At 33.8% G+C, this 72,089-nt stretch overlaps 2 protein-coding genes and 1 pseudogene across 2 annotated transcripts; 1 reads left to right on the top strand and 2 right to left on the bottom strand.

Annotated features, from left to right (window-relative positions):
- Window positions 1-3,577: 3,577 nt before the first annotated feature.
- Window positions 3,578-5,945, bottom strand: LOC120170664 (chitinase-like protein 1). Its single transcript, XM_039178582.1, has 5 exons — window positions 5,878-5,945; window positions 5,403-5,833; window positions 4,597-4,756; window positions 3,854-4,274; window positions 3,578-3,809 (listed from the first exon to the last, which is right to left on the bottom strand). Exons 1-4 carry the CDS (start codon window positions 5,928-5,930, stop codon window positions 3,854-3,856), a joined length of 1,065 nt encoding a protein of 354 aa, XP_039034513.1. The 5' UTR covers window positions 5,931-5,945; the 3' UTR covers window positions 3,578-3,809.
- A 16,127-nt stretch (window positions 5,946-22,072) lies between these two features.
- LOC120170684 (lysine-specific demethylase JMJ18-like) lies at window positions 22,073-53,901 on the top strand. The gene is made up of 11 exons (XM_039178593.1): window positions 22,073-22,147; window positions 48,272-48,400; window positions 48,822-48,899; window positions 48,989-49,495; window positions 49,593-49,817; window positions 50,312-50,473; window positions 50,592-50,960; window positions 51,079-52,156; window positions 52,265-52,368; window positions 52,500-52,697; window positions 53,268-53,901. The coding sequence occupies exons 1-11, from the start codon at window positions 22,073-22,075 to the stop codon at window positions 53,610-53,612; spliced, it is 3,270 nt and encodes a 1,089-aa protein (XP_039034524.1). The 3' UTR covers window positions 53,613-53,901.
- A 1,595-nt stretch (window positions 53,902-55,496) lies between these two features.
- Window positions 55,497-58,334, bottom strand: LOC120170685 (annotated as a pseudogene).
- Window positions 58,335-72,089: the final 13,755 nt, after the last annotated feature.

A 72,089-nucleotide genomic window follows, 5' to 3' on the forward strand; every position in this document is an offset into this window, starting at 1 on the left:
AGATATCTTGAGTTATTAGGAGTATGTATTGGGCTAAAAATAATAAAATGATAAAAGTTGAATTATGAGTAACATTATATGTTAATTTCATGAATTGTATATTGATTTCAGTATGAAACATTTTATATGGATTGAATAAGCAAATGTTTTTAAATGCTTTGTTAAACTCATTATTGCCTCACTAAGTCATCGACTTAGCGTGTGATTGTTTCACACGTAGGTTCAAAGAGATCGGAGGAATAAATCTAGGAAAGGACAACATACGCCTGGAAGATCATATCATAACCATTTGAATCGTAGGTTTCTTATCATTTTGTAAATTTGTTGGCATGTATCACAAAGTTTAAATGGAAATGCTCTAATCAGTTTTGTAACTATACTATTTTAAGTTTATGAAATTATCTTAGTACTTATTTTCTGTGGAAATTATGAAATTTATATATTAACTGTTGTATGAGGGTTTCACCACAAAATATAAAGAAAAAGTTTTAAATTTTCAAACAGTTTTACAAGAATCAAGTTTTAAAAAAGTCAATGTGACAACTCGGATTCATATCCAGGTTGGGTATGGATTGGGGTGTTATAAGTTAGCAGCTCCTTAACCGATTCATACCAGTTATGCCTATCCAAAGCAGGTGGTCCTCTGTTGCCAAGGACATGCCCTCACCTCCAACTGCCTCGCACGAGAAAATGACAAAGCCAATCATTATGATCACATGCAAACAAAAAATCATGAAGAAATTGTAACTTTGATTTTGAGATTTTTATGTGTGTTTAATTCGAGTATATATAATCACAAACAAACAATGTAAAAGGGACAAGACAAACCCCCTCCCTTTGATTTTTAGAGAGAGCCAACAATGTAAACATTCTCCCCATTTTTTTTAGCAATAACAGAGAATAAAGCATCCCAGTTTTTTTCGAGCAATACAACACCACTTTTTCATCAAGAAATTTTAGTTTTTTATCTAGTTTTATTCAAAACTAACAAAAAATATGTAGAGAATGATGATGAGGGGTTTTACCTCTCGGCTAAAATGACAACCGGCATTGGGGACCTTCACCTCTCAATTCAAACGGTAGGAAGGTTTAAAGCACCACCGGGAACGTCCACCTCTCAATTCAAACGGTAGGAAGGTTTAAAGCACCACCGGGAACGTCATACCTCAGAGTTGAGGTTATCTAACAGCGAACACGAAGTTTGAAGCGTTGGAAGCTGAGACGTTCTCGACCATTTTCACAGCATTGAATGTCAAATCGGAAGAAACCATGCCCAAATTGTAACCACCATGTCGAGACGAAGACACCCATGTAATTTTGGGTCCGATTGACCATCAGTGACAATGGCAGTACGACAGCCGACGGTGATTGATGCGACGACTGATGCTAGAGCCTCTCATCGGACTCTAGAAGTCCTAGAGAGAATGGAGAGAACTTTTGTGAATAGAGAGAATGGAAATGAATAAATGAGGAAAAAGAAAGGAAAAATGGGATCTATAACCATACCAAAACGACAGCGTTTTGGCACCCCAACGTGTGTTTTGGTCCCGGTGGTCTAATCACGCTCGTAGCCATCACTGTTTTCTCTCGTGTTCATTTTGGTCACTTGTTTCCTGTTAATTACTTAATTAATATTAATTTTTGTCCTTATTTTACTATTTACCATTTTTATGTTTCAATACTAACATTTAGTTTTATTTTCTTTTAGGTCCTTGCACTTTAGTCGTGGTTTTACATTATGGTCCCTATTTTATTTATTTAATTTCATTCTTGATTTTACAATTGTTTTAATTTAGTCACCAATTTTAATTCACGTAATTATTTAATATTTAACCCTTAAACATTCTGTAAATTTTTAATTTAGTCTCGGATTTTGATTATTTACTTAATTGCAATTTAGTCCATGATTTCTTTATTTTAATTTAATTTAGTCTTTATTTTTAATTATTTCACTAACTTTAATTTTCATTTCAGGTTATTCGAATCAGATTTCCAACATTCCATTTATTTATTTTAAATCATTCTTCTTATTTAATTTACTAACTTTGTTTATTTTATTTTCCTAATTTATTTATTTTCCCTTTAAATTATTTTCTTTAATTAGAACATTTAATTAACATTCTAATTTTATTTTTATTTCTTTTCAGGGGCATGCATTAAGGTAATTTCTTATGTTATTGAAAACTCATTTTAATTTTTTTAATCTTAGCATGTTTTATTTCATTTTTTCCTTTAAACATAGTTTCTTTACACATTAATCCTTAGATTTTAAAATAGGGGAATTGACAATCGGGTCCTTGCTTTCATGCCCAAGGATTAAAATTGACTTTCTGATTAAAATAATTAATCAAGTTAATAGCTAGAGCCTTAATTTAGATATAGTCCCTAAGCTTTAGATCTTTTCACAATTTACTCCTTTGACTTTAATTATATTTTCCTTTAACATAATTAATTAGGTCTTTAATTAGAGCCTTCACTTTAGGTTAGATTTCACTTTAGTCCTCTAATTTAGGGAGTAATCTGAGTTGGCCCTCGCCTTCATGCTCAAGGGACCATCTCGATTACTCAATCCAATAATTGGTTAAAATCGAATAAGATTAATTTTAGAGCCTCCATTTCTAGGTTTAGTCCCTTAGGTTCTTTAAATTACATAAATTGGCACTTTAGGTTAAGAGATCCCTTAATTTACTCATCTAGTAAAATTAGGTTATAATCAACTGATTGATTGCACAAGTTTTTAAAACCTAAGGCATGTTCACTTATTAAGGAGTCAATAGTATATCTCCTGCAAGTATGCTCAGAGCGTGACTACGGGTGATTCTCGAAATAGGTCGACATCCTTTTTAAGCCTGCGTCATGATTTTCTAAAATCTTGAGGCAATGTCCAGGTATTGGGCATAATAATTGATCTCCCAAAATCATGCTAGGGGTGAATATTATTGGCTTTAATAAACGAACATCCTTTTCAAACTTTGCATCCATAATGATTTCTAAATTAAATAATATTTCTAAATTAAATAATATTTCGAAATTAAATAATATTTCAAACTCCAAATTTCCAAATTTTAAAGTAGGGTAATCAACTAAGTATCAATTTCTGGGCGTTGTGGGATGTTAACCCTTCCCCACGCATAACCGACTTCCGAACCTATTTTCTGGTTTGCGCAGACCCCGAAACTTGGTGTTTTAATAAAAATAAAATATTTTATTAAAATTACCCGATTTTATGGTGTTCCAATCACACCTTAAAATGGTTAGAGTCGACTCCCAACATTTTATAAAATCATTTCAAAAACACTTCAAAACCCCAATCGTTGCAACTCGTTGGTCTTTCCCCTCGAGAGGCCGGTTGCGACAATAGTATAAAAAAGAATAAAGAAAAATAATAACCAACGGTCAACAATTAATATTAAAATTGATGTCGCTAGCTAAACAAAATTTAAATAGAAGAAGATGATGGAACAAAAATATTGAGAGAAAGTTTAGGTGAAAGTAAAAGAGAGAAATATGAGTCTTATTTTGAAAGTAAAAGAGAGAAATCATGAAGCACAAACTACATAGGAAATTGAACACAAAATGGAGGTTCACTGCATATATATTTTTTTTATACCGATGTCGTGGACAGCACAACAAGCATAAAATAATATCAAAATACACACACAGAAAGCAAATTACAAAGACCACCTAACAGCAGCAACACATCAACGTATAACTATATATAATCATCAAGTGGACGGGCCATTTCTCACACCGACATACACGACAATTTTACAACCACCTAATTGCCCCTCTCTTATTAATAACCCTTCCTTGACAAGTACAGTTTAACAATAAAATTGGCTGAACCCAAAGCTTAAGAAGAAGTTGCAGTCTTTGGAGATGAGGCTGGGTTGAATGCTTCTTGCTCGGCACAAGTTAGGTCCTCGTTCGGCCCTGCCTGCTCTCTCCCGATGCCCAACAGGTCAAGGTAATAGAGGTAATGGGAGATGATGGTGTTCATTGGATTGATATCGCCTTGCCCACAAGTGTATTCTCCGTAAAGAACGTTCATAGTGGTGCCAAAAGTAGGACCCCGCTTGGCCAATGTGTCGTTCTTGGTTGGTTTCCAGTCGCCGACAAAAATCTCGTGAGCTGAAGGCTGGTCTTTCTTGATTCGGGTCATCCATCTCCAAATGGCGGCCTGGAAGGCAATAGTTGCATTCTGCTCGAGATACTCGGGATGGTGCAACAAGTCGACTTTTATACCTTCCCCGGCAGCTCCGTAGTTGTAGTTCCTACAATCGAAGAACCACCGGAAACACTCAGTGGTCAGATTAGTAATAGAACTATAAATCATCTCCACGACCTAGGGCAAACATCATATTTGACCCACGCACATATATAGGTCATTGGAGGATCATATCTCCAAACCCATGTCCAGATATAGGTCAGATACTGTTATTTAAAGAAAGACGGGGAATCAGAGTTGCATAGGGTTCCTATGAAACATGTAAACAGAATAGCAAACTTAACTTAATCTGCAACAATGATAAAGTGCAGATCGGAAAAAAACTGATTATATGTTTCAATCATGACAGGAAAAAGAATTATACGAACCAGTAAATTGGCAAAGCACCACGGCCATAGTATGAAGCGCCAGGGGCACATGGATACAAATATTTGTAGAAATCATCACAGTAATCCTGCATAGGGCTCATTTCTCTGTTGAAGCAAAGGCCCCAAGCCAGCGGTCCTCCTGTTATGACTCCATCTCCACCTGAAAATCCTTTACCATCATTAAAAACTCTGCACAATAGCTCCGCTACCAATAAATAATTATCCATTAACATTGAAAATCAAAGTTTTCACGGAGTATTAAACCAATACGTTTCTTGCATTTTTATCCCAAACCTTACCATTAAAAATCCTATAACCGATCAGGAGGTCAGATCAACATTAAAAACTCAGCACAAATGCTCAACCAACAATAAAATCCATAAACATCAAAAATCGAAATGTAATCTAATTTGAGTTGACCCAGAATGTAGAGCTTACAATTATGAACAAAACCGAAATCGTTTACCATCATTAAAAATTTTCCACAATTGCTCCACTAACAATAAATAATTATCCATAATCGGGGTTTAACAGATTTCGCATAGATAACTCAATAAGCAAACAGAAAATCTAATAATAGCATGTCCCAAGATCTTAATTCACTACCATTTCAGTAATGTATTCAAATCTATAGCTCCATTTGAGCAATTTATCAAACACCGAAAGGGATTGCGATCTGAACTTAGCTGACCTGACCAGAGTGCAGAGCTTAAAATACAATTGCGGATCTGGTTAAATATGTAGTCAATTTCGAAATAAATCAGGATCGGTACTAATAGAAAAAAAAAACCGAGTAATGAACTCACAAGATGTTTTGGCGCCGACATGGGAAAGGAAAGCAGCGACTTCCTTCATTTGCAGAAGCTTACCACCTGTTGTCCCGAAACCCAGAGGCTCAAACATGGCGGCAGCCAAAATGAAAGATCGGTAATCCCAAAATCCAACGGCATGAGCGATCGGAGAATTCCTCTTAGAGAAAAGGTTCTCGAATTGATAAACAGCGAAGACATCCGAAATCGTTTGGTTACAACAATAACGTGACCACCAGCTACATTCCCATCCTTGTATACACTCCTTCTTACCCTTGTGCTTCCTAACACGAATCTCCTTATCATCATCAGCGCCGGCCATCAAAGCAAGGTTTGCAAGCAAAGCCGCCATGAGAATCAAAGCAGTGGCTTTGCTGAAGTCAGCCATTGTTGGGTTCCTTTGTGTCGGTTTCTCTCGCAGATTTTCGTTTAGGATTTGAAAGCAGAAATGAAGTATCGGGTTTGTTTTTAAGAGGTGGGAGAAATGAAAGGGAAAGGTGTAGTTAGATCGAAGGTCTCTTTCATGGCGTCTAAGCCATTGGTGTGTTATGAGAAAATGTGGGTTATACGTCGAGCATGTTTGGCATGATCCAACGGTGGATAACGGATTAGAAGTTCGGGATTTAGGTAATACCAGGCTGGATTTTGGAGCGAGGATGCTAATTTAGAGTGGCATGGGGGTAGGGATGATTAACGAGTTGAGCGGTTCGAATTTGACTCGATTAAAATTTAGTAAACGTTTAACTCAAGTTAGTTTGATTGGAACTTGAATTCGACTCGAGACCTTAACGAGTTGAGTTGAGAAAAATTTAACTCGATTCGATAAATTCACGAGTAGTTCGTTAATTTTTTAAAATATATTTTTAATAATTACTTCAAAATTATTTCATTCAAAAAATAAATTTAAATAATAATTATTAATTTATTAATAAATGATAAAAAATAATAATTTAATTAATATATTATTCTTTTAATAAATAATAAAATATTATTAATTAATAATATTATTTTAATACAAAAAAAACAAATTCAACTCTAATATCCTCCTATAGTATTAGTAAATTTTATTTTTAGTTAAAAAATAAGATAATTTTTTTAATGAGTTTAACGAGCAACGAATCTAATTGAATAGTAAATTTTTTTAATGAGCACAGGTCGAACACAATTTTAACAAGCTTAACGAGCAAAGAATCGAGTCAAACAATAAAAAATTTTAACGAGCAAGAGTCGAGCACTGTCTAACTCACCACCAACTCGCTAGATAAGCACCTCTAGAATGACCCCACCAGATGCTCCACCGACAGCTCTAGGAAATAAAAAAAATTTATCCAATTTTCACTGTTTTGACTTGCCTTTGGTCGTCCGCCTCTTCTACTGTTAACGGTTTGGCGTTCACTGTGTAGGGATAAGATGAATTAAGGTTAAATATCATGAGTGAAAAATTGCTCAATTTTAAAATGTTAGGCATTCATTAAGCATTTAACCTAAGAAAATGAAGGGGTAAAATACATGATTTTTTATTAATTTAGGATAATTATAACGGTAATATTCATTTTAAAGATTATTAATCATTTGATAATATAACAATTAATAACGGTATGATAAAAAATATAATTAATTAAATGAAGACCTTGGAAATAATATAGGTATTCAAAGACAAATAAAAGAAGAAAATTTATTAGAAGAAAAACTTCTAATAATAAAAATAAAAAAATTAATTGTAAATGTTTTATCTGAGATAAAAAAATGTCATATAGCAACAAATTGTCCTAACAAAAGCAAAAATGATAAAAACATTTGCAGAACAAGAATTAGAAATTTGTTCAAAACAAGAAATAAATTCTGATGAAATATTATACAAATTAATATCATAAACATAATCTGATAGTGATGAAGGTGAGTTTATATTTATGTTAGGTAGTAATTCTAATAATCAATTAGAAGAAATGCCTAATAATGAACAAGAAGCAATAAAATTAGGTAGTATTATTGGAGTGTAAAAATATCTCTTTGATGAAATGATAGAAAAAATAAATAAAAATAATATTTCTAAAGAATAAATATATAATATATCTAAATTTAAAATTTGGAGCCAAAGACACATTGAAAAAAATCAATGGAAATACAGTAGCCAAAGACACAAAAGAAGATTAACTGAAATCTCACTATTTACTAAAGACAAAATTAAAAGAATTAGGCATAAATATCCACAAGTTAAGTATATAAATTTAGGTCATAATGATACAATAAGAGCACTATTTAGGAGGGGTTATGATGTACCAATTTTAGCGGGGCTACTAGACAAAAGATTTGAAAATCCCATAAAAGCTCTTATAGGTGGAATTCAACCTAACTTAAGTTATTAGATTTAAAATTAAACCAAACTATTTTATTTCCACAATTGATTCATTAAGTGAAGAATGTTTATGTTTAAGAATCCAAACCAAGAATTTTGATATTAAAGATTTAGCAAAAGATCTAGCAATCAGTTGGACTTCTATAAATGAATATACTAATACAACTAAAGTAGAAATAAAAGAGGTTAATAATAAAATTATTGAACTCTTTGAACCAAATAAATTTACTTCTGAAATCCAGCCAAAATTACTACACTTAAAAGATTTATCTTTACCAAGAGACTAGATATTAGAAAATTCTAATAATCCTAAACCTCTAAACACAATAGAGTATGTTGCTTCAGGAGATAAATTATAATTTAAAAATACAACCGTAGAAAATAATCGAAACATGGTTTTACCATCTTCTAGTCAAATAAATGATGAAGAAGAAAATAATAATAATAATACACCGATAGGAATGAAAACAGTTCATATTCCTATTTTTCCAACCGAACCAAGTAGAAGTTCTAGAAACACTAGAATGGAATAAATAAATACATCAACTATAATACAACAAATGCATCTTGGAAAGAAATAATTACTTTTTCAAGATTTCAATCTAAAAAATATCATACATATATAGAAATAATATTTCAATTTAGAGAATATAACACATATTCTTTACACGTCTTATTAGTCACAGAAGCTACAACCAAGTTCCGAAAAAATGCAATTCCTATAGAAAAATGGGAACCAATGAAAAACCCAATTAAAGCTATAGGAATAGATGGTAATGAAACCATTATTCAATATAAAACTAGAAATATATCAATCTACATAAATAATGTAAGATTTGTAATTTCTAAAATATTATGCTTTCCAGAAATGCATGGAGACATATTATCAGGAAATAATTTTATATATCAACACTTACCATTTTCTATAGATAAAAATACGATAATTTTATATGCATAAAAAACTTCTATAGAAACACCATTAATAGAAAATCATAAATTTATATGTGAGAAAAATCTTAATCCACCAAGAAAAGAAAATATTAAGCATCTATAAATAAATCATTGGATGTTTAAAATATTAGAAAATAATTTTATTGAAGAACCACTAAAATTATGGGAAAACGGTCCTAGATATTATAGTATAAAATTGGAAAACCCCAATAAAATTATACGAGTAAAACCAATGATCTATATTAAACAAGATATAGATGAATTTGATATTCAAATAAAAGAATTATTAGAAAAAAGATTAATAGAACCAACTAATAGTCTAACATTTATGGTAAGAAACCGTGCTGAGATTAAAAAAGGAAAAAAAATGATCATTAATTATAAAAGATTAAATCAAAATATTATAGTTGATGACTATTTTATTCCAAGAAAGGACGTATTAATTCATCAAGCTAAACAAGTTAGATATTTTAGTAAATTTGATTGTAAGTCAGGATTTTGGCGAATAATGCTAACTGACGACTCAAAACCGTCGACAACTTTTAGTGCACCCAATGGACATTATCAATGGAAGGTAATGTCTTTTGGATTATGTAATGCATCACAAGTATTCCAAAGTTGGATGGATTCAATTTTTAATAAGTATAAAAAAATTTGTGTAGTCTATATAGATGATATTCTAGTAATTTTAGCAACATTGGAATTACATAGAAAATATTTAAATATTATTTCACAAGAATTCATAAAACATGGAATCATACTTAGTATTAAGAAAATAGAATTAGAAAAAAAACAGAAATAGAATTTTTAGGATTAAAATTATCTTCTGATGGTTTTGAACTACAACATCATATTATAATTAAAATAAAAGAATTTCCTGAGAATATTGAAGATAAAAAAAACAACTTTAACAATTTTTAGGAATAATTAATTATGGAAGAAATTTCTTTCCAAAATTATCAGAAAAATAAGTATGTTATATGATAAATTAAAAAAAAATGATGTACCATTTTCCTGGACTAAACAAGACTTGGAAATATTTAGAAAATAAAAATCTGAAATAATAGATGTTCCAAAAGTTTATCTACCCAAACAAGGTGATAAATTAATATTAGAAACAGATGCCTCAGAAAAACATCGGGTTGTGTTTTAAAAGCCAAAACAATAGATGATCAAGAATTAATATGTGGATATGGATCGGATAAATTTAAACCGAATGAAATTAATTATGTTGTTTTTGAAAAAGAATTGTTAGCCATAAAAAATGGTATACAAAAATTTCTTATTTATTTAGGACCAAAGAAATTTATAATAAAAACTGATAACCAAACAGTTAAATAATACCTCACCAATAAAAAAATTGGAGACATTACCTAGAAGAATTAAATGATATAATGAATTATGTACATTTAATTTTGAAGTTTTATATATTAAAGGCACTAACAATGTTATTGTTGATTTTCTTAACAGGCCTAATGGATAGAGGTAAAAAGTCTCTAGAAACAGTAGGAGAATGGACAACTGTTCGGAAAAAACCCAACAAAGGGATTCTGAGACAACAAATTCTAACCAAGGATCTGTGTTAGTACAACCTCCGATAATGTATTATCCTAACCAAAGATATTATGTTTCCTATCCAGAAGAAGATGTATCACAATTCTCGATGACACATTCAGTAAACCAACTTAGTAGTCACAAAATCCAAATTCGACATATCAAGAAAGCTATGCTAAAATTATAAAAAAAAAACTGAAGCACTGTTGAAACCACAACAGTCAGAAACCAAAAAAGATGAAATAAAAGATTTATATAACCCCGATTTAGAAACAAAAATATATAATTTGATTAATGTGGTATGAAAAAACCATATCACTAATCAAAGAGAAAATTTTGAGAAATCTCTTTCTACTCTTTCAGAAACTTTAGTTGAAAGAACAATTGAAGCTGAAGAATTATTACTAAATTCTCTAATCTATAGAAGATGAACACTCTTTGGAATGAGATTTTTAACAAAGGAGGAGATAAACAATCTTTTTAAAATATGTCCAATTTTTCTGATAAAGGGAAAACAATTCTATTTTAGTAAAAATATATCGATTAAGTTTACATAGTAAAGCCTACTTTATTTTACCTATTGATGTATTTTCAAAATTTTATGAAGCAATTTACAATATGCAAAATAAAATTAAAAATATTTTTTCAAATATTATCATCAAGCCTATTTAACTATGAATATTTCACAAGAAACATATCCTGTTATAAAATTCAGGCTTGATTATGAACCATTTGATATAAGCAGTATTAAATGGGGATTTGTTAGAAAACTAGTATTACACAAATCTTCTTTACATTTAATAAAAGATTTTCCAGCTTTTATTAAATCTCAACTAAGAGATTTAGCAAGAAAAAATCAAAAAGAATAATATTTTCATATTACAATAAATAGTATTATTGATATCTTTGACAGAGAAAAATTATATCAACCATGTCAAATTTGACATGTAAATATGGTATCAAATCATTGTTGTCTTCTTGATGCAATAATAGAAGAGCCACAAGGATTGAAACAATCAATTGACCAATGCATCAACGACCCTGCCTATTATCATATATATAAGCAGGTGTTGATTTAAAAGTCACGGTTGAATTTATTTTTATAGAAAGTGGACATAAACTCCGAACTGATGGGAAAAGAATAATGGTTGAAGATTTTCTTTTAGAAGAAACTATATCTGATGAAGAGTCTATACCGTTGTTAAAAATAGCAAATATGGAGATTGAAGATTATCCCTATTCCATAGTTGAAGAAACTAGATGGACACTAACATGAAACAGAAGAATATTAACATCTCCTTTAGCATCTTTAGACGAATATGAGATTATGAATATAGAGAACATGCAAGAAGGGTGAATATGAAAAAAAATTGGGAAAGCTGTCAGAGCCTTAAACAAAAGGAAGACTGTAACAATGAATAAAAATACAAGACGTGGAAGCTACCACGTGATGAAAAGTACAAGACATGGAAGCCATCACAAGACGACAAAAAATAAAAGAACCCACACGTGGAAGACTACTATGGTAGTCTTCAAAATAAATTTAAAGCAACTATGACATGGAGTCTATAAAAGGGGAAGCTTGCAAACAAGCTAGGCATCACCTTTGACACCACTACTCTCATCTCCAGCTTAGTTTTCTTAAGTTTTCTCTTGTAATCTCTTGTAACCTATATATTTTAATAAGATGTATAATAAAGTTAGTAAAATAGAACAACAAATTAGTAATCTAGGAGAGGTAACTGAAATAGATCAAGTAGTAATATCTTAAAACAAGAAGATAATATAGACTTAGGACCTTTATATTATGGAAATGGAAACGCCATATTAGTTTTATCAAATGAAGAAGAAACTTTATCTGAAAAGGATGAACGTAAGAAAAAACAAAAAAGGTTTACACCTCAACAAAAATATGATTTTCAATCTTATAAAGAATCAATGGAACATTGGAAATTAAAATTTTCCACTATTACGGATAAAAATGAAAAAGTAAAATATTTAAAATTGATGAAAAAACTTTATGAAGAACATAAAGAATTATTTGCTTTATTTATCTTTTGTAAAGTACCAGATGACAAAAATAAATATACCCACACGTGGAAGAATACTATGGAGGATTTTAAAATAAATTGAAAGCAGCTATAAAATGGAGTCTATAAGAGGGGAAGCTTGCAAACAAGCAAGGCATCACCTTTGACATCACTACTCTCCTCTCCAGTTTAGTTTTCTTAAATTTTTTCTTGTAATCTTTCGTTCTTTTGTATCACCATCCTCTACCTTTGTAAAATACTTTGTACAATAATATCTTTCGCTCCCATATCCACCATGTACCTGGTATCATGTCCCTTGTAACTGGTATCAGCCCCCAGAGTTTTCGATCTTTGGAGTAATAATATACAAGTATTATTGTAAGTTCTATCTTTATCTTGCACTCTGTTCGTTTCAATATTTTATCTTAAAATCCATATATCTGTTATTCTGTTTTACTTTTACCTTAGTCCGGTGAAGTGACTTTTAGGCCTTGTTGTTGTAAAGCTAGTGATTTTCACAGATAACAGAAGGTTTTAGGTACCAAAGATAAAGTCATGAAATAAACAGATTGTTTGTTTAAAGATAAAAATTGCAATCATACTATGCATATAAACTCCAAAAACAAAAATAATACTACATATACTAGTAAAGGTTTTAACAGTTTAGTAGATGTGACATCTATATATTTTAATAAGATGTATAATAAAGTTAGTGAAATATAACAACAAATTAGTACTCTAGGATAGGTAACTGAAATAGATTTAAATGGTGAATTTTAAAAATTATTATTTGATATTAATAATAAAATAAATCAAGTAGTAATATATTCTAAACAAGAAGATAATATAGATTTAGGTCCTTTATATTATGGAAATGGAAACACCATATTAGTTTTGAAGAAGAAACTTTATGTAAAAGTTCATCTAAAAAGGATGAAATTAAGAAGGAAAAAAAATAACGGTAATATTCATTTTAAGAAAATGAATGGATAAAAATATATGATTTTTTATTAATTTAGTATAATTATAACGGTAATATTCATTTTAAATATGGTTAATCATTTGATAATATAAAAGTAATATTCATTTTAAATATTATGTAATCACTTATTTTTTAATTCATAATCTTTGAAATATAACAATTATCCATTTACTCATCTAAGTAGCTTGATTTACGAAGAAGCATATGAAGATTTACATCTTATAGAATCTCTCATAATCCATTATAAAGCGGTCAACAGGCAACCTTTCAAAATCAGAGATCTAATACTGATATAACTTTTGCTTTTCTAGTGTTGTAAATTGAGTTATTAGTGGCTTCTATTAGTCAGTTGGGCTGATGGATTTTGTAATTCTAAATCTATACAAATGGGTCATTGTAATGGGTTAGTACCCAAGTTTCCAATTTTTTAATTCCATTTTGTGCTTCTGTTTGGCTCAACCAAACACCAATCTGCGGATAATTGAAGAGGCAGGCGGTTTCAAGCACCCGTTTCTTTGTTGAAAATTCTTCATTTGTTTCTTTAGAAAATAAAAGAAGAATTTGATTTATAACTTTTATTTGGGCAGTTGTAATGTGTTTTCGAGAGAAGTGCGTAAAATTTTATAAATGTTCATATTCGAAAGTAATATGGAGTACTAATTTTTTAGCAGCAAAATAGGAGACAGAACGACAAGCAACAAAACTGTGGTTGTGCTCCCTGCTTCCTTTCAATCTCTTTGATATTGCACTCCAAACCATATATGTATATGATCCTTCCTCATGCTGTATCTCTGCAAAACACTAGGGTTTGGTTTTAACAGAGTTGTCAAGAGCATAAGGCACACTTCAATGCAAAAAAGCACTCGCCTATGCAGTTAAGTTGTTATAGCCATGTCTCCTACAGCACAATGCCTAGACAACACCATATAACATTGTCCATGCATAAATTGTATGTATAAAATATACAAGAAAGTTAAGGAGAAACTAACCTTCGTTTACAGCAACATGAACTCAGAATTGGAGCTTTCAAACGGAACACAGATGATATATTCAGTCTCTGAAGTTGCATAAATCTCCCCAGAATCGAAGCGCACACGCAACTTTATGTAGTTAAGTAGGTCAGACAACATAGAGTAACAAGCTACAAACATTAGGCCATTGCCCAATTGAATCAGCTTAGGAAAGGAGGCAACAGGTAAGGGAAAGTTAGATAACCACTGGACGTCCAACCATTTCTTATCCACCAAGTGATACGCCCGGAAATATTTTCTAAAATCACTAAACGAATCCCAATCTGGTGGATCATAGAGACAACAGAGAACCTCACCCATGACTCGGACTTAAGGTTGGAGGCGTGGAGAGAAGAATTGGAACGGAAGTGCACCAGAATTCGAGATCGGAAAGAACCTAAGAGAACAGGGTCAAGTACAGACAGAGGATCCAAATCGGAAGGGGCCGACAATTTATCCCAACGATTTAATTCTACATTGAAAACCTCGGCAAAATGACCTCCACTTCTTCCGATTGACCCGAAGATGTAAATCTTTCGTCGTGTAGCAACAGCCGCAGGTGATTCACGCGGGGCCAACATAGGAGAAGCTTTCTTCCATTCACCATCAAGGCGGGCACAATCAAAGTAGAAAACACAATTATGGTTGTGGCACCGACTATATTTAAATTGTTTATGGGGACAACAGGGATTCCCACGGCACATTCCCCCAAGGACGTAAACACGGATGCCACAAGCAACGGCAGTTCCAAAATTACGAGCCTCGGGTGGCATCCTACTCAGAGTTTCACCGATCTCTAGACTTTGCAGATTCAGAGTGTGCCACTCATCCCTGAAAATCGGTTCCCTATCCCTCGGGCTCGGATTACGTTGAAAATCAATCATCCTTTCATGCCAATCCGGCCGATATATCCAAGCGCGGAAAGGCAAGGCCTCCACCACTCCATCTCTCCCTCAGACGCGAAGGTGATTCCAGGGATTACGGCTCATATTTCACCTTCAAACATCTATTGCTTTTGCTTTATACTTTTATATATATATATATATATATAACGAGATACATTTTGGGTTTGGTCAAGTTTGGATGATGAATGAATTAGGTTAAATATTTTGCTCATTTTTACTACGTCTTTGCTTAATATATAGTGGTCCCACATTTAGATCATAAGTTAACCATATGGTAGGAGAGGTCATGCAACCACAACGAGTCTAAAATAACCAAAACACAAGGATGGATCGACGTTCACATCCCTAAAAATTTAAAATTTAATTGTATTATAAATATTTTCTTTGTATTTTATATGAACTATTTAATTTCACACCCCTACGATTTTATAATCTTGCATCCCTAAAGTTTTAATATAATTATTTTATGTTCTTACCCTGACATAAATCCATGCTTGCGTCCCTGCAAACGCAGTAAACCTCGACCATGCCCAATAAGCAAATATCATGTCAACAAGCAGCAGTTTAACATACAGAATTTGTTAAATATTATCACGTAATTAGCTAAGACAAAAGAACTTCGACACCTCGGAGCGTGCGGCCTTAGTCGCCTTCTTAGTGATTGCGGTTAAGTAAGCGTGAAAATATCCTAAGAAAGGATGCTTAGAACCTCGACGGAAGCTAGACAAGAGAACTAGCACAAAAAGGAAGATAAGAAAGCTTTGAGAGAAGAATGCTCTTATGATTTCTCAAAGTGAAGGAGTGAGTACAAATGAGGAGGGGAGGCCTCTATTTATAGCTAAAGCTCCCCTCAATGAACGGCTAAAATCTAATTACATCGACAGTCTAGATTGATTCCTACCTACAAAAAACAAGTGGGCATTATCTATACAAATTTAAATGCCACTAAAGTCTTTGTGACTTCTAGAAGGTCCAAACCCCCATTTGGGCTGCTCTTCATGGGCTAACCTCGGTTGTGGGCTCTTGGTGTGTGACATTCTCCCCCACTCGTTCCGGTGACGCCCTCGTCACTCGTCTGGCATGGAATTGGTCTATTCGGGTTTTGAATTGCCAAAGTCCCTCGGTATGTTCCCAACTCCCTTCGCACTCGAGTTTCCATAGGACAAAGTACTCATGCCTCGGGCGGTGTCCTGGCCGTCGAATAACTCTCTCCACTTGTATGTCTTGGATCTCCTTGTCATATGAGACAGCTACTCCGACTGGCCCTCGGTGAGACTTGGCTCGATCTGGATCCTCTGTATCTTGATGGTACGACTTGAGTAGGCTAACATGGATAACGGGATAAGCCCGGATGGTTGGAGGCAACTCCAATTTGTAGGCCATGGTGCCTACCCTTTTCACGATTCGGAAAAGACCCTCGTATCTTCACACAAGCGCCTTGTGCAAATCCACATGGCGCAAAACATTGGCCAACTTTGCAAGAACAAGGTCGCCAACTTCAAAGTTCACGTCCCTCCGCTTTCGGTCATCCCACTTCTTGGTCCGCTTTCCCGCCTTGTGCAAACAAGCTCGGGCTAAGTCGTGTTGCTCGTGCCACTCCTTAGAAACATTGTGTGCTGATGGATTGGGCCCTTCATACTTGGAAACAACCGTATTGGGTGTCAACGGTTGTTGTCCAGTCACGATCTCGAACGGACTTTAGTTTGTCGTCTCACTCTATTGCAAGTTGTAGGAAAATTGGGCCACATCTAACAGCTTGGGCCAGTCTCGTTGGTTGGCACTCACGTAGTGCCTCAGATAGATCTCTAATAGAGCATTCACTCGTTCAGTTTTCCCATCGGTTTGTGGATGAACTGTAGTGGAAAAGATCAAGCTTGATCCTATCAGTTTGAACAACTCCGTCCAGAACCTCCCTGTGAACCGCGTGTCCCGGTCACTGATTATGGTTTTCGGCATTCCCCAATACTTCACCACATGCTTGAGGAAAAGTCGAGCCGCCTCCACGGCTGGACAGACTTTAGATGCCGGTATGAACGTCGCATACTTTGAAAACCTATCAACAAAAACCATTATACTTGAAAGTCCATCAGTTTTGGGCAAACCTATGATAAAATCCATGGAAATACTCTCCCACTGGCGCTCAGGAATGGGCAACGGTTGTAGAAGTCCCGCCAGTTTCTTTGCCTCAATTTTGTCTTGCTAGCACACAAGACAAGTCTTCACATAGGCTTGCACATCTTCAGCCATGTGCGGCCAATAGTATTGCTCCGAGAGTAATGCCAAAGTCCGATCAACTCCTGGATGTCCCGCCCACTTGGAATCATGGCATTCCTTCATGAGCTCCTTGCGTAACTCTCTGGTTCGTCCCTCCTTGGCTCCCTCAATAATTCGCTCGGCTGCTGGATCATGGGGCAACCCTTCTTTGATCCTTTCGAGTAGGGTACCTTCCACAGTCTCGATGGCGTACCTTCGGCTTAAACCATCTGCAACATAGTTCACCTTTCTTGGCTTATACTCCATAGAAAAGTCAAACTCGGCAAGAAACTCTTGCCAACGAGCTTGCTTGGGAGAAACCTTCTTCTGGGTGAGAAAATAACTGTTGGCAACATTGTCCGTGAACACCACGAATTTGGACCCAAGCAAGTAGTGTCGCCATGTCCGCAAGCAGTGTACAACTGTTGTCATCTCCTTCTCATGAACTGAGTACCTCCGCTCGGTCTCATTGAGCTTCCAGCTCTCGTATGCAACCGGATGTCCCTCTTGCATGATGACTCCACCAATTGCAACATCGGACGAATCGGTGAAAACTACGAAAGGCTTGGTGTAATCTGGCAACACCAACACAGGCTCATTCACCATGGCCTCCTTGAGCTTTTCAAAAGCATCCTGGCATTTCGTTTTCCATTCCCACACCTTGTACTTTTTGAGTAGCTCGGTCAAAGGTGTGGCAATCTTGGAATAGCCTTTCACAAACCGTCGGTAGTAGTTGGCTAATCCCAAGAATGCTCGCAATTCAGTTACCTTGGTGGGTGGCTTCAACTCATCAATCGGCCGGATCTTGTCTTTGTCCATCTGGAGCTTGCCTCCTCCAATAATATAGCCTAGGAACGACACTTCTTTTTGCACAAACGAGCATTTTTCTTCCTTGACATAAAGCTCGTTCTCTCGTAAGACTTGGAACACCCTTCTTAAGTGTTCAACGTGTTCTTCCAAGGTCTTACTATACACAACGATGTCATCAAGGTAAACTATAACAAAATGATCAAGAAAGGGTTGTAGTACCTTATTCATTAACGTGCAAAAGGTTGCAGGGGCATTGGTGAGGCCAAAGGGTATCACAAGGAACTCATATGAACCGTAGCGTGTCACGCAAGCAGTTTTCGGTTCATCGCCTTCCGCTATCCGAACTTGGTAGTATCCGGACCGTAAATCTAACTTGGTGAACCACCTTACACCACCAAGTTGATCGAACAAGTTGGCAATCAACGGGATCAGGTACTTGTTCTTCACAGTGAGCTTATTCAAAGCTCGATAATTGATACACATTCTGAGGGAGCCGTCATGCTTCTTCTGGAATAACACCGGTGCACCAAAGGGTGCCTTTGACGGTCGGGTGTATCCAACATCTAGGAGCTCTTTCAATTGTCTGCGAAGCTCCTCTAACTCCGGTGGGGCCATTCAGTATGGTGCCTTGGTGGGTGGCTCCGCATTTGGCACAAGCTCTATTTTGTGGTCCACCTCTCTCTTCGGTGGAAAATGCTTTTACAGCTCAGTGGGCATCACATCCCTAAACTCCGCCAATACTTGTCCCACTTCACTTTGGACTTCTTCGGTCATTGTGGGTTTAATTCCCACCAATGAAACCACAAAAGTGGGTTCCTCCTTGCGCACCCCCTTTGAGAATTGAATTGTGAACAACATCTTTGCCTCGATTCTGGGCCCTCGACTCACTGGAACAATGCATTGTTACTTTGGATCCAGGATGCACAAGCAATCGGAAAAAGGCATTGGGAAAGCATTTATTCGGTCCAAGAAACTTAACCCAAGAACAAAGTCGAAGTCATCGAGAGGGATTACCTTGATGGCTTCTTTTCCGGACCAACCTCCAACGGTTTGCTCGATTCCCTTTATGACCCCCGCAATTGGAACTTCTTTGGCATTCACGGTTTTGATGGATCCAGTTGCCTTCTCCACATAAAGGCCAAGTCTCTTGGCAATTTGTTCAGACATGAACAATTCTGAGGCACCAGTGTCCACTAGTGCACTCATCATTTGGCATGCCACGATGATGTCTACGTACATCAATCCCTTCTTCTTCCGACCCTTCTTGACCTCCATGATGCTAAGGATGGAGCCAAGTTTGAGAGTCTCACTCTCCACCCCATCATTCTCCTTGATGGTAGTAACTTTCACAAGTTGAGGACAATATCGTTTCATGTGATTTCCTCCACAAGAAAAGCATGATAATTCCCCCTTCTTCTCCCAAGAATTGAAGAGCTTTTTGGGTCGATCATTTGGCTTCCCATGATTTCCTGTTGGCTTGTGAAAGCTTCCTTTGGCCTTCTCTCCCCCACTATTACCTTTGGGTTTTGGCTTGGATTGGAGAGAGTCGGTCTTCTTTACTTCCAACGGGGCAATGGCCTCGGCTGCATCCAATGCCTTGGAGAGTCGTTCTTTACTCCCCTCCTCTGGATCTCCATGTTGGCCCAACGTTGTTGTCCATCCATGAATGCAAAGTACCCTTCTGACTCGCCTAAGTACGGGATTTGCATCTTGATCTCTGTGAAGTTTTTGACATACTCCAAGATAGAACGATCGTGCCTCAATTGCTTTAGTTTTGCTCGAGCCTCGAGCACAACATTTTTCGGATAGAAATGCTCCTTGATTTCTCCCACGAACTCTTCCCACGTTCCGATTGGATTCGTATTCTCGGAACACCTACGACGCCACCATAACATAGCAACATCGTTAAGATAATTGGAAGCAACATTTACCTTGGTGGTATCATCCCCGATACCCATGCCACGAAAAAATTGCTCCATGCCCCAAATGAAATTCTCCACATCTTGGGCATTTCGACTCCCATTGTACTACTTTGGCTTAGGGATGTCGATCCTGGGTCTTGGTGCTTGCGCCTCCCCAGTCACTTCATTCAACACGGTAAACTTGTAGACAAGTAGCTCGCTCTTGAGCTCCTTTACCTCCTGCATTATTTCGGCCCTCATGGCCAAGTACATGCTCTCGAGGCCTCTGGTACGCTCGTCTACGTTCTCCGTCAACTCGCTGATGAGTGCTTGGGTTTCTTCGCGGAGTACGTCCTCCACGGACTCCACTTTCTCCAAGCGAGATTCAACCGAGTCTTGAGTCTCTTGGACTTCATTATATCGGTCTTCCAACCTGCTGACCCTTTGCTCGAACGAGGCCACCATATCTTTCGAGTTCCCTCGCTTCTTTGGTACGGTAACACGAGTCACTTCGCTTGTCGGGACCTCGTCTTGGTTTTGTTGTGCCATTTCTCATAAAACTAGCTTTGATACCACTTGTCACGCCCTTGAAACTTCGACACCTCAGAGCGTGCGGCCTTAGTCGCCTTCTTAGTGATTGCGGCTAAGTAAGCTTGAAAATATCCCAAGCAATGATGCTTATAACCTCGACGGAAGCTAGACAAGAGAACTAGCACAAAAAGGAAAATAAGAAAGCTTTGAGAGAAGAATGCTCTTATGATTTCTCAAAGTGAAGGAGTGAGTACAAATGAGGAGGGGAGGCCTCTATTTATAGCTAAAGCTCCCCTCAATGAACGACTAAGATCTAATTACATCGACGGTTTAGATTGATTCTTACCTACCAAAAACAAGTGGGCATTATCTATACAAATTTAAATGCCACTAAAGTCTTTGTGGCTTCTAGAAGGTCCAAACCCCCATTTGGGCTGCTCTTCATGGACTAACCTCGGTTGTGGGCTCTTGGTGTGTGACAATAAGTTAACCATATGGTAGGAGAGGTCATGCAACCACAACGAGTCTAAAATGACCAAAACACAAGGATGGATCGAGGGAGTGTTGGGAGTGCGTTCACATCCCCTAAAAATTTAAAATTCAATTGTATTTTAAATATTTTCTTTGTATTTTATATGAACTATTTAATTTCACACCCCTGAGATTTTATAATCTTGCATCCCTAAAGTTTTAATATAATTATTTTATGTTCTTACCCTGACATAAATCCATGCTTGCGTCCCTGCAAACGCATTAAACCTCGACCATGCCCAATAAGCAAATATCATGTCAACAAGCAGCAGTTTAACATACAGAATTTGTTAAATATTATCACGTAATTAGCTAAGACAAAAGACAGATAAGCGGCAGTTTGATAAATAACGTGTTGGAAATTCCAGGCAGAGAACTATATTCTCCATGTGAAGTAGTAATTTTATTGGAGAAAAAGAAAATAAATTAACAACAGCATAACCAATCAATAGAGACATTAATTTTCTTGAATTATGTGACTGTAATTAAAATCGAGTCTGTATGTGTTTTGTGATATGTGTTCGGTTTATCAATCATTGCAGCATGTTATGTTTTGAATCATTAGCAGATTGTGTACTTTATGGAACTGAAGTCCGACATTTATTTGGACTCAAACTCGAGCTATATGCTGTTAGTTTGTGATATGCAATTATATGAAAGCCTACCATGTGTCGGCCACACTTTAAATTGTGCTTGTGAACAACATTAAACTCTTATCATTTAGTTGAGTTACGGATACATTTGACATGTCATAGGATTTATAACCTTTTTTTACGAGTTTTATATTAATTTTGGACATTGTATTTGGACGATGTTGTATTTAAATCTGGGTTTAGAAAGTAGTATTGTTTACATGGATGCTTTCAATGATTGCAGATATGCAGAAGCAGGTGGGTGTAGAAGCATTGTTATGCTCTCAAACTCTCTGGTAATTAATTCTAATAATGCTCTCTGGTTCGAGTTTCGTTACACCTTTTATTTCACCATAGTGCAAACCCACATTTGTTTTCGTTGCCTAGAAATCACTTGTGTATGAATACATGTTGAAAACATGGAAGGGCATTAACATTTTACTTTAGCATACTATTAATATATTAATTTCTTTAATTTAATTTGTTTCATTCGTAATATTATATTTTTATAGGATGATCATTTTAATTCAACTTACTCTATTCATAATCATGAATTAACTTATCTTTATGGTTAAATGAATCGTTGTTGTTTCAAAAGATCATGGGTTTAAGCACCAACGATTGTAGCAGGGTGATATAATGTTTATTGTTAAATGATTGAGAGTATTTAAAACATATACTACTTTGTAACCTTAGCTTAAAAAAACTTACTCTATTCATAAGGTAAAGAATCAAATCTTGAACACTATTTGACTTATTACGTCATCTCAATAAATCATGACTTTTTTATATAATATTTAAATAAAATAATTAAAAATTAATATTTGAGAATAAACACTATATTAATATACATCTTTCATCTCATTTTTTTAATTATTTTCTACTCAATTATTGTTAAAGGTTAATTAAATATCTAGTTAATTTATTTCAAATGATAATTAATATTAAGATAAAATAATTAAACGGTCTCCTCACTATAGTGTATTGTTGAGTCTCTCAACTACTAAAAATTATTAAATTGTTTCTCGATCATAGGGTGTTATTTTGTCGAGTCCCCTGAATATTAAAAGTTATAAAATGACCACATGACTATTTATATGTTCTAAACTTGTGCTTTTTGTTAAAAATTGGCAACCTACTGAGTTTGACATTAACATATTGACTGAGATATGTTAAGATATGATCTCAAAACCATTTGAGTTATAAACACATTATGCCATGTTGTTGATACCTCATGTCATGCTAGTAAATTTTTAACGGAAAATATTGGATTATTTTGGAACATATAAATAGTAAAATGACCACTTTATAACTTTTAAGGTTAACTACATGGATAATCTCTTATGTTTGTATTTTGTCCACTTTTGGTAACTGGTTTAAAAAAAACATAAGATATAGTCACTTTCGTTTTTATTTAATTAAATATGGTTAGTTTCATTTTTATTTAATTAAGATGTGGTCATCACGAGTTAATTGTAGTTAACAATTAATAAAATATGTGACATGATAGTTGGTATAATCACATATTTGGTCCCTTTTATTTACATATTCTCTCAATTTAGTCATATTTTTAAATAAATTGTAACATAAAATATATATTTTTAAATGAAAATAAAAAATAAAATCTTTTAAAAAATTAATTTAATAATAAAGTATTTTTAATAAGTAATATACAAATATATTTTAAATTAATATATATATATATATATAATATTATGAATTTAAGTATTTATACACTAAAATACAAAATATATACACCATGTTGTTTACTTTATACCCAATAATGGTCTTTACTTAATGGTTAGATACATGTTTAGTTTTCTAAGTGACCTAGGTGTGAATCTTTTTTGCCTCAATTTGATTTCCTTTATTTTCTTTCACCCAGAGGGTGACATTGATTGGTAAAAATAAATATATTAAATTAAAATAAAGTTATTCCTCCAACCGAATGGTGACACGTGGCATGACATGTGACATCATTTGATTAGTGGATTAAATTTATTTTAATTTATTAAAAGTATGACTAAATTGAGAGAATATGTAAATATCAGGGAACAAACATGTAATTATATCAAAATATTTAACTGTTGTTAATGACATTTAACTCGTACTAACCAAATCTTAATTAAATAAAAACGAAATTAATCATATCTTATGATTTTGGAAATCAGTGACCAAAAGTAGACAAAAGACATACATAAGTGATCATTCGTATAGTTAACCCTAACTTTTAATAGTAAATAGACTCAACAAAATAATGTTATATAATCGGGAAATCATTTTATAATTTTAAATAGTTAGGAGACTCAATAAAGTAACACCTATAGTCGAGGAACCATTTGTATAATTTACCTTTAATATTATAATAATTTTTTTATAAATTTATATTTTTTAAATAAAAATAATTAAAACCATTAATTGTTATTCAAACATTAAATTAATACATATGTATTTTACAACAAAATCTAGAATATAATAAATAAAAAGTTGTAGAATGAAGAACAAGACACGCAATGAAAGGACAGGTTAGTCGTTTGCGGTTTCCGTTAAAACTACTTGCGTAAGGTTCTCCGCGGTTTCCATAATTTCCTTGGATCCGAAGTTTTTATTAAAAAACACCCTTTAAAATTTATTGGGTATAATATAATTTCTTTTTATTTTGACCACTATTTTTAAATTTTTTATCAATCAAATCACTCGATTATTTAAATACATTCAATCAGGTCACTTGCTATTAACAGTTAACAGAAGTGCTGATATGACAATAAATAAAATTGGTAGAATTACATATTTTATCATCAATATTTATATATTCTATCAATTTGATCATAATTTTAATTCAATTTAATAAATTTAATATTCAATTAGATTATGACATGCGTCACTATGAGATTGAATGATATTTTATTAATTTTAATTATTTAATTTATTTTATTTTACATCCAATCAGGTGGTATTATTTGACAAGCAAAACACTTTTAAATATTACCCACTTCCAAGGAGGATTGAACATGTAACCTAGAGCAAATTAAGACACACCTAAATAACTAGACTAAGCCTCTCAATTGGTTAAATTTTACAACATTTTATATATAATCTATTATAACTAATGGTAGGAAATTTAAGAGAGAATGCAATCACTTTAACCCTTAAACTAAACTCTATATTCAATTAAATTAATGAAATTAAAATTTTAATTTTAAAAACTATAATATATAGATAAATTTTATTATATTAAATCAATCAGTAAAAACAATAAATTTATTAATTTGTCATTAATTATTTTATCTTTTTACTTACTTTATTTATATTTTTAATATTTTTATGAAGTTTACAATTTTATGATAATTAAAATATTTTTATATTTTTATTATTTAAATATTTTATTATTAAATAACATGTTTTTTATTTTTTAGATGAAAAACAAAACCATTAATATCAATTAAAATTTATAATATTATATATATATGTTAATTTTTATATTATTTTAAAATTTATCTATATATTACATTCTTTAAAATTAAATTTTTAATTTCATTAATTTAATTGAATATAAGGTTTGGTTTAAGGGTTAAAGTGCTTGCATTCCCTCTTAAAATCCCTGCCATTAGTTATAACATATTATTTATGAAATGTTGTAAAATATAACCAATTAAGAGGCTTACCATAGTGGTTCAGGTGTGCCTTAAGTTTGCTCCAGGTTACAGGTTAAATCCTCACCACATGATTGGATGCAAAATAAAATAAATTAAAAATTAATAAATGTCATCCAATCTGATAGTGACATGTGTCACCATCTAATTGGACATTAAATTTATTAAATTAAATTAAAATTATGATCAAATTGATAGAATGTATAAACATTGAGGATCAAATGTGTAATTATACCAATTTTATTAACTGCCATGTCAACACTTTCGTTATCTTTTAACGACATGTGGCTTGATTGAATGCATTTAAATAGTTGAGTGACCTGATTGATAAAAAATGAAAAATGCGGTCAAAATGAAAAAGGGATATAGTTAAGTGGTTACTGATATAGTTTTTCCAAATTTATTTCATGCAGGAAATATTTGAAAAAATAACCCACAAACTGTTCACGTATGACTAACTCGATTATGCAAAACGCGTAAAAGGACCTCGCATTGTATAGGGCGCTAAACTCATCCCGCGTGGAAGCACTTTTCAGATAACACAATTTAATATTTGGATAAACGACATTGCGTTATGCAAAACGCGAGGTCCACGAGAAATTGAAACGTTTGAGCATTTTATCACGTTCTTCAAAATGAAATTTAAAAATTCAAATTAAATTCTATAGGACCTCGCCTTGTGCAAGACATGATGTCCCTATGAAAAGTTACAGACGCATTATGCAAAACACGAGGTTCCATTAATCTTGCTTCGTAAGGGATGTAAGGACTCTTATAAATAGGGTCTCTGTTAACCCAACTTCTCACACATTTATCTCTCTCTGTTTTTTTCTTATCTCTTGGGTGTTTTACTTATTACTTTAAAATCCGATTATTCATTATTATGGTGGAATTACTAAGGATTGATGAAAGACATGTGTTCGATTATTGGCGGATAAATTCAGAGGTAATCTTTTTAATTAATTAATTTTTATTTAGTTATTTATTTTAAAAATTTTATTTGAAGGGGTATGAATGTGCGTTGATGTGTTATATTAACCGTTTCACACCACCTCATGATGACATAATTTAAATGTGTCCAAGCGATTCCACCACCACCACTAGACTTAGACGAATTGCATCGCTTAATGTGACAATGAAAGACGGATTTTTATTGGGTGGATCATCATTCGATATGGGTGTTCCAGTGGGTGATGAGATTAGATAGGCGTCCCATTTCTGAATCCATCTTCGACCATAATGTTTCATATGATTGCATGTTGTGTTACGAACAAAATGAGAAGCTACATATACTGGCTAAAAGAGGAGTGAGCACGATAAATATATGTGCCTCTTCGAAACTGCCCGCTGACATAATGTTTGTCGACGCGACTTGGTTGTAGAGGTGGAGGGGAAACAAGCCAGAGAATAAAATGCTTCAGCCTCATCATCAAGAACAACACATGCACCTGCACAATCAGCAGCAAAGCCTCAGAAACCGGTGCCATCATCTTCATTCACCCACTTGACTCATTCACCATTTTACTATATAAGGAGTCAATCATTATTTCAAAAAATAGGGCATCCGATAAAAGGTTTTTTCACCAACGCGTTTCGTCCCTATACGTCGCTTAGCCCTTATTATACTTTTTCTCTACTTGTTCAACCATATTATCCTTAATTTTTGTCTGCATTTTCCACCATCGATATGTTAATTTCCACCATTGGCAACAGACTTCGGATCTGGTATTATTGAGCAGATGTCGCCGCATAGCATATTCTACACCAGTCTCGGTTCTAGTGCCAGTGGTGGTACTCCACATGCATATGTGGTGATGATGATGAAGAGGAAGATATATTGGTTCATAAGAATTCGCGTCGAGCTTATCGTCCACCACCATACGGTACGGGTGGACATAGGCATCATTAATTTTTTAAAGTTGAAATGAAAAATATGTTTTGTTTCATACTTTTTTATGAATGAAAAAAATATGTTGAGTTAATTGAACATGTCAAAAATATGCTTAGCTATTAGAACCAGTAACATACAAAAATTATAGTAATGAGTGAAATTTAGTTATAGTTTCAAAAAATAAAAATTATTATTTATTTATTTCAAATAAAAATTATTATTTATTTATTTATATCGAATGAATGAGTTTAGGAATCTTTGCCATGTCAGTATGGACCTCACGTTTTATAGAAAACGAGGAGTCTGGCACGTCAATACGGATCTTGCGTTGTGTAGAATACGAGGTCTATGTAAAATCTTATACTTTTTTATTTATTAATAGAGTTTTTGACCTTAAAAATATTTTTTATGTTCGAATGATTAAATCAAATATAATGCCAATTTTTTTAAATTATTAATTTATTTTTGATATATTTAATAGTCAAAATATCAATCAAAGTACATTTTAATAATATGATAATTAGTTATTTGGTTTGATGCATAAATACTTTGGTAACATCATTTTTTATGAAATTTTAAATACTAATTTATAAATATAATAAAAAAAGAACTACACAAAGTTACAGTTAGTTGAAATGAATAAAAGAGGAGTTTGTTTTCGTTTCTTCGTAGTCTGTAGAAATGTTTAATGTAAGTTCAGTTCCTCAATTATTTTCTCTTTCTCTCGACATTTATGGGTGTAACATAGCAAAACTACCTCTTCATCCTCTTCTTCTTGTGACAACCGAATTGCTTTTGTGTTGCTTGATGAAGTGATTCTTCCTGAAATGTTATATACAACTCGATGTTCATACCACCAATACTTGTGTAAATACTAAATATCTTCTGAATGTAATTTGTATTTGTTAAGGTCAACATGTAATGTGCTTTAGGGTCGGGCTCATAAATGGTAACTTTCACTTCCAATGAAGACATCTGTTGTATTGTAATTTTTTTAAGCTCTTTTGAAATTAAATTATATAACTCATCTTTCTTGATATTGGTGTTGAAGAAAGTGTAAAAATAAGTTCTAAAATGGAACACAATTGCAGAAACTCTTGTCGTCAAATACTTTTTTTACAAAATTATCCATTCAACATGGTTATCATATCATATTTATAGATAAAATTTAGATAAACCTAATGCCTTATAGAATGCAAGGCCCATTCACATGTCAAATCATATATGTATGTTGGGGGTGCTGCCACATCAGGAAACTTTGGGGCCATGTCAGGAATCTTAATGGAAATTGCGTTTTACAGGACGTAAGGTCATTGCCTATATAAATATCGTCTTCTGGTGACTTGATCCCAAGATTTTTGGAGGTTACAGTTAAACTCCAGTGAAAAAAGGTTTTAAAGCTCAGGTGACAACATCAGGCTTTGGAACCATTTTTAACGTGATTTTTACCCCATTAGAATGTTTCGTATATGTCATTGTCAACTCCAATTTCAAAACCAGTTTAACCTCATTTAGAAAAGGCATCCTCTTCTGGTGGCATCCTAATATTGAACGTGAGGTCTCTGCTTATAAGGGCTCATCTTTTGATGGCATGACTTTGCACAGAACTTAGAGATCTTTACGTCAATGTCAGTGCTAAAAGTTATGCCACAAGAAGGGGATGTCTTTTATAAAGATGAAGCCCTTTTAATTTTTCTTGCGAGGTCATGGTAAATATTACATTCTTTTTCCATCAAACTTGGCCTTCTCAGGAAACTTCTCGTTCAATCGAACCTTACTTTTCGAAAAACTTCTTGTTTTGTCAAACTTGGCCTTCTTAGGAACATTTTTCTTCTATCAAACATGGCCTTCTTGAGAAACTTGTAATTTATAAAAAACACTCTCTTCTTTTGACTCGTGACATTGATTTGGTAAATGACACACCTTCATTCATCTTTGGTATCTTTTTTTCTTTCATTTTGAATGAAGGGCTTCTTAGAAAACTTTTCATTCCATCAGAACATGACCTTCTCGGGATCTTTATTTTTCCTCCTTCAAACCTAGAAGGCTTCAAGGATTTATTTGGAATTTCTTGGTGTAGGATTTAATAGCAAAGTTTGGAAGTTGAAAGGTCGTAATGGTCATTTGATAAGGAAATGAATTTAAAATTCATAGTGGGGTATTATTTATACACGTGGGAAAAGAAAAAAGAGTTAAATGTCCAGAAAATTCTTCATCTTTATTCCTCCTCTCCACCTTGACTCCATAGCTAAGGTAAGGGATCTTTAAGTTTATTATTTCTTGTAGATTTTGAGTTTTTTTAATGGTTGGAGTGTTAGGAAAACTTAAGGAAAGCTTAAAGAGAAGTAGAAATTAAAAAATTAAAAGTTATGGGTGATTGAATAAAAAGAGTTTTTAAGTGGATTGGTGAGAAAAGGTTAATAAATGAATTTTGAAGTCATATTTGACTTTTCATAAGCTGAAATAAGAAATCTAAAGTGTTAGAAAGGATTAAGAACATTCTTGAAAATATGGTGTGATTTTTAGATTCAAGTATTTAAGTGGGATTTTGGATGTTAAGGAATAATAAAGTGATATAAGTTAGTTTTAATAAGTGTAGTTGAGTTTAAAGGTTTGAAAGAAGTTAAAAGTATGGAGTTTATGTAAGTTTTGTTAAATTTTCAGGATAAAATAAGTAAGTTCTGGGCAAGGGGTATCGGTACTGGATGAACAGTACTGATACTTCAAAACAAAAAAAAGGTGAGATCTGGGTTTGGGTATCGATACTGGAAGAACAGAATCGATACCATAAGGTGAAATTGTACGAATTAGTAGTGTAGTATCGATACCAAAGGAAGTGCATCGATACTAAGGGTATCGATACTAATGTATAAGTATTAGTACCATTTTGAGAGATGAAATTCCAGAATCGAGAATGGTATCGATACTGAAGTATAGTATCGATACCATAATGTTGAAGTATCGGTACTGGACCTTGGGTATCGATATTGTTAAGATTGAAACAGTGAATTTAGTGATTTGTTTAGTTTATGTTATTAGGGATTGATTATAGTGATACGAATTCTGATATTTATACCAATCATATTATTGTGTAGATATCGAACGAAGGCAAGTACAAGATGATTCAATGATATAAGGTCAATCAAGAGTGCTAAGTGTTTTGCTTGACTAAGTGAGGATAAGGTGAGTGCATACTACTATAACATATGGTGATATAGGAAATAAGACTTGCGATGAGTCTATTTCCAATATTTGGATTTCATGATTTATGAATAGTAGTATGTTGTGATATGATTTCTATGTGTACCGAAATATAAGCATATGTCTATGTGTTGTATGTACTGTTCTACTTGGTATGTGTGATTACATGAAAAGGTAAAATAAGCTATGTGACATTTACTTATGTGATACCTGAAAATGTGATATATGTTATGTGACCATAATCTATGTGTTATGTGATCTATATGATTATATGAGAATATGATATAAGCTATGTGTTATTTACCTAAGTGATATATGAACATGTGCTATAAGCTATATGATAAGGATCTATGTCCTTAAATGTCTATATGATATTGAACTACATGATTATATAAATATGTGAAATGTGAAAACGGTATATATGAATACATTCCTATGTGATAAGCTATATGCAATGGTATAAATGTTAAAGTCCATAAGTATGTGATATGAGAGCTAAAGGTATAATTGGTATGCCAAGAGTTGAGGGTTCTATGCGGTCCTTCAAGACAATTCTACGTGGTCCTTCGGGATATTTCTACGCGGTCCTTCAGGACAATATTATGTGGTCTTTTGGGACATTTATACGTTTCACTTCGGTGCAATTTCTACGCGGCACTTTGGTGCAATTTCCATACGGCACTTCGGTGCAATTTATACGAGTTGTGGTGACAATATTTTTGCATAATCTTAAGTTCTCAATGATGTACCATGGACTATTAAAAGAAAAGATATAAATGGTTAGTAAATGATAAAGATAATGATATTAATAATGATAATGAGAATGACGTTACTGATGAGGATGATGATGATGATATGTATATATGTATGCATATATGTTTTTGATATGTGATGTATTATATGGTTTCTTTATATGATTTTATGAAATGCTTAGACTATGCTTAAGTATTTTTAAATGATTGATTTTGTATTTTATATGCCTACTAAGTCAACCACTTATCGTATGAGTGTTTCACGCGTAGCTACGAAGAAGCAGGAAGAGTAAAGCTAAGACCAGTCAGGACAACATAACTCTACCAAAAGATTAGATCAGAAGTAATTTACACATTATTTATTTTGTTGTAATAAATGCGTGGCATGTAAGTAAAGGTGAATTACATATGCTCTAATCAGTTTTGTAAACATACTTTATGGTATTTATGTAAATTGTTAATTTCAATTTTAGTTGAATCTTCTTATTTACTTTGATCGAGGGTTTCACTATTTGTATACAAATAAAATTTTAAATTTTCCACTATCTTTTAAAAGTAAATGATTTGAAAAGTCAATGTGACACCTCAGACTCATATCCAGGTCGGATACGGGTGAGGGTGTTATAGGAAAACATTGTTTTGTTTGTAATTTATGTACCATAATTATGTAATTGTATTTTATGGTATTGAAATTTATGTTATTTTAATTTCTAGTATTATATTTTATGTTATTGTATTTTTGGACCATTTTTATCGTGGTTTTAACTCAGTTTATAATATCAATATTTAAAAATTTAAAATATCAAACCTTATATATTAAGTATCAATATTTAAAATTAACTATCAATCTTATCTTCATTGAAGTTTTTAAAAGTTAAAGTATCGATCATCATAGCATACCAGAAAGTAGAGTTGAGTCCCTGTCAAGTCAATATGAAACTCGCATTCTAAAGAACGTGAGTTACGTACATTGTTCTCGCGTTCTATAGAATGTGAGTTCCCTTAAAACCCTTATATATATTAGAAAAAGTAAAGGCAAACAAACCACACATAAGTGAACACAACAAAACCGATCACATGTAGAAAGGAAGTGAAGATAATCAACTTAATTTGCAAGACGTCACTTTTAGATAAATGTTTTAATTGTAAGTTTATGCAAGAAAGACTTCTTGATTCTTACATAATTTAAAGTCATTATAAATTGTCTAACATTTGCTCTTCTCTCTAGATGATCGTAGATACTAAAAAAAATATGTCGAGAAGATAATCTATTATTACTTTAGTATATTATGATGGACAGATGATCAGTTATACATCTCTCGACATCGTCTTTCAGTCCTCAAACACTGTTATGATAATGATGTCAAGGAAATTAACGTATAAGAAGTTGATAAAGGAAGTGAAAACAATGTTTTAGTGAGAAAACTTGAACCGTTGAAGTATCGAATATCGGCATCATTAGAACCATTAACCTACTTAATATACACCGTAAAAGATAATGATGAGGTGGACATGATGTTGGATTTCCACTAACAATATTCATTATGAGGGCTCCTTTAGCTATATGTAATTTTTTCTGATGATAATGATGATACCAGTGTCCCAAATTGAAGACGTGCAAATTTTGACTTTGATCCTAATGTTCAAAGTTTGAAACCAATTTATGTAATGGTTTCAAATTATTAAGTACACACATTACACTCAATGACATAGGTGCAACATTGTCTTCGATGCCAAGGTATTCTTGCATAGCTAGCTTAACTTTGGCTTGTACCTACCACCAACACAACATTTAACGTACAATCCATAAAATATTGGTATGACAACGTCATCTTCTCAGCACGACATGAGGTCACAAAACTATGAAGTGTTCAACCCATTCAATGATTTCTCATCTGGACGATATTCAATGTATATGCCTAGTGTGAATTACGTGTCAGCATCTATGGGAAGACATTCTTGTACTAGTATTGTCAACTTTGATCTTGGTAATATGGTTTGTGAGCAATATCGTGATCGACACATAATTGCTACATTGTTATCCTTGCATTCGACGAAGTAAAATAATTCTAATTTGAGGGGGGTAATTTTGATGAAGAGTATGTATGGGAGACATACCCTGATGGTGACGAGGTAAACCCTTTTAATGAAGAACCATAAGACCTTGACATGTCGATGAGTGTGAATGCTAATGACATACCACATGCTGTCACTCATATTTCTTATTACCAACCACCATCCCACTTCACAATGGTTGATATGAAAGCTTTCAATGCTATAGAATTTTCGTAATTCCCATAGATTGAGCAATACAACCAACATGGTGATGCTGAGCTTTATATTAGAATAACATTTAAGGCAATTGTGGTTGTCATTAAGAATAATAATATAAGCTAATTAGGTATGTCGGCTATGAAAAAAATAAACACAGACAAGTACATTGATGAATGTGTTCACAAGAACCAGAGATGTAATTAGAGGGTTCATGTATCACACTTGAAGACAATAAACAACCCATGAAAGTTGAAAAAATACATCTAACCTCATACATGCACCATCAACAGCCTCAATCAGGATCATCATAACTTTGATGTACATGTGCTTTCTGATGCCTTCATTCCACTGGTCAAAGCAAATCCACGTATAACAATTGGCACTTGTATTGCTGCAATTACATCTCAATAAGGCTATATAGTTTACTACCATAAAGTATGGTATGCAAGGTCTCTGGCTCAAAAAATTTATATGGCTAATGTGAAGAATCATATAAAGAGTTGTTGTCATGGCAAAAATTGATGTAGAAACACTTACAGGAAATGGTTATAAAACTTAAAACTATATGCGTACAAAAATGATCGTATCGTACAAGGTATGTGCCAATTATACTAGCTATTTTGGATATTTTCGCAATGTGTTAATGCATTATATCACTACAAGCCGATGGTTCATATTGATGACACTTGGTTGTAAGGCAGATACACATAAATAATGTTATTAGTTGTTGCAAAATATGACAATAAAGAAAACTATTCTCGTCGCCTTTCACAATAGTAAAAAATAAATATATAAACTCTTAGGAATTCTTCTTGAAAAACTTACGAAGACATGTTCTATCACATGTTTTGTGTGATAGAGATTATGAGATATATCTTATTTCTGATAGAGGTATAGGGATCAAATACATAATCCAACATATGAGCCAGTCTTGGCAACCTCCCTATATTTATCATCGATACTATTTACGTCATATTACTACGAATTATTTGTAAAAGTTCACGACTGAAGATGAACGCATAATGGTGTTTTGAATGGGCATGTCTTTCACTCCTTTTGGTTTAAAATATATTTTTATTTATTATTTATAATTAATTATTGCATTTTTAATGTATAGGCCACACACATTCCATACATGAGGTTAAGGTGATGCTTCAAGAATTGATAAACATGAATCAACAAGGCTATAACTACCTTGCAAAAACCCCCATAGAGAAATGGCTTCAATGATTTGATGGGGTAGACGATATGGTCACATGACAAAGAAATTTGTTGTGGTGATCAATTCATCACTGAAGGGAGTGCGATATTTGCCTATTAATTCATCTCAAATCGTCATATTATCAATTGGTAACACTTTTTGCAACCTTGGGAAAATAATTAGTTGATTGGATTGTATGTTCAAGAGCGTATTTGAGTCATTTCAGTACTCGAGGTTATTCTTGTCATTTTAGAGTTCATGTTATTTTGGCTATTTTCAGGTTTAAGAGCAATTTGGTCGTTTTAATACTATAAATTAATTTGGTCATTTCGCAGCTCTATAACATTTTGTTCATTTTGTTCGATCCAAACATATGATCTTTTTCTAGTAATATAGTCTTCATATATGTTTTCCAAAAAGTAGTAATTATATGTCTCTTACCATCTCGGAGATTAAAATCAAATATTGAAGTTTTATAAACAATCATACATTTCATAGGTGTATCATTAATTTTATCGGGTCAAAATACATATTCTTAGGGTAATTCCACTATCATGGTCAATACATATCATTCTTTTACACTTTAAAGGTATTTTTGTAATTTCTTATCGATTTTCTAATTCCTTACGCTAGTCATCCGAGTCTTATACATTTTACTATGTTCTTATCGTAATCATAATGGGTTTACCTCAATCAACGATATCTATAAGATCAATCGAACTCATTCATGCATTTACCAACTATCAATGTGTACCATAAAGCATACAAACAGTAGTAGAGTATTACCTCAATTTACAAGCCATATCGATTAACTAGTTAAACACCATTCAATCTCCTTTGAACATGAATTCCACGTCCCATAATATCTCATATACAAGGCAAATCAAATTGCATCAGAAGCGAAACTTAAACATGAAAATTCGTATTGAATTAGGATATAAAATGTCAAAAAATAGCTTACTAGATCCGAATTTGGTGAAACAGACTTCGAATACGAACTCAAAACGTCAAAAAACATAAAATAATCATTTTTAAAAAAAATGACTTTTGGTCAAAGTAAAGTAAAAATCAACGGTTCAGGGGTCAATAATCATTTTTGTTGGTTCAGTCAGACCGACCAGTTTGGTAAGATCCGGTTGAGACCGATTTGGGCAGGTCTAGTTTAACAAAATAGGTTTCTAGAAAAAATCAAGGTTAGAAAATGAATCTCAACCAATTACTCCAAAAGGTTATACACGCTGTAATAAACCCAAATCAACACCAAAATCCATCCAAACATGAAGCAATCAAATATAAAAATAAATTGGAGCTTACCAACACTGACAATGGAGAAAATGACGATAATGGAGCAACCCACCAGTTGGGTTTTGGTCGGAACAACATGGGGATTCCAACGACAGTGGCGGTGCAGCAAACAAACATCAAGATTGACCAAAAATACAAAAATAATGACGGATGCATAGCTTTTTTTGGTGAAGCTTTGAACAACTATCCACGACGGATGACAACGATTCACAACTAGAAGGACTTGGACTTATATCGGATGGGGATGGTGGTGCTCCTAGAATAAGTGGTGACAGTCACCGTTCAATGGTGATAGAGATTGACATTATGTATTTGAATGATTTTTCCAATGATTTAAGGCAAACGGCAAGCAACAACGATGATCCAACAGTTGGAGTTTGCTCGTGATGTGACACTGAAGCTGCTACTAGCGGCGGTGTAGGCCACAGTCGACCGGAGCAACAGTTGAACGAAGAAGAAAATGTGACGGGGAATGCATGAAATATTAGAGATTATCTTTTTTTCCCATTTGAAATGGAGGTGATTTTAATAATTTAAAATCTCATATGAAGCACTAAAAAAAATATTTGGTTTAAAAATAATACCAAACATTGAGCTAGCATGGTTCACCATGTTTCATATATGGATTCAAAACCTAGAAACCACACAATTTGATTTTTATTTTTAACAATCAAGGGAGATGGGTAAAATAATGGTTTAAGTACCTAAACTTCTTATGAAATTGAATATTAACCTATTATTTCAAAAACTCACAATTTAATCCTCAAGTTAACTTACTTTAATCCAATAATTAACCTCAATATTTTTTGGGGTGTGACAAGTCTCCTCCCCTTAAAAGAATTTGGTCCTCGAAATTCACCCAAGTCACAGAAATGCAATAGTGAAGCTTTCATAAATTCTTCAATCCCTTAGGTAGATTTTACATATTATGATTCCTCTATTAAACCTTAACCCGTTTATTATGCATTTCTTGTTGGAGCTCTTCTTTATCATAATTCTAGAATCTGAACAAAATTATCCTTTTAACACCAATCAGACATTAATTACCAATCCTTAATGAGAATAACACTTGCTTACCTTCAGTGCAATATGAAAACATAGTTGGTTCTTTCCAGAAACAAAAACACCCTGGTATTAACACTTTTTCCAAGGACATACATATTTTTCCTTTAATCTCATACTGATCAAACTATTGAGGTATGAGACTTAACTCTTATCGAATTCCAAGCTTATAAAATTGAAAAGAGAATTATTCCAGAAATTTTCCAATTCGGTTCATTAATAGAGAACTTTAAGGGGAATTTGGACCAAATACCTTGCTCTTCAATCCCCTTGGGTAACAGTTCTAAATCTAAAAAATTTCACTTATAAGGTTTGGTTGTAAGATTAACATCACAGAAAGTTTGGGTAACATAATCCAATTTCATACCAGGAGCCAAGTTAGAGTTCTCAAACAAATAACTATCACATTACTCGCAAGGCACATTATGAATCTAGTTGGACATTAATGATATCCTTTTATACACAGGTCGAGCCCTAACGGATAAAATACTTAAGCATACTTATTACAAATAGAGGCTCGACATCAGAGTTCTGACTCAGAAGAATACGATCATAATCTAGGGGCATATACTGACCAAACACCCTATGATAGTCGATCAATCTATCTTTCCTGAAGACTCTACTCTACTCAACCTAATATTTAATACCACTAAATGTAAAAAATCCATAAAAATCCATAATCCATAATATGATAGCCCAATTCAATTTGAGGTGTCATATTAGGGACACAAGAGCGACCCAAAGTAAAAATCCATAAAAAAATAAAAATTTTGTTAAATCATTTCATCTGTAAAAACAATTTATAAAGAAAAACACATATTCAGTGAATTCAAGCGTCAAAATAAAGTACATATCTAATATAAAATCAAATGACCTACATGACCCTTAATTACACCTATACCGTACTCTGCTAGCAATGCCGAAAGAACTCTAAATATTGATGTCGATATTGCTCAAGATCTACTCTTTAACCTGAAATGGTAAGTAATAGAGTGAGATTTGGGAAAGCTCAGTAATACAATACTACCAAAAGATGCTAAAGGCCAAGCAGAAGTTGAAAAACATAAAACTTTCTTATTGATCTAGACTTATGCATGTTCTAGGGTTGGGTTGAGGTTCATTAATTAAATCTACAGGTAACAATCATGGAACCTATAGTTCAGAGGGAGTGTTCAAAGAGACAGAATCAGGAGATTGAAAATGGGTGTCTAGTGTGTTCCCCCAAAACCAAAAAATAATGTAAACATAGTTTAAAAATAATAGTATTTTATTCTAGTAAAATAGATTTTTAAAATCACTTCAATACCCTCCACTCTAACACCGATATGCAATTCCCCATAACTGCATCTATAAGGACTTACCCTAGGCCTATTTGGCGTAGGATCCAACCTAAGGGAGTACCTTATGGCCTTAGAGTCTGCCCAAGGAATACCTTGGGGCCTCAAAGCCTACCCAAGGAAGCATCTTGGGGCCTGAGAGCCTATCCAAAGGAACATCTCGGGTCCTAAGAGCCTACCCAAGGGTTACCCTAGGTTCGTAAGGATTTACCAGCTTGATCAGAGTTGAACCTTGTACTCCAGCCTACCCAGATAGTGTCCAATAAAACAATTCAAGTAGTAACTAGTAGTTCCATAATCCATACAACAATCATATTTTATTTTCCAATAAAACAAGTAACCAGTAAAAACAATCGTAAATCAACCAGATATCAATTTATAATTTATGTACAAATAAAATGATCATATAGAACATAGAGAACACACTAGAAGATTCAATTATTTTTTGGAGGCACTTGATCGTTATCAAGAAGGGAAAACATAAAATTTCTATAGATTGATCGGATTTCATATACAATGTCCCTATAAAAAGGGTTTAATTACTAACGAATCTAATCAAACATTCAAGAATTAATGCTTCAGGACTATTTAGGATTTTAGGTGCATTAGAATGGTATTTAAAAACCTTACATCAGACTCATTTAAGATTCATATATATTTGGAAGTAGTTAGGATTCATATATATATATCAAGAGAGATACCTTTACTCAGTCTGCTAGAGCATTTTGACATTTTGATTTTTGAAAAATTCTTGGTGACTTAATCCAATGGTGGAGAAAAGATGATTTAAGACATCTAAGATTTATATTGAACTATTCGAATTTTGAGTCAAATTAGACTAATTAGATCTTAACAGTGCGATACCTACAAATAATGCAGACAAAGATCTTTCACAAATATTCTCTTCTTAGTACTTACAGTACTAGCTAAAATGATCAACATTAGAATCATCATTGATTAGTTCTCAAGAAGATGAATAGGTATTACGTTGGTATTTATTTTATTTTTGTATTGTAATAATATCCAGAGTGACTGACATTCTTGGGTCGTTTCCATAACCGTTAGGGGTCATTACAATGTTTAATGCTTCACAGATACTTTAAGAACTTATCCATAAACATTTCCTTAATTTAGATAATGAGGGTATTTGAGTCATTTTAGTACTCAGAGTTATTCTGGTCATTTTAGAGTTCATGTTATTTTGGCCATTTTCAGGTTGAAGAGCAACTTGGTCATTTTAATACTAAATTAATTTAGTCATTTCGCAACTCCAAAACATTTTGGTAATTTGTTCGATCCAAACATATGCATTTTTTCTAGTAATATGGTCTTCGAATATGTGTTCAAAAAAAGTAATAATTCTAAGTCTCTTACCATCTCAGAGATTAAAATTAAATATCAAAGTTTTATAAACAATCACACATTTAACATATGTATAATTAATTTTATCGGGTCAAAATACAAATTCTCAAGGTAATTCCATTATCATGGTTAACACATATCATTCTTTTACACCTTAAATGTGTTTTTGTAATTGTTTTTATCAATTTTCTAATTCCTTACACAAGTCATCTGAGTCTTATAAAGTTTACTACCTTCTTATCGTAATCATACTGGTTTTACTTCAATCAACGATATCCATAAGATCAATCAAACTCATTCATGCATTTACTGACTATCAATGTGTATCATAAAGCATACAAAAGGTAGTAGAGTATGACCTCAATTTATGACAGTTAAACTCAATTTGATCTCCCTTGAACTTGAATTTTTTGTTCCATAGTATGTTAGGTACAAGGCAAAATGAATTGCATCAGAAACAAAACTTAAACATGAAATTCGTATTGAATCAGGTGATAAAACGCTGAAAAAAACTTACCGGGTTTGAATTTAGTGAAACGAACTTCAAATTTGGAATTAGGACTTTGAAAAATATAAAATAGTCATTTTCGAAAAATTTAACTTTTTGATCAAAGTCAACGGTTCAGAGGTTAACAACCCCTTCTGTCAGTTCATTCAGACTGAACGATTCGATCAGATTCAGTTCAAATCAATTTAGGCCGATCCGATTTGACAAATAGGTTTCTAGAAAAAATCAAGGTTAGAAAATGAGTCCTAAATACGACAGTGGCGCATGACATCACACATGATACTTGCGAGGGTAGTTCTAGGTGATCGATCACTCTAAAAGCTTCTACATGCTACAATCAACCCAAATCAATACCAAAATCCATCTAATCATGAAGAAATCAAAAGGAAAAACAAATCGAATCTTACCAACATCGACGATAGAGGAAACAATGACAATGGAGCAACCTAGTGGTTGGGTTTTGGTTGGAACAACATGAGGACTCCAACGACGATGGCAGTGAGGTAAGCAAACATCAAAATTGATGGAAAATCACGAAATTGATTACGGGTGCATAGCTTTTCCTGACAAAGCTTCGAAAGACTCTCCATTACAGATAATGATGATTTATGACCAGAAAGACACTAGGCTTAGATCAGACGGAAATAATGGTGCTCTTAGAACCGAAAATGATAGTCATCATCCAACGGTGATGGAGATCGAAATTATGTCTTCGAATAATTTTTCTATGATTTGAGACGAACGACAGGTAACAACGATGATCTGATAGTTGGAGTTTGCTCGTAAGGTGACGCTAAAGCTGTTGCTAGTGGTGTTGTAAGCTAACGTCGACTGGTGCAACAGTTGAACGGAGAGGAAAATGTGACAGGGAAGGCATGAAATATTGAATATTCTATTTTTCCCCATTTGAAATGGAGGTGATTTTAATATTTAAAATCTCATATGAAGCACTAAAATAAATATTTGGTTTTGAAAATACCAAATAGTGAGCTAGCGTATTGGTAGGGGTATGGTTCATCATGTTTCATATATGGGTTCAAAACCTAGTAACCACACATTTTGATTTTTATTTTTAACAACCAAGGGAGATGAGTAAAATAATGGTTTAAGACCCTAAACTTTTTGGGAACTTGAATATTAACCTATTATTTCAAAAACTCACAATTTAAACTCTAAATTTACTTACTTTAATCCAATAATTAACCTTAATATTTTTTAGGTGTGACATAAACTATGGCCTTTAGGATGAATTTTTTAGTGTTTCTTGAGCCTAAAATAACCATTTCTGGGTTCTAGTAATGATATTGGAATGAACAATATCGATACTGGTTAAATTGAGGCAAAAATTAGGGATTTTGAATGGGAGTATCGATACTTCCAAGAGGAGTATCGATACTTCCAAGAGGAGTATCAGTACTTCCCCTGTAGTATCAATACTTTGATACTGATGCCCTATTTTCGTATCAGAATACATTTTTGGCACCTATACTCATAGGGGTATCGATACTTAACCCTATAGTATCGATACTCATATAGAGTATCAATACTATTCACTTGAAATGGTTAGATTTGACCCGTTTACGGCTCGTATGAGCTAAGGATTATCAGTAACAATAAAACTTAGACCATGAGGGTTATAAATGACTAAACACACCTAGAAACACTTGTAAGAGTAGGTTATGACGGATGTAAATACACTTAGCATAATACATCAAAATATCTTCAGTGGAGTACGTATACATATTGTTAAGGACGAGGATCATCGTAGAGGATTTATCGACAAATGGTATAATGAGTAATTCAAATTCGGTAATATCAGAAAGCACGAACTCCAAGAATATCATCAAACCTAGGAGGGGTAAGGTACCACTTCCGATTTATAAGGGATTGAAGGAAAGTACAATAAGAATAACTAAAGTGTCGTTACTCAGAAATGAACCCGAACCAGGTATCGGGCCAGCTAGTTCTTCAGAAAGTTACCAAGCAACTTTAAAATGTTGCTGAACCATGAAACACGTAGAGACTTCTTTTGAGTCAAAGTGACTAAAGCATCCTTAAGTAACGAACGAGATGGTAGCTAGTGAGAGGATAACCTCACTTTAGTGAGTCCAGCTATGCTAGAGCATAACTAGGTTATCTTAATTGCCCTAGTGGGATATTTGTAGTGCGCTAGACACTTCAGGAGCTAACTAGGGTGAGAAGCCCAAACACTCGCAAGGAGTAGGTTAGTGATGTCAATGTTAGGTGTCCTTTGGGCCTTAGATATGCTTGGGTAATAATGAATATGATTTGCCTTAAGGGCATAAGACTCTAAAATAATATATGTGTGATAACTATATAAGCCTTATGAGGTAATATTCCATGAGACTTATGCCTTTGTTGTTGTTCGAGAAACGATAAGGACACCCGAGCTACTTGTATGTACGACGATCATCTAAGATATGTATATGTATCTGCAGAGCTAAGGTACTTTAGTATCACTGCGAATGCACTTTTGTATCCATGCTTATGCACTTTAGTACCAATGCTAAGACACTTCTGTGTATTGATGGCTATGCCAATAAATATATGTATATTTGATGTTTGGTTATGTATCATGCTTATTGCATTCTGTCACTTGGTATTGTGATTAAAGACCCCATACTTGTATACTCATAGTGAATCTCTTAGTAGAAAGCTAAGGGAAACATGAGACTTGAACTATAGAGATATAACTATTGAACCTTAAATAGGTAGTACTTGATTTGGATATTGCATGTACCTACTGCTTAGTGTTCTATCTTAGCATGCTTGTGTTTATATAATCCTTATGCTACTCTACATTAGCGATTATGTTGTTGAGCTTTGTAAGCTCAACCTTCGGATGTTTTCCGTTGGCAGGTCAATAAATTATGCAGTTCATAGAGCACCATCATGGCAGGACTTCTAGAATCCTTTTTAGAGTATTGTATTGTAGTAAGTGGGAAAATGTATTCATAGAATCTTACTTATGTATTCGATTGTTAAACTTTGGGTTTGTATTATTTGATTTTAATTTAGGTATAACAGTGTCTCGGTTTTGTTAAATATTTTTATAACAGTTATTTATGTTTTATTATGATATCATTCAGTATGTTTGAAAAGAAAATGAATAGGTTTTTGAAAATTATGGGTTTGTTTCAGCAGTCCAGTGTGGCCCTTTAGGCCCAAATCGGGTTTAGGGTGTTATAGTAATTAACAAAATATATTCGTTATTTTTCAATTTTTTTTGGTTTGTAACTATTTTTAATGCGATTTTTAGATCACTTACAATATCTCGTATGTGCCGATACTAGCCTCAATTGAAATATAAGTATCAATACTATGCCTCTAATCTTATAAATTACAAAAAATTTCAGATTAGCTACCCGAAAATAGCCCTCGAATAAGCCTATCAAACCATTTTAGCTTCTTCTTCATTCACAAAATCAAGCTTTGGAAGCGTATTTAACGCGATTTTTACCCCATTTACAATGTTTCATATATGTGATATTAGACTCAAGTGAAAGATAAGTCGCAATACTATGCCTCGAATCTTATAAATTACAAAAGTTTTTCAGATTAACTACCAAAAATACCCCTCGAATATGCCTATCAAACTATTTTAGCTTTTTCTTCATGCACAAAACAAGCTTTAGAACCATTTTCCCCACTTAAGATATCTCATATGTGTCGATATTGGCCTCAACTGAAAGATAAATTCTAATATTACGCCTCTAATCTTATAAATTATGAAAATTTTCAGATTAACTACCCAAAAATACCCCTCAAATATACATATCAAACCATTTTAGATTTTCTTCATGCACAAAACAAGCTTTAAAACTAATATCAATGCGATTTTTACCCCATTTACAATATCTCGTATGTGTCGATATTGACCTCAACTGAAAGATAAATTCCAATAATACGCATCTAATCTTATAAATTACGAAATTTTTTAAATTAAGTACCTAAATATACTTCTTGAACATGCCTATAAACACTTGTAATGTGGGCTGAAAATGCACAAACCTCGCGTTCTGTAAAGTGCTTCTAGGTCAGACGGGTCTTGTGCCCTATACAATGCTGAGTCATTTTACGCTTTTTGCAGAACACGAGGTAGTTCTACATAGGTAGTTTGAGGGTTATTTTTCCAAATAATTCTTTTTGGGGTCATTTTCTAATAAATGAATTTTAAGGGTTTTTTATAATAAAAACGCCCTTGGATCCGAGTTCCTCTTTAACCCCAACCTTCTTTTCATCCTACCTATCTTTCCATTTACCATTTTAATTAATGGTATCTTATTTTACTCATTGTACTTTAAATTTTCTCACTAATTTATTACATTGAATTTTTTTGGTTACTCAGTAGTTTCCTCACTCACTAACAGCGTTATAAATAGGTTGTTATATAAATGAAAAATGACATTGTTTTTGGTGAAAAATTTATTCTTTTAAAACGGTATCGTTTTCACGCCATTAACTATTTAACAGCGGTGTGACAAAAAAAACCCAATGTATAAAGTTCAGTGAGAAAATTGAAATATTTTAAAGTTCAATGAGCAAAATAGGAAAGAGATTAAAGTTTAGTGATGAAATTTGTATTTTAGCCTTTAATTAAACTTTCCTTTGCTCAGTAAGTTTTTCTGCTCTATACTCTTTGGACTTTATAATTTAGTCCCTTATTTTTAGTTTCAATAATTCACTTAATTGATTTAAAAATGAAAGTCCAATTGAAGTTTGATTCTTATCAAAGTATTGAATGTTAAAGTTGCTAAGTTTTCAAATGTAATAAAAATCAATTAATGCTTATCAATTGAGCTTTAATTTTCAAATTAAACAAATAAAAGGGGAAAATTTATCAAAATAAAAGTGGAGAGACTGAATTTAAAAGTACGAAGAGTACATAGATTGTGGGCATAATTAAACATTTTTAATTATTTTTCATTTTAACTAAAATGAAAGTCCCACTACAACTGTTTTTTATTGACTATTTTTATCAAATTTTCTCCTTTAACTTTTTATTATTTAAAATTTGTTGTAAATAAAAATATGAAAAATATATTTTAAAAACCTCCCATCAAAAAATTTTGATTTTATAAAACTAGTCTTAAAATATTGGCTTATCTTTAGTATTAAAATTTAGTTTTGGCCTTAAAGTAAATATTGGGATTATCAAATCAGTAACCAGATGACGTGATGATATGGTGCTATTTATTTCACTTCATCATCTTTTTATTAAAGTTAAGGGTTTTTTTTACTCATTTTTAGTCATTGTTGAAAATTGTCATTTTCTATCATATTTCATAGTTACCCTAAATATTGATAAACTCAACTTATCAATCTTCTATCGTTTTATTGATTTATATTTTCTCAAAATCTCTTTAAAACTTGTCAAGTTACTCACGTGTAATCTATAATTTTTTTTGAGTGTTTATGGGCTTTCTCAAACTTAAGGGATTTATTGTGTTTGTTAGAAAATTTGAATGATGAAAAATATTCTTTCAAGTAGATGAGTATCATACTTTAATTCTAACTTCATTGAACAACTATTCGTTAGTGGTGGATCCAGAAATACTTTTGAGGGTGGGCATACATATATTAATTATTGAAAATTTTTGAATAGGTGGGCAAAAATAAAATTTCAGGGTGGGCATCAATAATAAAATTGACAACTAATATAAAAAAATTTGAATTTCAAGGTGGGCACATGTCAACGTTGAGCATGCTTTCCATCCATCATTGTAATTCATCAAAGGAAATCAAAGTATTAGATTGTATAATTTTTATATTGTTTTTTGTCGATTTTAAGTAGGTTTTATCGAAAAACCAATTGAAGAGAAGAAAGAAGATTGAAATATGAATGTGTTGGTGTTGATTTTACCATGAATGATAACCGGTGATAGGAAATGATTAACTGACAATGATAATTGAAGAAATTGACATTTGTCCACATGGATCAAAATGATATGTATATTGAAGTTCAATACTTAAAAAATTAAAATATTTTAAATTTTAATGACAAAGTTGATACACAAGATAAAAATTCACAAGAAAATGGACACTATCATTATGTCGTTAATGATTTAGTGATCTGATGCTTATATTAAGCCAAACAAAATTGCAATGCTAAAATTGAAATATTTTTAAAATTTTATGACAAGATTGATATAAACCCTAAAGCTGAATGAAATTTGGTGTAATTTACCCAAAAAAACATACTTCTAGACTTCTAGTTGGAATTTAAGCTTTTATCATCAATAAAATAAAAGGAAAAAGAAAGAAAGAATAATCTCAGACAGATATTTTATTTTCTCTAATTTTCTTCCTTTTCCCTTTCTGAAAGAAATTCTTTATTTATCTTGTTATTATTAGTATTAGTATTAGTATCCTACTCCATATGTATCTTTCAAAATGGTTTACCAAGTCAAATATCTATTTGATTAAAATTGAAAAAGGAGACCTTTTTAGTTAATAATATTCAGAGAAAAAGAATATTTTTATTTATCATGAAACTAAAAGTAAAAAGAAAAAAAGAAATCAAGAACGTTTCCATTCTGGAATTGAACTACAAAACTTTAATGCTATGTTTACTATTTAAACAGAAAAGGAATGTGATTTGGGTTTGATTTGATTCTTTAGCGAAATAAAACCAGAAACTGTTTGCTAGGGTGGAAAATTTTGTTTCTTTAGAGAGAAAAACGAAAACAATTTAACTGGAAAAGATTTTTTTTATTATCAAATATTTTTTTTTACCCTTTTCATAATTGAATGGAACAGTTGAAAATAGCACCAAATTCTCATTTGATGGAGGTTAGTTTCTCTCCCTCTTTTTATTTATTTTATATACCTGATTCCATGTTTTCAATGTGCAGATCCGGTTATGAGTAATTGGGTCTTTCCCGTGTTATTTTTTTCTGATTTTGTTTTTTTGTCTGGGGAAGTTTTGATTTTTGGTCATTGGATCAATTAAATAGCTAATTCGAACCCTTTTTATGATCAATGCTGATTAAATTTCATTAATTTGTTTCGAAAAGTTGGAATTAATATACATATTCTGTTCACATTCAGAGCCCTAGGAAAGCATTGTTCTTGAGATTTCATACCCTCGTTTAACTAACTTATTAGTTTTGATTCTGTTATGTATTTTTCTTATTATTTTCATTGCTAGATGGAATTGCTTCAAAAAGATTTCCCCCCATTATACGTTGAGATTTCTCTAGGAATTCATAATCTCTCACTTGGAAATTATGTAGAATAATTTTATGTTTACAAAGTTTATGGTTAATTTAGAATCAATCTGTTTTTTTTTTTTTTTTTGATAAAGAAGATTCTTATTCATTGGAATAATTACTCATTGCTAGGGGCCTCGTTTAAAAACCTCCCTAGGCCTAAATGAATCAATTCTGGTTTTTAAATCCCTAGTAATGCATTGGTGGGGTGGTGGGGGGAAGTAGTATAGGCTATTCAGAAAATCCTATTCATGATTGAGTAAAGGGGTAAATCACAACTTTCTATCGACAATGGCTATTCATTCCTATAGTAAAACTTGATATTCTTGCCATCCTTCTTAACTTGGTTGAAAGCAGCTCTTTGCAATTGCCTATGATCAACTTAATCAAGTATCTATTGCCGAGGATGAGATTTAAAGAGTGCTAGAACTGGGTGATTTTCCATTTTTGTTATCTATATATGCTGGTTGGTGATGTATGATGTTTGTGTAGACTGAAGGAGTTGTACCTAGACTGTTTGATATGCTTATCTTCTCTGTTTCCAAAAGTGCATGCATGTATCGATATTTGTACACAAATATTGTTTAATTGGGTCATATTATGTTATTTGCAATGCACTATTATATATGTGCTTAATTTTAGATTGTCTGGTTCGGGCAAACCAAAATATGTGAATTCCTAACAAAAGATGGTTTGCAGGATCATTCTTCACAACTTTCCATGAAAAGAGATAATAGTCTTGAGCCCTCGGGCAGTCCTCGTCATCGAAAGGTAAGTTATTTGCAGGACTCCTTTGTGTGAACATATATGTTGTACTTCTTGCAATAGCTTGGCCGTAATGACTTTTCTGTTTTTGGTAAAAAAGCAACATCTAAAGTAGGCATTTTGAATCCAAGAAGATCTATGTTTCCTGCATAGGTTTTGACAGCAATCATTTGTAGTTTTAGTCTCAGTATGTGTATTTTGAAAGTTAGTGGAGGAAAAATTTCTCATGATATCTGAAATACCAACGTTATAAATGTATTCGCGGAAGTGTTTTGGTGACACTTTGGCAATCAGAAAGATAATTATCTTATTTAAAGTGTTCCACATTGATTTACATTGTTTAGTGTGAAACCATCTGAAAACCCCGCGGCTATATTTTTCTTAATTCTATTGCTTGATGAATGAGATGATTGATGGTATATTTTAGGTGTCAGCAAGATGGGATCCAGATGAACCATACAGGCCTGAGATTGATGATGCTCCAGTGTTCTATCCAACTGTTGAGGTAATTTTATCTTTTAAGAGTAAAGACATGATGTCAAAGTTTTCTTTTTTCAATATTTTACTTAGAATTTATGATGTTCTATATACTAGGAGTTTGAAGACACACTTGCCTACATAGAAAAAATTCATGCTGAAGCTGTATCATTTGGTATATGTCGGATTGTTCCACCACCTTCTTGGAGACCACCTTGTCCCCTTAAAGAGAAAGATATATGGGAACATGCTAAATTTTCTACAAGAATTCAACAAGTTGATTTACTTCAAAATAGGGAGCCAATGAGAAAGAAAAGTAGAAGTCGAAAACGGAAGCGGAGAAGGCATTCTAGAATGGGAGCCACTAGAAGATGTGCCAATTCTGGTTCTGAATCTATTGTTACTTCCGAGACTAATGAGAAGTTTGGCTTTAATTCAGGATCAGACTTCACACTTGAAGAATTCCAGAGATATGCAGATGAATTTAAGGAGACATACTTTCAAAGGGACTGTAGTGAGGATTTAAAGCCTAGCATGAATGAATGCAGGAAATGGGAACCGTTTTGGGAGGATATTGAAGGTGAATACTGGAGGATAGTTGAGCAGCCAAAGGATGAGGTTGAGGTGAGGAGTATGTTCATCTCATTGCTCCTGTATATTATAAGATTCCATTCATAGAAATCTCTGTTTACTTCTACTGGATTTTGCTTTCATATTTCAGGTATATTATGGAGCTGACTTGGAAACAGGAACATTTTGCAGTGGCTTTCCTAAGGCGTCATCTATGTTAACCGGAAATGATACAGATAAATATGCAATGTCAGGTTGGAACCTAAATAATTTCCCGCGCCTACAAGGTTCAGTGTTATCTTTTGAAGGATGTGATATATCTGGAGTTCTAGTACCATGGCTCTATGTGGGGATGTGCTTCTCATCATTTTGTTGGGTAAGGCATAAAAACTGCTAGAATAGCGTTCCTCTTTGATCACATGATTAAAATGACAGAAGGATATATCTTTTGTATTTATAAATGATATTGGTAGACAGCACTGTCTATTCTTGATTTTGTTAACATTTTTAGAAATGTACAACATGCTTCTTATAAGTCATAAACTCAGTTTTGAATTTGCCGGGCAGTATGGTGCTCTATTGTTTTGTTGTAGGTGGTCTATGGTTTCTTAGTTGCAAATTACTCTATAAATTACATCTTTTGCAATGCAATCTTATACTAGAAACATGTTCACTAACTTGAATTATGCTTTGTATTCTTTTGTGTTTTACATCTGAATTTCGGAATATCGTTCTGTTACTATAAGCGTACAAAATAATTTTACTGAAAAAAATTGTAGATTCAGAATCCCTTTTCGATAACTTGAATGATGCTTCATTCCTTAATTTTTGTTACCTTTTTTCATTTATACTGTATTATGGTTTAAACAGCATGTTGAGGACCACCATCTGTATTCACTAAACTATATGCACTTTGGTGATCCAAAAATATGGTATGGAGTTCCCGGGAACCATGCTTCATCTTTGGAAGCTGCAATGAGAAAGCATTTGCCTGATTTGTTTGAAGAACAACCTGACTTACTTAATGAATTGGTGAGAAATATATTTTCTTTTACCTGTATTCTTAAATTAGAATTCAAATTCTTCATGTAGCCTATTTTCATCACGTGCCAGTAGGATTTTCTTTATGTTTTGATTCACCTTTGGGCAGGTTACTCAACTATCTCCTTCAATTCTGAAAGCTGAGGGTGTACCTGTCTATCGAGTCGTACAACACTCGGGGGAGTTTGTTCTTACCTTCCCGAGGGCGTACCACTCAGGATTTAATTGTGGCTTCAACTGTGCAGAGGCAGTGAATGTTGCTCCTGTTGATTGGCTAGAAAATGGCCAGCTTGCAGTTGAGCTCTACAGTGAGCAGCATCGCAAGATATCACTGTCCCATGACAAGCTGCTCCTCGGTTCAGCACGGCAAGCCATCCGAGCTCTCAGGGAGTTACATGTTCTTGGCAATGAAACTCCAGGAAACTTGAGGTGGAAAAGTGTATGTGGGAAGGACGGGATGCTTACAGAGGCAGTTAGGGTAGAGTCTCCTCTTTCTCCCTCTAAGAAAACTTGTGTAAATTATAAATATTCACATGAGAAGTAAAAAACTTATGTCATTATGTGCACTAATATATGCAAATTATGACTGTTGACAGATGAGAAAGCAGATGGAAGAAGAAAGAGTAAATTGCCTTCCACCTTATATACCTGTACGAAAGATGGAAAAAGACTTTGATTTGGAAAGTGAGAGGGAATGTTTCTCTTGTTTCTATGACTTGCATTTATCTGCCTGCAGCTGCAAATGCTCTCCCAAACGATTTGCTTGCCTGAAACATGTAAAGGATTTCTGCTCATGCCAAGTTGAAGACAAATTTGTCATGCTTCGCTATACCGTTGATGAACTGCAAATTCTAGTCAAAGCCCTGGAGGGTGGATTAGATGCTGTCAAACTATGGGCATCCAGAGATCTTGGGTTGGTTTCTGATAACGATTGTGATGCTTATGTATCTAACTTGGTTGAGGATGGTGAGATATTAAAAACTGAAACTGCTCAAGTAAGGGAAAGTTTCTCTCGTTCCTCGAGAGTGGGAGAAATGGTGAATATTAACGCTCCTTGCTCACATGGACTTTTTTCTTCAGAAGTATTGCCGTCAGAGTGCCAGCCTAAATTAAAAGCCCCTCTTGTCGCCGTGGATACTCATAACAAGGTCTTAAATGTAGGAGTTGTCGTGGAAAAAAGAACGAACTCTGAGCAGGACACCTGCATTGACTTAAATCTTGATATTATATCCGATTATCCTGCAAGGAAGTCATTGTGCGATTCTGATAGCTCCAATAACAACAGTATTCCTGATGTTGAAACATTTTCACGAGAGAAAATTTGTGGATTCAATGAAGTAAGCGAACCTGTTCTAAAGAGACTCAAGAGTGATTGTAGCTCATCGGTTTCTTGTGAATATTCCATCAAGTATCAGCATTCAATTTCAACGGGTCATCAGGATTCTAATGGCTTTGAGGGCAACAAATTGTTTGGCATTGAGCTTCAGTTTCCGCATATCAGTGCTGGACAATCAAATACCTTACTGAAGGCAGAAACAGTCAACAGCTCAGATGTAATTGCATCTGTGGCTGGCCAATGTCATCCGTTGTTGAATCCTTCTGTTGAACCTATAAATTTTGGATCCATTATATTTGGAAAACTATGGTGCAGTAGCCAGGCCATATTCCCGAAAGGTACGTAAAACTGGAATTGGATCCAATTTCGTTCTATTTAAAATTCACAGTTTCTTTCTTGCTGGTAGATGCATTTTAAAAATTTGCATTCATCCTTCACTTTTACAGGGTTTACAAGCCGTGTCAAGTACTTTAATGTGCTCAACCCAACAGAGATTTCTAGCTACATTTCTGAAGTCTTAAATATTGGGCTCCTTGGACCTCTATTTAAGGTGAGATTACCTCTTGTTTGTCTACTAATTTAGGTATAAAGATTTGCTTGGAGAGAGCTTTCTAACGACCATGATTGGTCAATGGAGATGTGTCAATGAGTTTAACCTCACATCTCTATTTTATATTTCAGGTTACCTTAGAAGGCTGTCCTTCCATAACATTCTCAAACATGTCGGCAGACAAATGTTGGCAAATGGTGCTTCAGCAACTAAATCAAGAAATTCTGAAGAGGAGAAACCTGGGGGAAAGTGGGCTACTTCCTTTGCAATTGCCGCAGAGCATCAATGGGCTCGAAATGTTTGGATTTTTTTCACCACCAATAGTTCAGGTATTGCTGCCTTTATAAACTGGAAACATTTTTTAGCTAACAAATATCTGAGTAAAATGCCTGAGATAGCCAAATATGATCCGTATGGTTCTCATCATGATGTGGAATATGACTTAGCAAATATGATGAATGATCATAAACAGAAATGTCATTTATCAATCCTTTCTCTTCATTTTTCTTGGGGTACCCATGTTCAACACATTTCAACATGAGTTGGAAGATTTGAACTTTCAAGAATCCTCCAGATATATGGAAAACTTAGTAAAAAATCGAACATACCCATGTCAGACATATAACTATATCCGAAGAGATGGAAGAACATAGTAGCATGCCATTTCCATCGTACTTTATTCACAACAATCAATAATTATCTAACTTTTTTTGATATTGTCAAATGTATTCGAACATGGTAAGGCCATAGGACTGATAGTATGGAAAGTTTGCATAGAACATACACACATGCAAGCATGAATTTGTCTAATAAAACGAGCATTGGTGTTTTCATTTATCAAATTTAGTTGTGATGTCTAAATTCGGTTGTTTATCTCTTGATAAATTGCTTTTCTCCAGGCAATTGAAGCTCTTGATCCATATCATCAATGCTTGGAGTACTGGAATCACAAGACTACTTGTGTTAACAATGAAGTTAAAAAGTACTCACTTAGATTGAGTTGCTCAATTAGCGAATCAAAAGCAAAACTTTTTGGTGTTGATTTGAGAACGCAAGATCAAGATGATCCCAGCTACCATTCTGTTGATGAAGAAGTAGAGGTAGTTCTAAGAGGACTTTTCAAGAAGGCAAGTCCTGAAGAGTTAAAAATGATGCGTAGGATACTCAGCAGCGATGCACAAAGTGCCGAATGCCAAGTAGCATATGAAACATTGACAAAGGAGATCCGTAAAACATGTCGATGAACAGCACATTTGGAAAAATATATAGTTCTGGTAGTTGATTCTTATTGGGAGTAGTTATTCAGCTTTGATTATTGGAATCTCATGCTGATTCTTTTAACGGCCGATCCAGTTCCTGTTCCATATGGCAGTCTGGCACAGGCAGGCATTGTGATGATCAGTATTTTTTTAGAAGTAGCAAATGTTGGGATTTGAACCAACAATCAATAACATCGAAACCAGTTGGCACAAAATGTTCAACTACACAAAATATCATGCTTTGAAAAGGGAAAAAAGGACGGCTTTAGAATAACATAATATAGCACATATGCAGCTTCCTTTTGCATGTATCATCTTAAGAACCTCAGCTGAAACTTTACCTTGACCTTTGCAACCTGTAACATTGACAAAAGCAAAATCACAATGGCAACAGGATCCTTCATCCGGTCCTGCCTGCAATACATAAAACCGCGAGTCTTAGCCCATTAAAGGGTGGGTGTTAGTTCTTAGGCTTATATCCTGAAACTCCGAAGTCATAAATATTATATTTGATTTCCATACAAACCACGATGGCATGGCCGGAAAACTCGAACTCCCCCATTGCATATGTAGCCAGGTATATCGTCCGTCGTGGTTACTTAAGGCAACGATTAATTATAGCTTCACCGACATGTTGAATAAAAAAATGAACCAAGATTCAACACTTCATACTAGACTTGGAAAGTTAACATGTGATTAAATTTGCTGCTCCTGAGCATCCTCCATTACAACCAGGGTTTATCCATATGAATTTTCAACTTTTTTGGTTTATCCACATTTTGAATGTCCTTAAAAGATTATATCTCTGTACAGATATCTAAATATGTGCAAGGCACGAGAAAAATAAGATTCGGAATAACGCTTAGGCGGATATTTAATCAATTTTGATTACAAAATGATTGACATTTACAGAGTAGTGAATGAAATAATCTCGGTTGATGGTTAAGCCATAAGCTAAGACGAAGGCAAAAGGCAGATTATAAAGCAACTATCTATCTCAATCCTCGGCCATTAGTCATATTGTAGGAAAACTTTACAATGACTGATAATGGTATGTTGTGGTTATGATCTCCATCTCCTAAAAGTCCAATCCACCCGACGCTGGGGACGGAGTCGTTTGTCGTTGCATTAAAGGTTATAGTTAAGACTTGTTTCTCCCCCGTGCTAATGAAGAAACAAGTTGGAGTGACCTTCATCGAAACCCCGGAAGGAGTGGTCCAACGGACTTCGTACATTTCGTTTCCGGCAATGTTAGTCACCAATCTTTCAACTGTTTTAGACTGGTTCAGTTTTGCAACGGTGATTGAAGGCAAGTTCAGGTCGACAGCAGTGACGGTAGAGTTATAGGGCTGACAGTTTTGACCGGTGTAATTCAAGACCACAGGACTCGAGCCATTAATGCCGCAAAGAAAGGACATATATTCCTCATATGATGCAACAAGTAAGAACTTGATGGGATTAGAATGAGATGCTATAAGTTTATAGAATGGTCATAATAATTTTCATTTGCTCAAACTGGCTTACTGGTATCGAAGATTAGACCCGGATCAAGAGCTGAAGTTGCATTTACGAAGCCACTCCCCATGTCAAATGGTGTTGCCGGGGACTGGTTATATCAGGATTCACATAAGCACACTGAGCCATTATCGGACCTCCATTTTTGTCGTAAAGAGATTCCGTTGTAGAAAGTGCTGAAGCAATGGATGCAGGACTGAAATGAGGAAACTTCTGCTTTATCAGTGCGGCAAGACTGGCAATATGAGGAGCTGCCATGCTTGTGCCAGACATCATCGCAAAGCTTTCACCTAAAATGTCAAGTTAATGATTTTAATAACAAATTTAGATGATATCGAATCATAATCTGAGTTATCTATCGTTTCTTTAACTATTACCTTGGAATTCAACTTAATCTGTGCCAAGAGAACTCCAGGCAGCCCATATAGATTTCCCAGCGGCAACCAAGTTCGGTTTCATTATGTGCGAATCGTCTAGAAAACTGTCTTCAGGATCTGGCCCTCGGGCAGAATAAAACATAACCTTCAGAGCCGAAATGCTGTAGTTTGCTTTCAGTCCACCAGAAATGCTTGCAACTGCGCCGAATCTAATAATGTTCCCGAACCCATCTCTTTCCAGAGAAGAATTGTAATATTGTAGTAAAATCTTCATTATTGACATTAAAAAAAAAAAAAGAAAGAAGATATTAAGAACAAGTAATTCACAAATGTTATCATGAAAAGGAAAATACATAATCAAACCTTGGAGTCATTTGATGAAGGAATTATGATGCCAGGCATATTCAGTGGTGTTGGATTAAGCTGAAAACCGATTACGAAAGGATCCATGTAGAACACAACTCCAGCTGCACTAAGGTTTTTCGCAGTTTGTAAGGCCTGCTTGACTGTGGAGAGCCCAAGCACAAACCGGATCGAATAGCTACATATTAACAGGTTTCCTTGGATAAGTTCCCCATCAAAGTTACTGGAGTCATGGCATTCACTCACATACATATCGTTGGCAAGTATATAGCTTCATTGCTTAGTGCATGAACCGCAGAAATCGGTGTATACATTTTATCCATATCTGTACCCGCTGCCAGAAAAACAAAGAAACCAAATTATTATATATCTGTTTTTAGTAATAATAGGTGCTTGGAATAAAATCAACAATACCAAAGTTTTGGTATATAAGAATCGAACCAATAGTTATAAGTTTAAGGAGTGAGAGTAACAACAATCAACCCGAGCAACACATACCGTGCATGTTAACTTTCAAGCACACATAAAAAACCAAAAACTCATAAGCCATCAGATAATCCCGTATGAATAAAGGCGATAGATTTGAGAAGTAAACCTATGTGCAAGTCAAACTCCTGGGATAGCTACATTGTTTCCAAGGACAATAGAGTTAGCATACACTGTCATGAGATGCAGAGCCAACAGTACAAATCCACGGCTGAAAGAAGACATGCTCTTAGGTGATGGTCCAGTATTTCTAGCAGCTTGGACAACGAAAATACCCAACTTTACATCTGACAGCTATTCCATGTCAATGGGATTGAAAAAAGTTGCAATACCAGGTGGACGCCTGTTGGGAGTTATTGATAAGCTTATTATGTCAACCCCGTCTTGTGCAGCCTGGCAAATGTATGACGAACAAGTAATTAATTATAGACAACAAATCAATGGTAGTAAGAAAAGAAAGGGTGCTATCTCCATTCTTAATTCTTATGAATTGATAAATATGTTTCCGCTTAAGTCACAAGAAAATCCAATCTTAGAAGATTTCTTTGTTCCAACTAAAATTTTACACAATACCTTGCATGCAGCTGTCATGTGAGAGAAACAATTTTGCCAATATGGCAACCGAGATGATCTATGGCAGCAACCACATCTGCGGCAAATCCACCAAAGCTCTTATATAAAGCTTTGTAAACGGCAATACTGGAAAATATTGCAATATAATTAGTATGATCAAATAGAAATGAGTTCTATATGTTTGATTCTATGGTCCTTTCTAATAATAACCTAAGGTTATTTTAACCTCTAAAGATTGATAGTTTGGCTAAAGAGGTGGCTCGTTTGAGAGAATTATAGGTTTGAACATTTGCTTCTATAAAAAAGATTCATAGATATAAAAGAAAATGGTAACCGAGACTCATTTTCAGTAACTTACTGTGAACGAGGAGCCATCCCACTAGCATTTCCAAAGTAGTTCCCAGCTACCACCACTGGAATCCCATGGTTTCCTGCAGCAACTGAAGCCGTGTGCCTGCATTTATATTATATCCACCGTCAAACATTAGAAGATTGAATCACGACCGATAATATCAGGTCACCCCGTAAACAAGTGTCTGGAACATATTACAGATTATTCAACATTACGAAAACATAAGTCCACATTTCACAAGAACAATAAAAACCAGTAAATATCCACTCACGTGCCATGTCCATCCCCATCAAACGGTGATGCGTGGTCCTGAGATGAATTAAATATTCCTCTTGTTATAGCAGATGCTGCAAAATGGCGTGCTCCAACAAGCTTCCTATTGCATGATCCGGAAGGAAAGTCCCGAGTCACCTCACAAATGCCAGAAAATGGTCCGGAACAGGGTATGGATGATCTGATACATCATCGGCAAAGCTGGAGTGAGTTGGATCTATACCAGTATCAATAAACCCGATCACAATTCCCTCTCCAGCAGTCCCACATCCGCCTTCCCGTGGCCATGCACCATTTGATAGACCTAAGAACTCTGGAGTATATGTGGTTGCAGTTTTAACAGAAAAGTCCAACACAACATTTGCAACTTCTCTTCTCCTGGAAAGCTTGTCCGCCTTGGAAATAGAATAATAGAGCTAATTAACAACATTATTTCTCAATTACAAGAAAATTTCCAAATCATTTAGCCTCACAATGCTAATGAAACCATGAAAAAAAATGATAGATAATTATGAAGAATACTGGCTGATGATATACCTGTTGAAGTGTAATAAGCACTGAAAAGCCATTAATCAAGTAATGGTAACTATATAACTTAAGATATTTCTCCCCACCCAAAGCATTCCTCAACAGAGAATCATGAACTCTAGAAATATAACTCCACCTCTGATGAGATTTGGAATTGTTCCTGCATACGCATTCAAAAGCTTGCATTTGATATTTATGAATTCCAAGTTCCAGCACGGAGAAGCCGAAGCATTCTCCCATTTTTCAGAGGCCATTGTTGAACACAAATGAAAAGCAAACTACCTGATTAGGATACAGATTTACACTACACAAATATCTACAAAGGGTAAAAAGTACATGCCTCAGTTTGTAAAGGCTGCTTAATCTCTCTGAAGTAGAGCCATTGTTGAACCCCTTGTCTTCTTACTTCTTCCTCAAAGTAATGAGCTGAGGGAGCTTGCTTAAGAGTAACAATGTAAACATCTGAATGTGAATCCTCTTTACTCAAAGTCTTCAAACCGAACCCAAAAGCAAGTGGCATCAGCACTAAATAAACCCAACAAAGTTGACCTATTTTCTCTGTAAAAAGAAAAAAAAAACCAGATTTAAACCAAGATCAGCTGTGAGGAAAAAGATACCCTTTTCCGAGTAAAACGAGCCTCACATTTTTCATCGAGAAACGAAGTGAAAGCCATTTTTTTTTTTTTGCACGCGGTTTGAGTCAAGAGAAAGAAGACGGTGAAATTTATAAAGGAAAAAAATCAATTTTGGATGGGATACGTGGAATTTTTCTGAACGTTTTTTTCTTCTTGTTTATTGCTACAAATCAAAGCTAAAATTATTGATCTTTACGTTACATTACAAAGATTATGGACATACGTGTTGCATTACAAAATTTATGAACCTTCTTTTCGTTGTTTTTCTTCATTTCCGACAGCTTCATATTTGCAAATGCTTCCTGTCTTTTGACTTATGACTGTTCATTTTTTTCTATTGTTCTTTTTAATCATCCACTTAAAAGTTAAAAAAAGTTGTTATTTCTCAACCTATTATTTAATATATATATATATATATATATAATAATTTTCTCAAAGAAAACTATTACAGTATATATATATATATTTTAAAATATGTAAGTAAGTTAACACCGACAAGAACGAAATTAAAAAAAAAATTAAATTATGATTAAGTATAGACACCAAGTAATATATATGATTAAGATGTTTAAAATTCTTTTAGTTTTATATCTTTTTAGAATAATTGTAGGAGAAAAATTAAATAATGAGAATAACAGTAAAAAATGAGGAAAAATATTCACTTGTAGAAAACAATAAGTTAATCTCGGACTTTGATTTCTCTTAATCTAATAGTCCTAATAAAATATAAAACTAAAAAAAAATTTACGGTGTAAGTGGATCCTAAACCGTATATATATATATATATATTATCTTAACCCAAAATAAACCTACTATGTAACTTATCTTACATTCAAAATTAATTGAATATATACTAATTATAATAAAATTCACTAACATTAAATGTTTTTTTGGTAAACTATTCTAATGGTCACTAATGTTTGGGCAAGTTTTCGTTTATTATAAATTGGTCACTCGCAGTTAACAGGCGTGACGAAAAACACACGTGGACTGTTAACAGCCGTTAACATGCTTACCTAGATGGTATAATTACACAAATAGTCCATATTGTTTATATATTCTTTCAATTTGATCCTAGTTTTAAAAATTAAAATAAATTTACCTACGAATCAGGAGGTGCCATTTGTTATTGGTTGCACACCTGTCATGACACATGTTATGATTTGATTGGAAGACTAAATTTATTTTTAATTTAATATATTTATTTCTACCAATCAGAGTGAAGCATCAAGTGGGAGAATTTGAACATAGGACCCTTAAGTGAAGTAATGCAAACCAAACCATTGAGCTAAGACAACCATTTGATATATTTTGGACAACAAATGGTATATATCTTGTATCTTAGTATGTAAATGATTTACTCAAAATTAATAATATGTTATATATCTTAAATTTTAAAATTATCTCTTTATTTTTTTAACTTATTAAATATTTTTATTTTTTTCCTTAATTTATTTAATATATTTTATTAAATTAATAAAATATTATATATTTTTATATTAAATTAATAATAAATTATTTAAATATATTTCAAGTTAAGATATTTTAAAAATATATTTTTAAGTGATGGTAAATATAAAATATATATTTTTACATTAAAATAAAAAATATATATTTAATAAATTAAGACAAAAGTAAAAATATTTAATAAGTTAAAACAAAAGTAAATAAATAAATTTAAAATTTAAGATATATAACATATTATTAATTTCGAGTAAAACATTTACATACTAAGATACAAGATATATATCGTTTGTTGTCCAAAATATATCAAATTGTTCCCCTAACTTAATGGTTTGACTTGCATTACTCCACTCAAGGGTCTTATGTTTAAGTCCCCCACTTGCTTCTTTGTTGCTTTATTTTCTTCCAACCAGAGGATGACACGTGTCACCATCTGATTGGTAGAAATAAATATATTAAATTAAAAATAAATTAAAATAAATTTAGTCTTCTAATCAAATGATAACATGTGTCATGACAGATGTGTAACCAATGACACATGACACTCTTGATTCATAGGTAAATTTATTTTAATTTATTAAAACTAAGATCAAATTGAAAAAATATATAAATAATATAGACTATTAGTATAATTATACCATCCATGTAAGTTGTTAACAACTGTTAACAATAAAAATGTGTTTTCCGTCATGTCTGTTAACGACGAGTAATCGATTTGTAATAAATGCTCACATTAGTGACCGATTTGTGACTTTTGAAACATCAGTGATGAAACTAAAACTTACCCCAACCATTAGTGGAGTAGTTTACTCTTTTTTTTTTTTTTGGAGTGGCAATCATGGCTTGTCTCATTGTGTTCCTTCTTTAGCTATAATACAAACCAAAAGCAACAAAAGAAATATACCTATGAACGTAATTCTAGTGTTTTAAATTATCATTTTCTGATTTTCATATATACAATAATTAATATATATTGAATAAATATACCTATTGAAGATACTATTTTTTATCCATATTATTATTATTATTATTATTATTATTATTATTATCATTATTAATATTATTATTATTATTATTATTATTATTATTATTTTATTATTAAATATATTAAATACATATAAATTACAAACCAATTACAATTCAACCGGCCCAGTTACAAACCAACTGAAACCGGTCCAAATCCAATCAGAAACCCTAAATATTTGGGTTTTCAGTTAGGGTTCCTTAACCCTAATCCCAGCCGCCTCATCATCACAGCCGTTGGATCTGAGAGATCCAACGGCCCACACTCATCCAGCACAAACCCTAGGGTATGATACCCTAGGGCCACGCGGCCGCCGCTGCTGATGCTTCCAGAAGACTCCGCCGCTGCCACGTCCAAACCGAGGATTCCAGAAGACAGAATACCAGCCGTCCACGCCATGGCTACTCGGTGAGTCACCACTGGTAGTCCGGTGACTCACCGAGAGCCCTTCTTCGGACCGGTCCGACGGCTACAACGGTGGTGGCTATAAAAGCCACCACCCCATCTGCAAGAAGGGGACACAGAAACCAGAGACAGAAAAAAAAAACAGAGAAAGAAAAAAATAAACTATACCAACGATCTCAGCAGCACAAAAACCAGAAAAAAAAAAAAGAAAAAGGAAGAAGAGCCTTACCGAGGAAGCCTCGACTACCGGATCTCGTCAGAGCCTTCGAAACAGCGAAGGTATTTTGTTGATTCGCTCCGATTAGGAGCTGTTTAAGAGAAAAGAACACCGGGACCGTCCTTAGGACGGTCCGATCTACCTATTAGTATAAAAATAATTTTTTACGGCCACCAGATGCGGTGGCCGGCGGTGACATTCACGGCGGCACACGGTGGCCGACCAGTGGCCGGCTTCCCTCCGATGAGGGAAGCTAGAGAGAAGGCAGAGAGTTTTAAAACTCTCTCTGCTAGAGAGAGAAAAAAAAAAAAGAAATGAAATGGTTGGCCCTTCGGGCCAGCCGGTTTGGGACTCTTATAGTCCTTCCCGAACGACGTCGTTTCGGGAAGGACTATACGCGTAATTATATAAAAATTAAATCCCTTCCGCAGTCCTTAGTACTTGTAAACTTTACATTTTAGTCACTAAATTGAATTTGTAATATTTTTAGTTCAGTCTTCGAATTTTAATTTCTTTTATTTTAGTCCTTCATATTAAAATAATATATTTAGGATAAATTACAGATTTAATCCATTATTTTTAATAAATAATATATTTAATCCCTATAATTTTGATTAATTATGAATTAGATTTTTAATTTTATTTTTATTGTAATTTAGTCAGTTATTTTATATGTTTTCATTTATTTTATTGTTTTTAAATATATTGTTTTAGTAATATTTGTATTTTTATTATTAAATATTTTTATAAATATATAATAAATAGTATTTTTTTTAAATATTTATTTTTAATATCGAAGAAAAAGGACAGTCTTAATACAACTGGATGTCCTATTCTGATATTTTAAAATTAAAAAGTAAACAATATTATTAAAATTAATATTTATCAATATCAAAGAAAAGAGCTGTCTTAAGGCACCTAGAAATTCTTTTCAGATATTTTTAAATAAATAAATATTTTTTATATAATTTTGAAATAATAGGATTATAAATTAAATATATTTTTGAATTTTTAAATTTTAATAATAGAGACAATTTATAATTAAAAAGTACCAATTTTGGGCGTTGTAGGGGTGCTAATCCTTCCCTAAACGTAACCGACCACGAATCCCTTTTTATTATTAAAAAGAACGAATTTTTGGTTATAAACGCAGATCAGTTCATTTTTTAATTGACGTTTTCTTAAAACTCTTTTAAAAAATATTTTTTAGGTATTCGACCTACCTGACCCAAAAGGCCGATGGCGACTCACAAATTATTTTTAAAATTGTTTATTCACATCAATTTCCCCGCCAAATTTAATATTTCGTGCCCGGACGAAAAACGGTTACGACAGCTTGGCGACTCCGCTGGGGACCGGTCAAACTTTTAAAAATTTAATTATAAATTGTCTCTATTAGTTAAAATTTAAAAATTTATATATTTAATTTTTAATTCTTTCTTTTTATTTATTTATTATTTTTATAATATTTATATGTTTTATTTGCAAGTATTTTATTTCAGTATTTATTTTTCTGTCAAAGGTTTGAACATTTCTCCTCACACACAACACTTGCATTGCATAACATAAAGCTCTATAATTGAGTTGTCCCTTTTAAGTGGGAGTGAAAGCGACGTCTTCGTGAGAATTTATTCTCCGTGTCAGACCTAGCAAGTAACTTTTGGGGTTCATATGCTCTATGTCTTCGTGAGAATTTATTCTCCGTGTCAGGCATAGAGAAATGTATCCCCTCGAATTAAACTCGATCCACTTTAGTCTGTAATGGACTAGGATTGAGGGTTAGTAACCCAAGGGGGCACTAACAAGGACAATTCGGGTACTTTTACTCCTAGATCTGAAACCCTGCATATAAAAAACCTTAGAAACTCTTCCGATCCGAAGTCATGACAAAATTTTGTCCAAAATAGGTGTACACACAGGAGAAATGAATTCTGTCTTTCCTGTTAATTTATTTAGTGTTTAAATTACATGTTTATTTAAATTTTTTAAATTCAGAAAAGCATGTTTAAATAAAGAATTTATGTAAATGTTATTATTAAATTTCTTTATTATGTAAACTAATTTATTTTCTTTTTGGGTGTTCTTTATTTTTCTGTTTGCATTGCATCATACAGGATAAAAGACATTGATCCTTGTGTTAATTGTCTCATTGGAAAGCCTACATCTATGGATAAAAAGTGTTCAAGTCAAGTAATTCTAAACTCAGAAGTAAGACAGTGGGCTGAAGATTTACAAAGACAAGAAGGAGACAGTCTGCAGGATGATTATGTATCTGACTTGGTCAGTTATGCTTCAGTTTCACTAAAAAGAAATGATATGCAAGATTTGCGAAGCATTTGGGAAAGTTGGGATTCAAACAAAAAATTGCAGTTTTATCAGACTTACGGAGACATCCCATATTTGCTCTATGTTGAAGTTGATGATGAATTACTCAGAGCCCTAGTTCAATTCTGGAATCCAGGGTATAATTGCTTCACTTTCAATAGGGAGGACTTGGTCCCTACTATTGAAGAATATACAACTTTGTTACATCTTGAAGGTGCTTTGGAGAATCGAATATATTCAAAGTCAATTAAAACTCAACCCTTTCGAGTTAAATTAGCAAAGATTGCCGGGGTACGAGAAGAATGGGTAGCATCCCGTACAAAACAAAAAGGCGAAAGCGAAGGCATTGCTTGGACCAACATCAGAGAACTTATTCAGAGCCATCCAGATATTAAAGTACGATTCGATTTATTTGCTCTGGGTATATATGGTATGGTCATCTTCCCAAAAGTATTGGGATATATTGAAGCTGCAGTGGTAGACTTGTTTGAACAGCTACCGAAGAAGATTAATCCTGTTTCTGCCATCCTAGCAGAGACCTTCAGATCGTTAAATGCTTGCAGAAGGCTAGGAGGTGGACGATTCTCAGGGTGTACCCAGTTGTTATATGTTTGGATCCGTAGTCATTTCTGGAGGACAGAAAAGGTTTCATACCGACGCTTCAATACGGACTACTCACCATTAAAAGAATTTCTAGAGCAGGAATGGCCGAAAGAAATTAAGAAAGATATGTGGATTAATGCCTTTCGAAATCTGCAAAGCAATGACGTTGTTTGGCGCGCCCCATGGCAAATCCAAAGAGAATTCTTTTACAGATGTGGTGATTACAACTGGATAATGCTGCTCGGATTATGGGGAGAAATTGGATATGCACCACTTCTAGTTATAAGACAGTATGAAGGTCGTCAATTTGTACCTGTCACTGCTGGACTACAGTCATCTGAGTTCGCATTCCACAGCAAAAATTATAAAAGAAATATCATGGAAGCCGTTACAGCTTGGAAAACAACTTTTTGTATTCGAGCTAAAGCAGCAAAAGAAATGCTAACTCCTGATTATGAAGATTGGAGATCTGTCAGAAAAAACGAAAATATTCCTCTACCAGATCAAAATGAGGATATTTTTATGGAAGATCGCATTAAGGTGGTTCCATCAGAGATTGAAATCTTGAGAGCTGAGTTTGAAGCAGAAAGAGAAGGCTGGTCGAAAGAGTTAGAGCAAATGAGACAAGATAAAGCTATGTTAGGGGTTGACATTGACTTTCATTCATCACAATGTGCAATGTTGAGAAAAGATAAAGAAAAAAGTGAGGATGAGTACAGATCCTTACAGAAAAATTACCGAGAGTTATATAAATCCCGAAAAGCATCAGGACCCAGCCAATCGACGGTACAGATGACCAGAGAATTGAACATTGAGAAAAGACGAGTTGAAGATCTGAAAGGAAAGAATAGCCGTCTACTCAAAAGCTTGGAAAAAGGAAAGCAAAAAATGGAAGATTTTGAGGTTGACAGAAGAGAGCGAATTATAAAACACAAGGCTGAACACCGTGAGATCATGAATGAAATGCAAAGAGAAAGGGATCGAGCCAAAGATTTAGAAGAGATGAAGAATGACATCTTTGTTAAATTTGAAGGCGAGAAAAATAGCATGTTCAAGGGATTTGAATCTGAAATGAACCAGTTGATTGCTGAACTTGAAGTCAGAGACCAAAAGATGGAAGAATCCAATGTTGAAAAAGAAAAATGGGAGCTAGAAAGAAAAAATTTCAACACCAGACTTGAGGTAGAGCAGGAGGTGGCTAGCAATTGGATGCAAAGATGCAGAAACAAAGATGTTCAAATCCAGAAGCTTAATCAAAGAACACAAGAAGCACGAACAAAACTTGAAGAGGATCTGGATCAGTCTAGAAACAAAAACTCAGAGTTTAATGCTTACATTTTGCAACTGGAAGAATCATTATTTCAAGAAAAGGTTCGTCTAGGACCTAATGATCTCAAGGAAAGTAATGAGGAAAATGCTTCACTGCGAAGACGCATTAGAGATCTTGAAAAAATTCTGCACAATTGTCAAGTCAGAATCACTGAGTTAGAGCAAACTCTTGAAGGAACGAATGAGCAATGGCAAAAGTCAACTGAGTTCTATGTCGAAAGAAGTGAAGAAAGAAGTAATATGGTGTTCGAAGGCCATGGTACAAATGAGCGAGGTTGCCAGATATGTTGGAGAACTAGCTGTTGAAGCCGAAATAATTGAGCATCAAGTTGATCCAGTTTCTAAGTGCGGAAAGAAGGTGTCATGGTTAATGAAAGAAATTATAGAGCTTAATAGGAAAGCTATGCCTTATCTGTAGTTATGAAATATTATAAAGAAACTTTTGTATGCCGATGGAAGTTGTTCTATGACAGTTAACTTTTTGGGATCAATGTTTTTTCATACATGCATTTTGCATACATTCATCATTCATTTCATAATTTTCGCTATGAATTATTATTTTATTTATTAAGTTAAAATTCATTAATTAAAATTTGAAAAAATAATATTAAAAGATTTTTCAATCGCAGTTACTCTGGCCAAAAGAGAAATACTACATCACTACGGTACTAGACAAGCTACTAAGAGAATTATGGATGATAAAATACAGCGTATTGAGGAACAGCATCATAAAGAACAAGAAGAAATGAGAATGAAGTTGGAAAAAATTGAAGCCAGCATTTCAAATTCACAAGACAGTATGATGAAGAAGATAGAGGACATGTTTAAAAGGCAGGCTATCAGTGGAAAAATGCATGAAAATCCTGTATCTTTCAACCAAGAACCCATATATCCTCTAGGTTTTTCACCAGAACCAATTTATCACTCTGGTACTACCCCTATACAAATCAATGCTCGTACATCTGCATTACAAGAAGCTAAACCACATGAGGATCAACAAGTGGATCCTGCATCTTCAAGCAAAAATCCGCTTATATCCGATGGGAAAATAGGGGATCTTAATACTGAGCATCTGATCCCAGATTTGAATGAGCTGAATGAGAAACAAAAAGTAAATGAAGAACTGACCAGACAGATCAAGAACTTAGAAGAACGAATGAAATCTGTAGAAATAACTGAATCATTCTATGAGTTTGATGCTAGTGAGTTGAGTTTGGTTCCAGACCTAATCCTCCCTATCAAGTTTAAAGCTCCCGAATTTGATAAATATAACGGTACTACATGCCCTTCATCCCACATTACTATGTTTTGTCGAAGAATGGCAGGATATGTGAAGGACGAGAAATTGTTAATTCACTACTTCCAGGATAGTTTGACAGGACCGGCTTTAAAATGGTATACTCAATTGACCAAAGCCAACATTAGATCCTGGAAAGATTTGGCTAAAGATTTTTAGAGCAGTACCGCCATGTGACAGACATGGTTCCTGATAGATGGACTCTCCAGAATTTGGAGAAAAAGAATAATGAAACATTTAGACAGTATGCCCAGAGATGGCGTGACACTGCAGCCCAAGTTCAACCACCTTTGTCAAAAAAGAGGCCACAGTGATGTTTGTCCATACATTGAAGGCTCCTTATTTAAACCATCTAATGGGGAATGCAACCAGAAATTTTGCAGATTTGGTCATTTCTGGAGAATTAATTGAAAATGTCTTGAAAAGTGGCAAGATGGAATCAAATGATGGGTCTAGTTCCAAAAGACCTACGTACCGGAAAAAGGAGAATGAAATCAACAATGCAAATTCTTACAGCAAGGATTCATCGAAAAGTGTTACAATAACCCAGCCAAGGGTTAAGAAAGAGGAAACAAACACTAATCGAACAGAGTCCAAGGATCTCGAAAAGAAAATGAAAGGTTGTCTTTTACACCTTTACCAGTACCGTATTCAGAGATCTATGATTCGCTGTTAAAAGCAGATGTTATACGCCTTATCCCTTGGTTCCCATGCAACCACCATTCCCTCCTTGGTATGATACAAAGGCACACTGTGTTTACCATGAAGGAATTACAGGACATTCTATTGAAAACTGTCTAGCATTCAAAAGGGTGGTTCAAAATTTGATCAACACCGGGAAGTTGGAATTCAATACACCATCCGCATCAAGTCATCCATTGCCAAATCATGGAGATAAAAACGTGAATGCAATTCAGGAAGAGAACAGAAAGAAAGCAAAGACTGACATTTCTGAAATTAAATCTCCGTTTGTTTGGATATTCCAACAACTTTCTTTAGCCGGTATAATTCCACAACAATTCAGGCCAGAGCAGAATGAAAGAAAGAATTATTGTGAATATCATCAGGAGAAAGGGCATAAAATTCAATTATGTCCTGAGTTTAGAGATTTGGTGCAAAAATTGATGAACAATAGAGAAATAGAATTCTTTGAAGAAGAACCCGGGAAAAAAGAAGATGATGTTTGCTCATCAGAGGATTCTAAACCAAATCAAAGAATAAATGATCCTGTGATCATTAATGTGAAATCATCTACGGCGATTCCTGCACCAATAAGGCCAAAAGTAGTTATCACCACTCCTCTACCATTTCCATACAAAGATACCCGCAGGGTACCTTGGAATTATACGACCAATGTTTCAATGGTAGGAGGATCTGATTCTCTAGATAAAACAGAAGAGAAAATACAGAATTTGAGTACTACATCGACATCTGAAGCAGTGGGTGAGGTCGGTTTCTTTACAAGAAGTGGGAGATGTTACTCTCCCGAAACATCCAATGCTTCAGAACAAGTGAAAGCAAAAGGAAAAGCTGTGGCAATACCTCAGAAGGTATTTGAAGATGAATCCCTTCCAGCATTCAATGAGCCTGTGACAGAAAAACAAGCTCAAGAATTTTTGAAATTCCTAAAACATAGTGAGTATAGTGTGGTTGAACAACTACACAAACAACAAGCGAGAATTTCTATTCTTGATCTATTGATGAATTCAGAAGCGCATAGGAATGCTTTGATGAAAATTCTCAATCAAACATTTATCCCCGAAGATATATCCCTCAATAAATTTGACAGAATTGTGGGACATATAGCCGCTGACAATTACATAACGTTCACAGATGATGAAATACCGGAAGGCGGAATGGGGTCAGTAAAAGCTTTGAACATCACGACACATTGTCATGGTCATGTGTTGCCAGGAGTATTGATTGACAATGGATCTGCTCTCAACTTGATGCCTCTAGTTACACTTCAAAGAATGCCTCTGGATCAATCACACATGAAGAGTTATCAGAATGTGGTACGAGCATTTGATGGTACTAAAAAAGAAGTGCTTGGGAAATGGAAATACCGTTGTTAATCGGCCCAGTCGTGTACAATATTGACTTTGTGGTGATGGACATCCACCCCACATATAATTGTCTATTAGGGAGGCCATGGATTCACTCAGCAGGAGCCGTTCCTTCTTCATTACATCAGAAATTGAAATTTGTTGTTGATGGACAACTAATATGCGTCAATGCTGAAGAAGAAATCATTGCGTCTGTAACAAGCGATGTTCCATATATCGACACCAATGATGAGGCTCTTGAATGCTCTTTTCGAGCTCTTGAATTTGTAAATACAACCTTTGTTGCAGAAGGAAGGAAAATTCCATATCCCAGATTGTCTGATTGCACCAAGATGACAGTACAACAAACTTTAGGCATCGGAGCTAAAGCTGGGAGAGGTCTAGGAAAGAATCTTCAAGGGATTTCAGTTCCTATCAGTATAAAGATGAAAAAAGACCGTTTTGGGCTAGGGTTTAAGCCCAATCTTCAGCAAAAGAACAAAGAGATGAAAAGAAGATGTGAAGACAGAAAGGCAAAATTGAAAGGGGAAGAAATCCTTTGGAAACACATGTCTTTCCCACAATTGAAGACCACATTCAGATCAGGGGGAACAATTAATGTGGAACAGCAGCTTGTTGAAGCCTTTAAAGAAGAGAAGTTGACGAAAGATCAAGACATAGTTGAAGAAGCTATGAATGGATTATTTATCAACATGATCACGAATAACAACAAGACTGGCAAGTACTTGGATAGGATTCGACCATGTCTTCCTGGAGAAACACTCACCAATTGGACCACTGAAGATCTTCCTATAGTTTTTAATATTAATGCAGAGTAATATTCAGAACTAATCTTTATGTTTAGCTCAAAAATATGAAAACTTTTTGTTATCTTGTAAAAGAAATTATGTTAAATATAAGGAACTTTCTTTAAAATTTTCAGATGGCAATCATTCTTTACATTTTCTTACATTTTTACATTTATTTATTTCATAAATTTACTATATTCTTTCGGAAATATGTCCGATTCAAATTTGCAGGTGTCACAGTGTTAATAGCATGTTTATTCCTAGATTTAATCCAGTGATAAATTTAGAGCAGCCTATATGCCTGGAAGAGATCAATGGTTGTGAAGATGAACTGGAATGTGATATTCCTACTGAATTATTAAGATTGGTAGAAAAAGAAGACAAACAAATTCTACCCCACAAAGAAGAGGTTGAGACTGTGAATTTGGGAACAGATGAAGAAAGAAAAGAGGTGAAAATTGGTACCACTCTGACAGTCCAGATAAAACAAGAATTAATAAATCTCCTTCAAGAATTCAAGGATATCTTTGCCTGGTCTTATCAAGATATGCCTGGTTTGAGCACATATATAGTGATACACAAGCTTCCAATCAATCCAGAATATAAACCGGTCCAACAAAAGCTCAGAAGAATGAGGCCAGAAATGTTGTTACAAATCAAAGAAGAAGTAATGAAACAGATCAATGCAGGTTTCCTACATGCATCTAAATACCCAGAATGGGTAGCCAACATTGTTCCCGTACCAAAGAAAAATGGGAAAGTTCGAATGTGTGTGGATTACAGAGATCTCAACAAAGCTAGTCCAAAAGATAGCTTTCCATTACCACACATAGACACATTGGTGGACAATACTGCAGGGCATGCATGGTTTTCATTTATGGATGGCTTTTCAGGATATAATCAGATAAAAATGAATCCTGAAGACATGGAGAAAACAACATTTATAACCATGTGGGGCACATTCTGTTATAAAGTGATGCCATTTGGATTGAAAAATGCAGGGGCAACGTATCAAAGAGCCATGGTAACTTTGTTTCATGACATGATGCACAAAGAGATTGAAGTATATGTAGATGACATGATTGCTAAATCCAGAACGGAAGAAGAACATATTCAAAATCTGAGAAAACTTTTCCAGAGATTGAGGAAGTATCAATTAAAGCTTAACCCTGCTAAATGCACTTTTGGGGTAACTTCCGGGAAGCTTTTAGGATTTATAGTCAGCAAAAAAGGAATCGAGATTGATCCAGATAAAGTAAAAGCAATTCAAGATCTTCCACCACCCAACACAAAAAAAGAAGTTCGAGGCTTTTTGGGGAGATTAAATTATATATCTCGGTTCATTTCTCAATTGACTGACAAATGTGATCCAGTGTTCAAATTACTTCGAAAGAATAATCCTGAAGTCTGGAATGAAGAATGTCAAGAAACTTTGGATATTATTAAGAAATATTTATCCAATGCCCCAATTTTAGTATCACCAATACCTGATAGACCATTAATTCTCTATTTGACGGTCTTCGAAAATTCGATGGGATGTGTACTAGGACAGCATGATGAATCAGGAAGGAAAGAAAAAGCTATTTATTATCTGAGCAAGAAATTTACTGATTGTGAAGTTCGATATCCACCAATACAAAAATTATGTTGTGCTTTGGTGTGGACTACTCGAAGACTCAGACAATATATGTTATACCATACTACTTGGTTGATATCAAAACTTGATCCTTTGAAGTTCTTAATGGAATCACCAGCTTTGACAGGCAGAATGGCTAGATGGCAGATGTTATTATCCGAGTTTGATATTGTATATGTCAACCAAAAAGCGATAAAAGGAAGTGT

Source organism: Hibiscus syriacus, unplaced genomic scaffold (assembly GCF_006381635.1).
Source record: "Hibiscus syriacus cultivar Baekdansim isolate YM2019G1 unplaced genomic scaffold, ASM638163v2 tig00111783_pilon, whole genome shotgun sequence".
Lineage (NCBI taxonomy): Eukaryota > Viridiplantae > Streptophyta > Magnoliopsida > Malvales > Malvaceae > Hibiscus > Hibiscus syriacus.

What these genes read in the sequence shown, in the direction of transcription:
- LOC120170664 (XM_039178582.1), bottom strand. Translation starts at nt 5,930, where the DNA reads ATGAAAGAGACCTTCGATCTAACTACACCTTTCCCTTTCATTTCTCCC. An exon ending in CCTTTCATTTCTCCCACCTC is followed by an intron (nt 5,834 to 5,877) that starts TTAAAAACAAAC and finishes TCAAATCCTAAA; the next exon opens with CGAAAATCTGCGAGAGAAAC. An exon ending in GGTGCTTTGCCAATTTACTG is followed by an intron (nt 4,275 to 4,596) that starts GTTCGTATAATT and finishes CTTCGATTGTAG; the next exon opens with GAACTACAACTACGGAGCTG.
- LOC120170684 (XM_039178593.1), top strand. Translation starts at nt 22,073, where the DNA reads ATGGATGCTTTCAATGATTGCAGATATGCAGAAGCAGGTGGGTGTAGA. An exon ending in AGCCAAAGGATGAGGTTGAG is followed by an intron (nt 49,496 to 49,592) that starts GTGAGGAGTATG and finishes TTCATATTTCAG; the next exon opens with GTATATTATGGAGCTGACTT. An exon ending in TCCTTGGACCTCTATTTAAG is followed by an intron (nt 52,369 to 52,499) that starts GTGAGATTACCT and finishes TTTATATTTCAG; the next exon opens with GTTACCTTAGAAGGCTGTCC.